This window comes from Thalia democratica, chromosome 5 (assembly GCF_965202585.1).
Source record: "Thalia democratica chromosome 5, ktThaDemo2.hap1.1, whole genome shotgun sequence".
Classification (NCBI taxonomy): Eukaryota; Metazoa; Chordata; class Thaliacea; order Salpida; family Salpidae; genus Thalia; species Thalia democratica.
Window position 1 is genome coordinate 58,058,442 of NC_139169.1, and position 72,089 is coordinate 58,130,530.

At 26.2% G+C, this 72,089-nt stretch overlaps 4 protein-coding genes across 4 annotated transcripts in view; all 4 read right to left on the reverse strand.

Annotated features, from left to right (window-relative positions):
* Positions 1 to 10,979: 10,979 nt before the first annotated feature.
* Positions 10,980 to 18,140, reverse strand: LOC145836078 (visinin-like protein 1). The gene is made up of 3 exons (XM_082943877.1): positions 17,913 to 18,140; positions 13,238 to 13,409; positions 10,980 to 11,365 (listed from the first exon to the last, which is right to left on the reverse strand). The coding sequence occupies exons 1-3, from the start codon at positions 18,119 to 18,121 to the stop codon at positions 11,144 to 11,146; spliced, it is 603 nt and encodes a 200-aa protein (XP_082800003.1). The 5' UTR covers positions 18,122 to 18,140; the 3' UTR covers positions 10,980 to 11,143.
* A 10,404-nt stretch (positions 18,141 to 28,544) lies between these two features.
* On the reverse strand, positions 28,545 to 36,008 carry LOC145835547 (endonuclease G, mitochondrial-like). The gene is made up of 8 exons (XM_082943194.1): positions 35,070 to 36,008; positions 34,534 to 34,663; positions 34,199 to 34,295; positions 33,832 to 33,996; positions 33,115 to 33,196; positions 30,199 to 30,328; positions 29,654 to 29,720; positions 28,545 to 29,151 (listed from the first exon to the last, which is right to left on the reverse strand). The coding sequence occupies exons 1-7, from the start codon at positions 35,295 to 35,297 to the stop codon at positions 29,656 to 29,658; spliced, it is 897 nt and encodes a 298-aa protein (XP_082799320.1). The 5' UTR covers positions 35,298 to 36,008; the 3' UTR covers positions 28,545 to 29,151; positions 29,654 to 29,655.
* A 652-nt stretch (positions 36,009 to 36,660) lies between these two features.
* Positions 36,661 to 50,776, reverse strand: LOC145835343 (endoplasmic reticulum mannosyl-oligosaccharide 1,2-alpha-mannosidase-like). The gene is made up of 13 exons (XM_082942896.1): positions 50,667 to 50,776; positions 49,868 to 50,034; positions 49,572 to 49,704; positions 44,902 to 44,967; positions 44,375 to 44,444; positions 41,739 to 41,945; positions 41,255 to 41,403; positions 40,723 to 40,914; positions 40,173 to 40,343; positions 39,711 to 39,854; positions 39,228 to 39,467; positions 37,981 to 38,112; positions 36,661 to 37,159 (listed from the first exon to the last, which is right to left on the reverse strand). Exons 1-13 carry the CDS (start codon positions 50,757 to 50,759, stop codon positions 36,956 to 36,958), a joined length of 1,968 nt encoding a protein of 655 aa, XP_082799022.1. The 5' UTR covers positions 50,760 to 50,776; the 3' UTR covers positions 36,661 to 36,955.
* Positions 50,777 to 65,206: 14,430 nt separating this feature from the next.
* Positions 65,207 to 72,089, reverse strand: part of LOC145836145 (uncharacterized) — a 7,563-nt gene continuing 680 nt past the window's right edge. Inside the window, exons 2-7 of the mRNA XM_082943957.1 lie at positions 70,889 to 70,998; positions 70,702 to 70,823; positions 69,632 to 70,068; positions 67,870 to 67,943; positions 65,887 to 65,988; positions 65,207 to 65,821 (exon numbers count right to left, since the gene is read on the reverse strand). Of these exons, the coding sequence (XP_082800083.1) occupies positions 65,604 to 65,821; positions 65,887 to 65,988; positions 67,870 to 67,943; positions 69,632 to 70,068; positions 70,702 to 70,823; positions 70,889 to 70,964 (1,029 nt within the window). The 5' untranslated portion in view covers positions 70,965 to 70,998 and the 3' untranslated portion in view covers positions 65,207 to 65,603. The remainder of the gene's footprint in view (positions 65,822 to 65,886; positions 65,989 to 67,869; positions 67,944 to 69,631; positions 70,069 to 70,701; positions 70,824 to 70,888; positions 70,999 to 72,089) is intronic.

Consider the following 72,089-nt stretch of genomic DNA (forward strand, 5'->3'; position numbering starts at 1 on the left):
ACACACAAAAAATGTTGTAGGAAACATATTTATAAGTAAAACTTGTACAAAACTCTCAATATTAGTGTATAACTTTTCTTTTAAAAATATTAAAATTGAAAATTTTTAATTATTAGAATATCTAAAAGTTATATTACAAAGTTATATTCGTTTTAAGTTACTAACTAAATAAATAAAATAAATAACGAACTATTAAAAGAAAAAATAAAACTTTCATCTTCGAGTTTTTATAGTTTTCAAGGTTGAAAAAAAATCATACGCTTATATACTCAGAATAACTTTCCTTACCTTTTGTTAAATTTAAGTGTGTTTACAATAAATAACATAAAATAAGTATAATGAAAAACGTTACTTATAACAGTATAAAAATGATAGACAATAAGCTATAAACTTGGAACAAAAGACCTACTTAATGATTGACGTCGCAGTATGAACTGCTACAAATTAAATTAATAAAAGTAAGTAGTATAAAGCTTAAAGCTTAACAATGTACGAATAATCTTAAAAGCTGCTTAAATTAAAGAATATGTCTGAAGATAATTTGTTTAATACAAAACAACTTTCATAAAATTGGTTTTAATCGTATTTAGTATATTTTGTATCTATTCATCCTTATTGTTGTAAGTAATAAATAGCATATAAACACAGAAGTTGTTTTAGTGCTAACCTTTACTTTCTCGTTAATTACTTTTAAATTTTCAAAAGCTAAACAGAAAAAGCTTAAAAAACCACAAATGTTTTCTTCTCACAATTTATTTAAGCCTAAGAAGTTTCTTAAATACACCTGATAACCTAAAGTTTATGTAAGCAGTTTGTCAAAATACAAATTAAATGCGTGTTTTTAGTGTTCCCAACCTCTCTTTTTTTTTCACTTGGACAACTTAAAAATGCCACAAATATTCGTAGAATAGTGAATTTTTTGAAAAAAAAACAACGAAGAAAGCTCAGAAAGTTTTCACATCAGAAAAATCATTTTGTATAATATAATTTGACCAAAAATTTAAAAAGGGCTTTTCGATAAAAAAATACAAGACAATAAGCCTAAGCTAAAAGTTTCGACACAAAATATCACATAAAGTTTCGTTTTTGATTTTTGTAAGCAGACTAAAACTTGAAACACTTAAAAAACTGAAGGTCAATAACTTATGTAATTTTATTACGTTGTTTAAAATTCTCGCAAAAAAATAAAAACAATAATATGCCTACATTTGAAATTAGCATATAAAGTCATAAAGTAAAAAATTGTTTATTCTTTCATGTGATAAAAACTCGTTTCGTTTAAGAAACGAAATATTTTTTTACTTGAAAGTCACTCAAAGCGAGTAAAAAGCACAATATCTTTATGTTTTTAAGGTCTTGTACTTTTTAAATATTTTTTCATACTTGAACTTGTTAACAAGAGTTATAAAAAGTTCTTAACTAAAGAACATAATATTTTTTCGTAAAATATTCTACTGCAATCTTGAGCTAAAAGGTCTTGAGATTACTGAAATTATTGAAAATCTATGGTCTTTAATTAAATATTAAGCATTTTTACATACTTGAACTTATAAAACAATAATAAAAAGTTCTTGGCACAGAAAACATCCTGTTTTCTCAGAAAATTTGTTTTTAATCAATTTAAATACTATTTTAAGGTAGTTAAAGAGTGTACACTAGAGCGAAACAGCCGTTTTACTAAAAATATAAAGTATTTAACTTCATTTTAGTATTAGAAATAACTTAAAAAGCGTTATTATTCATAGTTGTAAAACTTGACTTAAAATAAACTAAAAACTTTTTTTGAAAGCTTTACAAAAAGATTTTAAGTTGCAGACTGCAACGCTTATTTTAAATAAGAAAACATTTTGCGAAAAAAAATCAGTTTCAGATTAAAGCTGTTAGTTTCTCACCGTAATTAATCTTTTATCCTAGTAAGCTTATCTAAATTGACAAAAAAAAATTAAGATCTGTATCTAACTAATCAATTGCTCCTATAAAACGCTAGTAGTATTTTTATAAAAATAAGAAAAAATAAAAAGGCTTAATGATGAACTATTATATTATAGACAAAACGCAAAAAAGAAAAAGATAATTAGTTGTTATTAAATTCTAGCAAAAATTCTTTCAATGAGCTGTTAACAGAAATTTTATAATTAAACTAATTATGAGTTTTTTAAACAAAAAATAGATATATGATTCTAAATTTTAGTTTATCTGTTTTTTTTAATTACAACATAGGTTATAATGTTTAATCTACCTCAATAGCGTTTTTAAACTATGATAAGCTTCTAGCTGCTGAATTGAACGTTTTGATTTAAATTCTTTCGTTTATCGAAATTTTCTTGTGTAACACTTGGTAGTTTGAAAAAAAAAATCTTTCTTCATAGAAAAACATGAAACTTAATTTCTTTAAATTTAGAATAAAGTTTTCTTTCTGTCAGTTTGTTTAAACTGAGCTACATTAGTGCCACAACTTGTTCCGTCTTATTGTTTGAATGGTATTGAAAACCCTTGTTTTCAGTCTGTACTTCCACAAGCTTGTCGTTATAACATTTAGAGAAAAAGTTTAGTTGAAACTAAGACTTTAAGAAAAAAATATTCAAAAAGCACCAATTAAGCTAAAAGGTAGATTTTCTGTGTTTGATGTTTCCATTGTAGTCAGTAGGTCCAAAACTTAAACAGTTTTACATGCATTTATAGTTTGTTTGTTTAGCTTGTTAAGTCTTATTTGTGAGTTTTTCCTAGTTTTAAATTGAAGCTTTGAACTTTTAAAAAACTATTTTTTCTTAGCTCAACATAGTTCGTTTAAGCATCTGGTGCATAATTCAATGACCGAAAGGTTATTTTGTACCTCAGGTTGTTATAAATTTTTTGAGCTTTAATAGTTTAAATATCGAAAAACTTAACTTTTTCACCTTTATTTAATTAGTCGAAAGTGTCTATCCTAGATGGCCAAAATTTAAAAAAAAAAAAGCAAATACAAAGTCACATTATAAATCAAAAGTTTTTTTTTTTGTGATTTATTATAATATTATAAATTTACTTACAAGTTTGTTTATTATCTTAGTAAATGAATGTTTGTGTTCCTTTTCTTAAAATAGTTTTAAAATAATTATATTTGAAAAACAATAAAATATATCGTGTTTGGTAATGTTTTTTTATTATATAAAAACATTATGTTTGCAACAACTACAAAAAAAAGATAAAGCAAAATTATCTGTGAAAATTAAAATCTTGAATGTTTATCTGATCTATCATTATTTAATAAAGTACTCTTTTATTTTAAAGTTTGTTCTGCAACAGTTTTTTTTCCAAAAGAGCTAGATTTAAACATTTTTTATGCTGCATACTTTGGTCTTAATTGTAACAAGTACAATTCTCGTCTTGGTACGAGGAAATACATACAAATAATTTATTCCAAAGAGCTTATGTTATATTATTATTATGATATAGGCAGTTAGTAGAAAAATAGATAAAATTTAGAAATAAAATATCTCAGGTAAACTACTTAAAAACAAACGTTTTTATTGTTGATTTTACTATTTTTACTATTTTATTATACTTAAAAAGGTCGTTTTTTTGCCACCGAAATCTGGTAGTAAATATAATATTTAATTTGCACATTTTTGTTTTTATTCAAATAAGCTCATTACATTTCAGTAAATCGAGCAATCTTTTTTAGTTATACAAATTACTATATTGTTGATTTTAAAAGCAATCGTATATTTAGTACAATACTTAGTGTAACTTAACTGTCTTAACTTGTAAAATTTCATATGTAGCATTTTTGTGTAAATTTTAACTTTTTGAAAAATTTTAGTAATTAATTTTTAATTTAATGTTCGTTTAATATCTTTTACAGAAAAGTAAATAACATTTAAAAAGTATTTATCAAAATAAGAAACATTTACTTCATTGTAGACTAACATTTAGCTAACAATGTGTAAAAAATTTATGGTTGTTTGATAATTTTATAACAATTTTCATACAATATTTCACTTTGTAAAAGATTTTATTCTAGTTTTAATGAAATATTGTTACAGTTATAAATTGTTTTAGATCGACAATGATTAGTACTTTTAAAACTTAAGATATAAACCAAAGTAAAATATGTTTTTATGCTTTAACAAAGTAAATTAGCTAGCTATAAATACTTTATTAACAAACTTTGTGTAGTTTTTTATTTAAACTATACCCTTATACTTAAGTTCTAATTAAATATTTTATTAAGTGTATGTTTGAGCTATGAGGTGTAAATTTATAACAAATATTTTTTTCTTTTGCTAGACAGAAGCTATTTTTCCGACTAGTACTATTTTTACTTATTATTTTGGTAGCTATAGTTTATAATAATTTAAAATTACGTTTAAGCATTCTATAAAACTATTCTATTTAAGAACAAAACGACATACTTGTCTGTATTCATTTATCTGCGCTTGGAATACAATAATGTAGAAACAAGCAATATTTTTGTAACAAATAACTGAATCGAAAATCTTTAAAAAGTAGTGACTTTTTTAACTTTTTATTTATCTTTAGAATAAAGGACTTTTATTAAATGAAAAATGCTTTTTAAAAAACATTTATTTAAAAAACTAAAGTTTCTTTTAAGGCTAAAACAAATCTTAAAATTTTAATTTAAAACTCTATGTCCATTACAAATAGCTTTGACTGTGATTTAATACACTATAGACTTTAATTTTTTTTATTACACTTCTAACTTTATTTTATAAAAAGTTTTCTACACTAGATTTTCTAATTTTTTGGTTTGTAAACACCATAAGATTAATAAAAAAATAATTATGAACTGATATAAATAAACTAAACTATCAAAAGAAACACTTTAAGTAATAGTTATTTTATTTACTCGAAGCAAAACCGGTTTACAATAAAAATTATACAGTTTTATGATTTTTTGGTATTAATAAAATAGTATTAGTTTAGTAATTACTTCTTTATTCGAGTTGACAACTAAAAGCATGTAACTTAAAAAAATATAAATAATCTTCTTCTTAAGAGTATACGTAATAAAAATCTGATAGCATGAAAATAAAGCTTTTTCTTTTTATTTTTGTTACTCTTTTTGAATGCAACAAGTGTGATAGCGCAGATGAAAGTAATTACTTGTTCCACAAAGGACTGCCATTGTGCTATCCAGACAAAGTAGCAGGATTTTACGCGCTTGATGAGCCCCATAGGTGCGCGAGAGTGGAGTGGGAAAAGATTCAGCAGTTTCAGGTACATTTTATCTACTATTTTAAAAGTTATAAAACTGCTTGAAAAGTTTTTATTTGAGTTGAAAAAAACAAAGTTACAACTGTACTAACCTGCCGGGTAATTTGGTCAGTTAAATACGTTTCAATGCTGCGAATTCAACCATCAGTAGCAAGCTCATTACAAATCTTTTAATATATGTTTTACAATAACTGAAAAGATTTATCAGATATTTTTAAAATAAATACATTTATTTAGAGATTATTCGTTAACAGACCAATATAAAGTCGCTTAACTAACACAGTTAATCATTGTACTTGAGCATGTTAAACATAAACTTTATAAGGTATGTAAAATTTCTTTAGACTGAATAAACACAAACGTAAAACGTTGAACTAAACATTAAAATTACAAAAAATATAGGTTGACATTTTTGCTCCAGCTGCTACTGAGATATTTGTAGATGCCATAGCATGTGAGACTAAATTCCAAGAAGGACAAACTTATATGTACGCATTTGGCAAACATTGGCACCAAGAGCAAGCCCCTAAAACTCTCGACACGTCAGTTCAAGATTGTAGATCTTGGCAAAAAAATAACTTTGCCGAATTGGATAGCCGAGATTACCACTTCATCGAAAACGCTGAAAAATTTCCTCAAGAGGGAGAGCATAACACTGCGAGATCATTGCTTAAGGACGTGTATCGATATCGATGGCTCTACACTCAATGGTTTAAAGTCTACAACGCTAGGTACTTTCCTATTAAACTCACATACAACAAAGTCAGCGGTGAAATGAGTGGTGGGATTGAACGAAATAAGCTAAGTTGCGACGTTGACCAAGGCTACTGTCAAACACAGGAGGGGTACACCTACACGTTTGAAAAGATGAACAAAACGTGCCCGGGTTTGAAGAAAAAGCTGGCGACGGACGTGACGGCTTACATGCACGTTGACAGCGATACGGACGGCGGCGAGAGGTACATAACGGTGCCGGAGGTCGGACTTTCGTTTGACGCGTTCAGAACTTGCAACAACAAGACCGAGTACTGCTATGGAGAACCGTACCAGGAGCTTATGTGCACTTCTACTCATTTTATAATTGCTGCTACAGACAGTAAGGGTTAGAGATTTGCATATTTTCTATTAGCTTAAGGTGTGAAATTTCAAGTAATAACTTTGTTAACTGGCTACAACCCTACCATAAAACTACTTCTAGCATGATTTTGATAATCCAATAGACACAAATACTTTAAAAGTTTAAACGTACTTCTGCAAACAGTTTTCCAAATGTTTTAAGCAAAAATATAACCCTAAAAGTGAATAAAGCTGAAAAATCACTATTTACAAACTAAAGGAAAACGAATACTGGACGGCGTCGTTCCTACCGGAGCAGAAGAGTCAAGAACGTCTGAAGAAAACGCACAAGACGCCGCCGTGACCCAAATGTTCGCTTCTCTGAAGACTTCAATGAACTCTTACGGCAAGAAGATCCGCCACATCCTCCTCAGCATGCAGTGCCACGACACCAGACACCACCTGGTCAACCTGAAAGCCACCAAGCAGATAAGCCCTTCGCAAGTCCTCAACACCCTTCTCAACGAAGACCAGTTCGGCAGTGTGAGCGTGGGTGGCCACCTGCAGAGGATGCCGTGCGTCAAAGTGGACGCCGAAATGAAGGCGACGCTGAAGGTGGGCGAGGACCGTTTCGCGTCGAAGCCCGTTTTCGAGGTGACCATCGGCGGGAAGAAGCGCGAGGCGCAATGGACCAACGAAAAATACCTGAGGATCGGGGTTAGAGACTTTCAGCCGCCGGGGGTGAACGCGAGCTACGTATTTAAGATCAGGGACAGGACTTACATGTTTAAAAATGGTGAGTTGTACCACAGCAAGCCCAAGATTGAAACTCTTTCCCTCACTTCTCACAAGCTCGACCTTAAAAACCAGGTGAAGTAGTTTTTTAAATGAGTAATAAAGTCACCAAAGCAAGCAATAAACTTTTTTTTCTAGAACTTGGTAGCCTTGGTTATATATTAAAGTTGAAGAAGTTTATTTTTCATTCTGTGTTTCTACGCATTGTTACATAAGTAAGGTTTTGTATACACAATTTTTTTAACAGGTGCTGACGGCCGACGTCACTTTGAAGATGCTGGCGGACGCTCAGCTGCCAGAGGGCTACGACTTGCTCCACCAATCGCAGCAGGCTTTGGTGGCCGTGCAGCGGGAAATACTGATGGCTGGCAAAATGCGAAACGAGGAAATTTTGAAGTTCATCGAGAGAGCGGTGAGCGAGGAGGAGCACAACTCATTCCTCGACAAACTCGAGTTGTTCTTCGTCGTCGGTTTGTGGCAGGCGCTGCTGTACTGGCTGTTCGCTTTTTGGGCTTTTGTCGTCATAATTGCCGGTGTAGTGACTCTGATAACGTGGGTTCACAAGAAAAGAAAGGGAGAAAAATTTGTTTTGCCAGAGTTCGTTTCATTGTTTAAAAAACAGACTTGAAATGTAAATTGAAAGATGTTTACTTAAAAAAGTACAGTTTCTTACCAAATATATTTTTATTGATTAAAAGTAACAATGTAAAAGTTCTACTAAAAAAATTATTTTGTTTTTATTTTAACTGTTTTAAATCAATAAATTATTGTTTAAGTAAAACTTCGGTTTATTAAAACATGTTGAACACTGTCAAAGTATTTAAAAAATTAATTACTGTTTTTATAAGACTAGTTTAGTATAGTCTAACTTCTAAAAAGTTAATTCAGTTTTATTATATTCTTGTAATAACTTAATAACTTTAGTTCTAACTTAAACAACTACAGTTTTAAACTTGTTTAAAGTCTGTTTTTTTTAATTATAATAGTATCTTTTAGCCTCAAAATTAAAAATTTCAGGTTAAAATTATAATTGTTGAGCCCAGTAGGGCTAAACGATACTTTTCAGTTAGAATTTTTTAAGATAAAACTAGTTAGAACATTCTTCATTAAACAGCTCTGTAAGATTTTTCAATAAGTCCGACCCACAGAAGACTTTTTAGAATTGTAGTGCACCGACTCAAAATTTCCCCTACCCGTAGTTTAAACTATAAATAAATAAAAAAATTTGACACAGTTCATTTAAAACTTTAAAATACAACATGTAAAGTGTATCTATTTTTTTGAATAGAGTTTTTTTAACCGAAAGGTTTTTTGTACGCCAGGTCCTTGGACCAAATATTTTGAACGCTTTTGTTTGTCGTTCAATATGAACAATAATATTTCTACAAGAAATTATTGATTGTACTACAATACACTTTTACAAGAATTGATTATTTCTAAAACTCAGGTATAAATTTAAGTATAGTTTTTAGCTAAGTAAATGTTAAGTTTAATGGTATACATATATATTGGACAAAACGTTATTGCGTGCGACTCGATAGCTGAAAGGCTTTTTGTGCAAAAGGTCCTTAGACCAAACTTTTTGAGCGCTTTTCATTTTTCGATTAAAAACTAATAATAACTGTATATTTATATTCAAAATTAACTTTTATTGTTATATTATATACTAAACGTTTTTCAAATTTTACAAAACTATTAAACATTAAGCTTATAGCTCATAAATTTTTGTTAAAACGCACAGACAAGAAATACGTTATAAAAAGAGGACCTAAAAAAATTAGTTTATATAAAACATAATAACATTAAAGCATTAAGATTATTCGATTTGTTGTTATTGTTAATACTGTGTTTAATAGAGATGATTTTCTTTTTTGTAATCTTTGATTGCAATTTTTATTTCATTGATTAACTGTATTTCATTAATTAAACAGCTTGTATTTTGTTGTTTACCTATATTAAAGTTTAATAACTTTAAAAAAGAGGTGTTCAATTTAAATTGAATTTTAAGATTTGTAAAATCATAAATTTGCAAAAATAAAGAAACTATAAAGAATATAATTTTTAACATCTTCAATTGCAGGAAGTACAGTTTTAGCACAATAGTTATTAGAAAACTTTGTATTTTCAATGCTGTCACACATAAACCTTAGAAAATACATAGACTTATGTTTTTTTTTCAACTTTAAATTTTTCTAGGTTTTTATCCATGTAATTTATCTAGTAAAAGTGTACTGTTTTCATTTTGTTGCTCTGTACTAGCAAAGCTGTTATATAAGGTAGTAAACATTAATCAACAAAATTAAAATTGAGCTCTTAACTTGTTTAAAACAGTTTAAATAGAATGTATACTTCAATTTCCCTAAAACGTTTTTAAGCCATTGCTATATCAGTTCAAACTGTAAACAATTTTGAATTTGAGCAATTTTAAGTTAAAAAAATAAAGTAGTTAATTTTTTATTATTTAGTCTTTTTAAATTCTATTTTGACTTAATCTTACAAGTATTGCTTTAAGAATATATTTAAAAGTTACTACTAAAGTATTAAATTTGCAATACTCGTTTTGTTTCTGTACTAACTTTTCAAGCGTTATATTTGTTTTGTTACATCTAAATTAGCTTTTATAGTTGATAAATTAATACCGACTTTTATTTTAAGTACAAAAAACGTAAAAAAAAATATTTAATAGTTTGCTGTCCGTTAGCTTTAAAACTTTCTTTTGCATTTAAAAATTCACTTTTGTTAAATGCTAACTTTTTTATTAGTATCATATCGTTTTGTTTTAAACTAAATACCTTAGTGAAGTTGCTTGAATTCTATAAAAAAGCTTTACTATAAGTTTTTCATTTGCAAATTACTCACTAAAAAGTGGTTAACGTTTTTACTAATTAATTACATACCTAAAGCTTTAAATTAAATACGATTGTTAATAAACTTTTATATAAAATACTATTTTTTTATACATACGTGAAAAAGTATAAACAGCATACTTTGTTTCCACAAATTGGATCAAGCCTGTTTAAGAAAACTTAAGCTTGTATAGTGTGCTTTAAATAGTGAGGATTAAAACTAAGTCTAAAACTGTAGAGCGTGTGGACATCTGCTATGATGAAGTTTTGTTTTACAAATAGTGTTAAACTTCAACATCATTATGTTTATCAACCAACGCTCAAAGACAATGTTTTAGTTACAGAAACAGTAAAACTTTTGAATTGCTAAGCGTCAATAAAATTAAAATAAAATTGAGTTTTTTATGTTTACACCAAAAATATCTTTTCCTGTAGAATAAGCTTATATATTATTATTAGCAGAACTCATACTTAAACAAACAGTTTTATATTAATTATTAAAGCTCGTTAACATATATTTTAAACTTCTAAGATGTTGTTTACTAACTAAAACTAACTTATGTTTTTAACCATAAGTTAAAATTAGTACTCAATACATGAACGATATATGTTATATAAAAACTAAAACTATTCTTTTAACGACTAAGTTTATTTATCATAATTTTCGTGAACTTTGTTTTTATTGATGTGCATTTTAACGCACATAAACAGTAAAAAAATCAAACAGATAATTTTTACATCGTCTAATAGTTCGACCTAGACTTTTAGTAATTTTATTTTATAAATTTGAGAATAAAAAAGATTTATATAACAGTAGAACACCAAAATTAAACGTCAATAAAAAGTATATCTCTGAAATGGTAAAAATTTTAAAACAATATAACTTATTAGAATTATTCAAATATTGCGTTTATTTATCGTCAAAACATAAGTGTTGTTATAACAATAAGATTAATATAAATTTTTTTTTTTTTTTATAAAATAAAGCTAACTTTAATTTACAAAAACTTAGTAAATTAAAATTGTAGTTTTTAAGATCAAAATTATTACATAAACTTTTTAATACTTTTTTCGTTCGTAAAGATATGAAAGCAATAAAAATTTAAAACTTATTTAAATAACAAATAAAATAACTTTTGAAGATCATTACTAATAAAATTTACAAACCCATTTTCAAACACAAAAAGTTTTGAAACGCACAATTCTTTTTACAATCATCTTTTCTTCAGCTACGTGGGTATGCTTTCCTCGTCAAAATTGTACTTTCCCATGGGCATCAACTTCAGCAGCTCAGGGTCTTTCTTGATGCCCTCGAAAAACTCCTGGGTCGAAATTTTCTCGTTACCGTCCTTGTCCATCTGGCCAAAAATGATGGACACCCTCTCCTCTGCCGTCAAGCAATCGCCCATCAGGTCGAACATGTTGCCCTCCCCCACCATCTGGTACACCGACTGTTTGAAAAATAAGCATTTTAGGTTATTTTATGTGATGTGCTACCCATTAAAACTTTGATTATTTTTTTCCTCGGAGACTTTGTCCTTAAAGTACAGAATAATAATGGTTGTTTGAACCAAGGGTTGTAATGATACTAATTTTATGTGTGTCTGAGTTTGTTACCAAGTTAGCGATTATTATCAATAAAGAAAGTAAAGTTTTATCATAATAACAGAACATAGGAACTTTCAGTACTTAAAAAAAAAAGTAACAGTTATAAGTTTTCCTTTTTATTTAATATTAGGTTTAAGTTTAAGTTTAACCTATAAAGTTAAAAGCTTCAAAAAAATGTATAAGTTTTGATTGCTATCAATAATTATTTTATTTTTTTTTTGTATTAAAAATTCAATGCGAATAAGCATTGCTTTTAAGATCAAAATAAATTTAAAAAAAATTAGGTTTTAACAAAATTTCATAGTTCATATTTTAAAGCTTTGAAAAGTATACATATAAATAAACTTATTTTTGTTAAGTAAGTTAAATAATAGATAGTATTTATTGTTACATAAATCGGATTGTGCTAAACTGAGCCGTTTTTTCCAGTTATCTTGTACTACAGCTTTTGGTCGTTTAAAACTTTTTGTAAGTATTAGTTAGTAAGCGTAATATTTAAAATAGTTTCAAGTGAACCTTGCTTATAACGTTGCTTTTCAAATTATTCAAACGTTTAATAAAAAACTGTCAAAAAGTATTAACATCACTTTGATTTTACAGAACAAATGCCAGTTATACTTTACTGTGCCGTGAACTTTAGAAAAGTTCAAACGTGCCAAAAACTTTTGTTTGGTGGGAAATTTTAGTGGTTCTAAACAAAAGCTTGTAAAAAACTAGCAAAACTGTATTGATTATGGTATCAGATTTAAAAAGAGCACTTTAATTTGTATGAACATCTTTTTCAAGTTTTAAAAACAAATAGAAAATTAAATTTTTAGTTTGTCATTATTTACAGAAAAAAAAAGAGAAATTTAAACAAACACTTTTTTTATATTATTAATAAAAAAGTATCCTATAATTCGATTTTAAAGGGTTAACTTTAATACCTTATAGTATTAAAACAGAGACATTTTATTGAAAAACTACAAGTGTCTTTCGCTTCTTGAGATAGCTTAGAATAAAATTTTGTAGTGATTTATTAAACTATTTGTTCTTCATTTATTTATGAAATCTATATGCACAAACATAATTTCTATTTTCTAGCTTTAGATAAATAAATCAAAATAGAAAAAATAGATAATTTATTTACGCAGGCTAATTTTATTTTCTACTAATACATATTTTTTTATTAAAAACTATTTGATACTAAGCTTTAAAAGATATTAATTAATAAATAAGCTAACAATAAAGTTGATTAGAAAATGTGCAAGTTTTTAACTTTAATGTATTAAAAAAAGAATTATTTAATGCGAATTAAAGTTTTTTTTTTTACTTTAATACTCCATATTTTACACAAAAAGTTTCAACTCTTATATAACGAAACTTTTTACGATCTAAACCAATTTTATACCACGATAAAAACAATAATTACAGTAGATGTTAGCAAAGTGTCTCTATTTTTATTCAAAAAGTAAATTAGTACCAAACATAAAATACTTTAACCATTAGTTATTTTAAGTCTATAAAACAAATTCAAAATTTTAGGTTTGTATTTTTCTTGTTGTTAACTAAACATTTTGTAAAAAAAAGATTAAACCAAACCTGATATATGTAAAATTGTTTTTAAAAACAAATGCTAAATAATTAATATTTAAGTAAAAAAAAACCAGCACTGCAATTAAACTTTGCTCCATTACAAAAGTTCACAAAAGTGTAAAAACAATTTTTCAACTAACGTCCATGATTTCTTTCATTTCTTTCCTGGTAATAAACCCGTCACCATCTTGGTCGTACATGCTGTAAGCCCACCTGAGTTTTTGCTCGAAACTTCCGCGTGATGTCGTTATTGAGAGGGCAAGCATAAACTCACCAAAGTCAAGAGTTCCGTTCCCGTCTTTGTCGAAAGTTCTAGAACAATAAATTTAACATAACAGTAAGTTATATGTTTATCAGTTTTATTTATTTCTGTCCAAAACTATTAGAAATATGTTTACCTACTTATATTTATAGGACTTTATGTTGTATATTAATTACGACTACTGTTCCTGTATACAATAATAATTAAAACTTTTATAATTTTTTAAAATACAGTTAACAAAACTATTTTAAATCTAGACATTTTACCGTTATCATTTATCGTTTAGTTAACTGTTTAATGTTATGAAAAACGTATATTATGTTTAACTGCATATTAAGTTTTGAACCAAAAATAATTTTACAGTACTTATTATTATTATTTTAAGTAAGTAGTATAATATTTTTAAACAACTTTTTTTCAAAAAGACTTAACTTTTCTTAAATCAATTAAAACTGAAACAGCTGTTAAACAAACTTTTTAGTAGAAATATTAGAACAATTTGAAACTTTTATTTTGCAAAAACTATGCTAAATGACAAACTTTAATACTGATTTTCTTTTTGTTTCAGTCTATACACTTATTTTAAAAAAATCAGAAAGCGTATACTATGTAGTTACTACTATATACTAATTTATAGTAATTTCTTTATTTTGAAAATTCTACTATACAAACACTGCAACCTACTGAATATAATCAATCATTTATGTCATCCGCTTTAAGTACGGTCGTTTTAGTAAGTTTAACTTTAAAAATAAGAGATCTATTTATATCTAGAAGTTTTTTTGTTTTGTTTTTAAGACTGATGCTAGCTTTAAAAACTTTATTAAGCGTTTTTAGATAGTTTTACTTTTTTTTTAATGTTTTATGTTTATTTAAGTTATTATAACTTTAAAATAACATGTTTGTTTTTATCACTTATTGTTTATTAGTATAAGAATAAAAGTTTTAGACAAAAAGAAAATACATATTAAAAGTTAACAAAATGCTTCATTTTTGAAATGAAATTTTTTAATACAAAATAAAATTTTAAATACTTAGTTGCAAAAGTTATTCAAAAATAAAGCTAAATTGTTTAAAACTTTTAACTTTTCAACAAATTTACTTACCTTTTTAATAAAATCTTTTAAATATAAATTTTTATAGCATTATGTTAAAAATCGATTGCGAAGCTTTACAAAAACTTAATGCAAGACGAAAGCAGTGATAATTTGTTTTGATAAAGGTCTGCCAGAGACTTAGTGAAAGCTCGATCGTTTTTTATTATAGTTTTCTTTTTATAAAACTTTCTATTTAAATCCAAAATTAACTTCAGTAGTTGTCTTACACTTCTCAGTTAAATTTAGACAAAATATAATCTTTTGAACCTTGATTATCAACTATTATTGGTTTGTTGTTTTTTTTTATGTTATGCTTTTACTCATATTTTCTTTCAACATAAATTTACTCTGTATACATAATTAAAATACTACTGAACTCAAAATTATTCTATATAACTTTGCTTTTTTTTTTAAGAAAAACGTATCCGTCTAACAAAGTATAACAAATAGTATACAAAAGTTGTTTTTACATTTTGTGATACAATGTTCTGAACATATCACAAAGTTAGGTATTTTTTTGTTTGTCAGTCGCATGTCAGTTGTCAACTTTTTTGACGCGTAAAGGCTAACGGGTTTGTTCAGTATGTCATAAAATATTAATACAACCTTTTTTGTAATAGAGTTCGTTATATACTTTTTTTATATGTTTAGTATCTTATACCAAAATAAACTATATATGAAAAAAAACTAATGTTAAAAAATAATTAGATTTCTTAAAACTTCTTCTGCTTAACAAAGTTTGAGATTTTAATAAACAAAAAGTCTTTAAAAAATTTAATGAAAACATTTAATCTTTTGTTGAGGTTTAGTGTTTAAATTGTTTTTACTTAGTATTTGTATAATAATTTAGCAAGAATTTAGAATAAACTCTAAATAATTAATTAATAATACATACAAATGTAAAAAAAAGGAATTAAACTCGTATTTCTTCTTTATAGCCATACTTTTTTGAACATTTAGTCAGATTTTTTTTGAGGTAAAGTTAAAAAACTTAAAGTAGTAAAAAAAGTATCGTTCTACAATAAAAATACTCTTTAATAGAACAATACAAACAATAAGGATTTATTTTAGTATATAATAATTTAAAAAGTATTTCTAGCAAAACAAAATGTTTTATAAGTTGTACATTTTAGTCGTTTTAAATCCATATAAATACTAGTTTTTTTTTCATAGATATACTACTTTAAGTATCATTATTCAAACTACTTTAGTTTCCGACGCCTTTGTTTAAATAGTTCATAAAAACAAAAACTGTGAATAATTTCTACAAAAAATATATATAGAATCTATTTTTATAAACATCCTTTGTTATAAAAATTAGCTCTGTATTTTTCACTATTTTTCACGAAAATGATATGGGTACTTGGCACATGTGTGTGCAATAGAAAACTGTAAAACAGTATGGATGCACGACTACTCAAATTCGGGCAATTCTAATTCCAACAATTCAAAGTAAAAATAATGCTTATAAAGCCACAGCTTAAAAAGCAAAACTTTTTTGAAAAACAGAAGCGTTTGTAGGTCTAATCGAAACCTACAAGTTTTTCTTTTATTTTCGCAAAACTATAAACATTTATTTTAAGTATAGTTAAAATGATTTTTAAAAAGTAGTAGTTTTTAGTATTCTCCTTAAATAAATACTTTTTTTGTTTACTTTCATAGTCAAAATAAGACCTACAACTGCATTTTTTATTTTTTTTCAAACATGTAAAACTTTTTGAGTTGTGGACTTTTTAACACTTTTTTAAGAATTTAAATTGTTGCAATTTGAATTGTCCGAATTTGAATTGTCATATAACCAAACAGTATATATTAAATAAAAAACTACATAAATTATTCATAGTAAGGCTATAATTCTAGAAAAACAAAGCTAAAGTTCTAAAGTTAAAATAGTTTTCATTAAACTCTTAAAATAAATATTTAATACTAGTGAATTATTAATAGTAAATATAAAATTCTCACCATACTTTTTAATTTTTTATGAACAACTTCAGTAAAGGTTGATACTGTCACGACGTAAAAAGAAATTAGAGTGCTTTTTAATATTAGAAAGCAATTTTATTTTTTCATAGTTGTATATTGTTAATACTTGTATTTAAAAAAGTATCAACGATTTTTCTCACGTTATAAAATTAATAAGTAGTCACGCTTGAAACAAGGCTGTAAAAAATTTATTAAAAAATTACTACTACTTTGGTTTTTTGTATTCAAAACAGTTTTTTTAATCAATATTCTAAGATATTGTAAAACATTTATTTCAATATGATAAAACAAAGCGGATCTATAAAAGCAACTCAAGCAAGTGTATTAAAAATCATGACAAAAAGCTTTTAAACCTATTTTCTAAACTTATGTTGTGCTTTTAGTAGTTTCTCAGCAAAATCTCACGTTCAGCTGCCAAGATTTATTTTAGTAAAAGTTTATAGCTTCTATCTGAGTGTAAAATATAACTATAAGTTTTGTACAATTTTTAATTCTATAAAACTTTATTTTAAGGTTCAATAACTAAATAAGGCGAAATTTTTTAACTAATCTACAATCTAAGCTTTTTTAGTTATTTCTACAGCTTTTATTACTAACATTTTAATTAACACGTGTACTTATATAACTTAAAGTATGTATTTGATACTATTGTAATTTAATCGATAAAACTGGTTACGTTTATGATTAAAATAAAGTGGATGCGTTTGTAACAGAATTGAAGTAAACAACTAAATTATCATTAGACTACAATATCCTTAAATTAACTCATAAAACCGTGACAAAAATTTTAGTGATTTTATCTATTAATTTTATGAACAACTTAATCTACAAAAACATTGAAGTTAAGATAAAATTAACTTTTGTAAGTATGTTGTCTTTAAAAATAAAATTTAATTTCTGTTATGATAATGTTTTATTACTAGTAACATCAAAGTTAGCCACCTTTATTATAAGTTTCATTGATTCTTGAAAATCTAAAACTTACTTTTTACTAACATACTTTGTAAGTTTTACTTAAGTTACTAATTAACGCTTAATAAATTGAAGATTTGTTTTTTATTTCTAGAATTAGTTTTTAATTTTTACTCAATAATATCCTAACTGAAATTTATATTTTGTCGTTAATTTTTTTTCATAAGTTTCAGCTTTGTGTAGTTTTAGAATGAAATCATTTAAATCATTTTTTATTAAAAATCTATTGTTATGCAAAATGTAGATTATTGAAATTCAGAAAGGTTTTTTTTTTTATGATTTTTTTTTTCAATAACTTTAATGTATTGGATTAACTCTATTTACTAAAATTTTATTTTTTTGATCTTTATTTAACAATACTTTTCTCAAACATTGAAACTACGACATAAACTAAGTATTTTCTGTAAAGATGTTTGAGATTACTTCGACTTAAACCTTAGTCAACCGAAGCTTTTTTTTTAAATTTTGTTAGTTTACATTTATATTTAAAAAACTTCTAACTTAAAAGAAAGCTCAGCGAATGAAGAAGCGTCACCGTCGGGGAAGAAGCGTCTGTACAGTTCCTTGAACTGATCTTTAGTCAGTCTGCCGTCCGGCTGGTTCTTGCGAAAGTTGCTGTAGAATTTCTTCACTTCCGCCCTGCTGCAATTGCTTTGAGCTGCCAAATCGTCTATATACTGCGAAGAGAGCTTCGATTTTTTTATTCCCATGTTTGTATCATAAAGTACGACCAAGCTGTAAAACTTTGCGATAAGTTGTTATCCACAGGTCAAAATAGTTTTTGGCACTAAAGTTTAATTTTAGTTTTTGTTAACATTTTATTATTTATTAACAAAATTCAAATGGTTTAAATTGCTATCTCCTTATAAAAACAAGTTTTTTTTTGAGAAAAGTTTAAAAGAATAGAAGTTAGCATTTAATCGCACAGCTTAGAAATTTTTTCAGACAAAATGTTGTTAAAGTTTTTAAAGTTTATTTAAAAGCAGTTGAAACAGCTTAAATATGGATATTCTTTTTTTCTAATTATAACAAAAACTTCACTTATCCAAATCATCTATTCCTAATTTAATTGTTTATGTCAAAAAAGAAACTGTATTTTACATAAAATATGCTTTAAGTTATTGATTTACTTTTTACTTTTTCATACTCATTAAAAAGAAGTATTTTAATTATTACAGCTGTTTTAATTTCACTACAAAAAGCTACTCGTATTATGTTTTTAAAAAGATATAAAACTATATACACCTATTTAATAATAAAAACAATGTATAAAAATATACTAAACAAACTTTTTAGTTTATGAAAAACACTTTTATATTAATAAAGTTATTATCAAAGTACTTAAAAAATAATAACCAATTCTTGTATATATGTATCATCAAAATAAATTCTAATGTGCATAGTAACAAGATAAACAGCAATGCATTTTTTTAAATGTTTAAAACTTAATTTTTCTGTAGTACTTAATTTCTTCAAAATAACCACTTTTGTTTGATGATTAGCTTTTGTCTTTTCGAAGTAAAATAAATCGTTATATTCACATAAGATCTTTTTACATTTCGTTACTCTCGTATAACTTTTTCTGATGAAAAACTCTCTTACTACTACTGCACGATTTTCGTCATCTTACGGAAGTTTTTAAATATGTCATACAACGGAAGTGTATGACTGATAATAAAATTATTTAAACTTAAACTTTATATAACAAATCAATTAGTTTTATATAATGATTCAAATTTTTTAACTATAGCTTAGAATAAATATTAGCACTTAACATATTAAGAACTTGAATGTAAAACGTCGAGAGTGACATAACTTTAATTTTAGCTAGTTTGTATTTTTTTACATTTCTCAAAAAAAAATCTTTAAACAGTGTTTCGCTCAATTAGCTTGTTGTACAAAGAAATCTAGCAAAATATACATATTGAAGTCAACTATTATAAACATTACAAGACACTAAATTTTTGACTAAAACTTGAAATTAAATAAAGCAAGTTTTAGATTTAAAACAAGTTAAAATATCTAATAAACTAACTTGTTATACTTGCATTTTATGGTCCAAAAATTTAATAATATTGGCATGCTTTAAAAACACAAGACAAGTACATTTATTAATCAAGAAGCATACGGTAGTTTTGAGCTACAGTCTAAACTACTCAATAAACTTTCCTAAATAAATCATCTTTTGTCAAACTCATAATGCCTCTTATCATAGCTTAAGTTCAAAGTTAACTCATTAGCTATGAGTTACTACTGTACGCTCAAGCAACTAAAACAAACAAATGAAAATGAAACAACATAAAGATTTTTTTATTTTACTTTTTTTTTTATATAGGCTTTAACTCGTAATCTACCGGACCTAAGATTTTGCTTAGATCCGCTTTTTGTTTAGATCAGGATCCAGCAGGATCAAGCTAGTTTGGAAAGACTTTGTTTTCTGTAATCAGCTTCTTTCAGTTTTATATAATTAGATAAATATTTATAGTATATTTAATATATATAAAATTTGTCAAGGGAAATAGACTAATTAAATTTTAGTTAATTCAATCATTTGTTGTAAACATACAGGTACATACATCCATTAGAGTAAAAATAGTGAATTTATAATTTTAAGTTTCTTGCAGATAAGATTCTTCTTCTGACTCTTTAATTTAGTTTTGTTTATAAAATTAAAATATTTTTATTTTTAATTATAAAACATATATTTAAATTTAGATGCATTTCAACTTGTTAAAAGTATTTACTATTTGAATTTAAATATTTTATTTTCGCTTAAATATATCAAATAATGTAAAAACTCTACAAATACAGTTCATTTAATATTTGGTTACTATAACTTTAAGAAGCAGCAGTTGTTCAACAATTTTTTTGTTTTTTAATTTTTCATTTTACAAAATAGATTTCTTTTTAGCTCTGGTATAGATGAAATGTAGTATATAATAGTATAAAGTATTTCTGTTAAAAGTTTTTAATTTTGTTGAACAACTGCTGCCTCTTAAAGTTATATCAATCTAAAAATTTAAATACTTTATTCTATATATATACATATGAAATATTTTCTTAAAGGTAACTTTCGTATAACAAACAAGAATAGCAACTTGTACAAGATGTTAAAACATGGTGAAAATCAATCTACTTTATGCTGAAAAGACTAGAATAATTAAAAACAAGTGTTCAGAACTACGTGGCTATTAACAAATTTGAACCCGAAAATGTTCTTACAGCTAATGAATGGAAACTTATTAGCCTTCTTGATGAACTGCTCGAACCTTTTTACATAGTAACGCAGCAGTGTGGTAAAAACAATGCATTGCTGTCAAGTATAATCGCGTATGCAGTTTTATTTATAATGTTAATAGTCCACCACTTACAGTAGTTCTACAACCTTAGCAACATTGGCAAAAAATATAGAAGAGGCCGTAGAGAAAATAAAGAAATATAAAAATTCGAAATAAAGTTTTATACTATTAATAATAGCATACGAATAAACCTTCATGGTAGCGAATGTTTTTACTCACAACAGCTGTTGATCCACGGTATCTACTTGACTTTTTTCCCACCTAAGCTCAAACAGAAGGTTGTAAGGTTACTTAGTTTTGAAGTAAAAAGTCATAGTTGTGGTGAGACTAGTCAAAGTGGTCAAGTTCCTCTAGTACCGCCTAATAAACCTAAAAATTATCTTCCAAAATTCTACACTATAATCGGAAACAGTGAAGTAACTTACTTATTTTTCTGATTTTTAATTATCATAAGGTCTATAAATTGAAGTTATTCAAACTAGTTTTGTAGTAAGGTCGGGCAACGTACAGCAAGCAACGTATTTTTCTAAACTAAAAACATTCAGTGCAAATCAAATAAGTTGAGCTTTTAAATAACAAATATTTTAAAATATGCTTTTAGCTTGATTACTGTATTAAAATAGTGGTTATTGAATTAACATTTAAATGAATCAAATGTTAAACTTTTAATAGAAAACTTTTTTCACAACAAAATTGAAAAGTCTACTGGACAAAGTTATTCGAAAGAGATAACCCGAGCGGTACAGGTGACTGGGAAACTCTCAGTGATCTGAGAAAACAGTATCCTGGACAAATATGTGATAATCTAATCGCAGTAGAAGGTCAACTCCTTAACGGATAGTAACATTAAATTAATTTTTGACGACGACCCGTTGATCATTTTATACTAACTAAGTTTCAATTTAAGGATAAAACGTTATATCCACTTAAACTCAAATTAGAAAAATTGTAGCCCTCTCTCAGTATCAGGAAACTATGTAGAAATAAATCCTACAAAAGGTTTAATTGGCCAAAACAGTGAGCAGAAAAAGCAACTATCAAAATACTGCAAATACTTTAAAGTTCGTTTTTGTGTAATTTATCAGTTATAAAAAACAATTGATAGCTCAGTGAAAATTTAAAAACAGGGCTAACATGGTTACTTTTGATATTTTTCCTAACTGTTTAATTGTGGTTGTAACTATTTGATTTGTTGTAAAAATTTTTTTAGCTAAATAAAAAAAAATATCATACAGTTACAAACACACAATCAACAAAATTTTGTAACCAAAAGTAAATAATGAACTTCATCACACGATCAACAACAACAGCATCCGAGACAATTTACGACTTGTTTCGTCCTTATTAAGACTCATCAGGCAGGCATAGTCGAAAACCAGGACGAAACCGGTCGTAGGTTGTCTCCGGTGCTGTTGTTGTTGGTCGTGTGGTGAAATTATTAATTAAAAGGAAACAATTCAAATAAGATATGAATTAATAGAAACAGATTGAGAATGTAAATTCGGTGTTGTTATTGATAATTTGTTTTTAGTTTTTTGTAGCATTAATTGGTTATTAAAAACTATTTTTTTAAATCGTAGTTAATATACTGATTCTAATAATATCAATAATATTTCTAATAACATACAATAATTAGCAAAAACTAGTAAAGTCTACACAGATTTTTTTATCTAGCCTTTTTAGATACTTAATCTATTTTTAATTTAAAAATTTATGTGCGAGAGTATTTATTTGAATAAAGTGTATTGTCTAATAAGTTTTTTATTCAAGTAGTCATAATTAAATTGAAAATTTATTTTGCTTTATTATAATTATTTTTTTGCACAATTATTTAAAAAGTATTATTTTATAATAACTATATAAAATATCTTGTTAAAATAAAAAAACAAAATCAACGGTTGACATGTGAAGATAACCTTTAACGAAAATAAAATATGTAACACTTTATTTAAAAAGTTATTTTTTATAAGTTAGCTTGTTTAAGTCTAGTAATGAGTTTAAAACTGTAAACAAATAAGAATAGTTTTTCTTAACCATTTGAGAGCACAATTGTGGCGAAAATAATTTCAACCCAAACTCACACTGATCAGACCGAACTGATGGTCTGAAAACTGAACAAACATTCTTCTAAGCGTTTTAGATTTGAGCGACTTTGGTAGGAAAGCCATTACAACTAATAATTCGAGCTCTTTTTTAGTACAAATTGATATTTAAAAGTTATTTCAGTCATTATAAGATAAGTAAAAAGTTTCAACGGCAGAAACACAATACGGGTAAAAAAACACAATCGCTTTGAAAATAAACTAAAAGTCAACATTTTCTGTTGTTTTTACGTTTTCTAAAGTCTAACAACATTTACTTTTAACGTGGCCCTGCTAAGAACTTTTATCAGCGAACATTGTCCGTTGCTCATAAAAGTCTGGCTGGCCCTCATTTACAAGCCATAAACTTTGCAGCCAAACTGATTGAATGCATTAAAAATATACGCAAACATTTAGTGAGGAAAATTAGTGGCTTTTTCAGATTTGTCCAGGGCTGCTGCTGCTTTGTTTTCCGAATTTGTGTTTATGCAGAGAATTTAACTAGCCTGCATTTCTTACAATTATCAATCTCTAAACTGGAGTATTAGTAACCAACTAGATATAAATATAACTTTTACAATTTGTACAATTAGTATATAAGAGAAGTAATGTGTATAATGCTTTATGTTACTTTTTTAAAAGTTTTAGGTAGGTAAGAATAGCTTTTTAATTTAGTTTAATATAATAAAAGGACTTCTTTTCTGCTTAATAAGTATATGTCGGCAGTGATTTTAGTATTAAAGAATACTCAAAGTATAAGTTTGTGTAGTATAATATAATTTGTTTTAACTTTGGTTTTATTGTTAGCTTTTTACATACTTTTTTAAATGCATTGTTTTCTACTTTTAATCGAACTATTTTTGTGTCTTATTTTTTTAGAGCCGTTTTACTCATTTAAAATATAAATGAATAATGAAAGCTTTGAATACAAGTTTAAGTTTTTATTTCAACAGACAGCTTCTTTTTTAACTCTAGAGCATCTTTTAATTAATTCATAAACTGTACAACTTTTTGAAAAAATGAATAACTGAAATTTGTTATGAAGAAAAATACGGCTTAAATTGACTTTTACATCAAAGTATATGATTTTTTTTTATACAAAAAAAACTTGTTTTGAATAGGTCGTTTTTAGTTTATTAAGTTTTTTGTGGCTATTTAATTACAATTGAATTATTACATTAACTAAATATAAATGAATGTTTATAGTTTAAAACGTATAAAATCATTTGTCAATAATAAAAACTTAATCATAACAAAAGTAATTTTCAAGGGGTTTATCGGTAAACGTAAGAGCTTTTCTTTTCATACTTTGATGTAGCGAATGTTATTCGAGCATGATGTTTTGGTACAAAAACAGATTTTTACGTCCTATTTACAGAGTTTGATTTTTTTTCAAGATAAACTTTAATATGATATGATAAATTTTTACATTTAGTTTTTTCTACAAAACTTGTTTGCACTAAACCGATGAAAATTAAGCTTTAGTTTATAGAAAGTATTTAATTATTCTGCAGTAACTAAAAGTTAAATTAATAGTAAGTACATACTATAAACTCGACTCTTGACCTATTGGCTTAACGTCATCATAAAAATTAAACTAAAAAAGTTTTAATGATGACGTTAAGCCAAAAGGTGAAAAATCACCCATCCATGAACACCTTCTGAATAATCCTAGTTGTGCTAAGAACCACCTGGATAGTAGATTTGAAATTCTGTAATTTTAGTTCATTGTACAGCTGTCTGCAAAAAGCATTCAAACTTTTGTTTTTGTTCATTTTGAGAAGCCTGTCCAGCAATATACCCGCTGACTTTGCAACTTTGATACCTTTATGGTAAAAAAAAATTGTTTTTGGAAAAAAAGTATATATGTGAACTTTCCAAGCTCATTATCTTTTTGAGGCTTTGTTTTTTTCTTTAACGCTTCTGAAACTAAAAAAAAATATTTTTCAGGTCAGCCTGATGACTTTCTTGAGGTTTTTTTTCTAGTTCAACAATTCTGACATTAAGATAACTGTTTTTTTTACATGAACTAACGCTTTCGTACCAGCTTCCATTTTCTAAGTAATTGTTACAAGCTACTTTCTGCGTTTACATTCAATGAATTTCTTTAACAAACGTCTTTCTAGATCATCACTGTCTTCATCTGTGTCAACGCAGCTACTTTATACGTCATTATATTCACACAACTGGCTACATCATTTTCTACTTTGTATTTATTCATCTCACCAGCATTAGAATTCTTATCGCCACTATCCGGTTCTCTATCTTAAATAACATGCTTCTCCCGCGATTAGTTTTCCACACACATTGATGTACACTTTCGAATGAACGATCGTTATGACTTTCTCAGTCACAGTTTTCTTGATCCTTCTTCATCGTCTGAACTTTCTTCAGAATATTCTGAACTTGATTGGAGCATCGGATAATTGTAGCTTAGTCCTAAGTCTATGTTCTTTGTATAATAAATTACTATTTAATATACGTTTACCATCACAATTTATTTTAATTTGTAACTAAACTACTAAAAGATTGTTAAAACAGTCAACTGTTAAAATCTCTAGGATAATTTTATTATTTTTTGTTTCAAATAAACTTTCTTCAAAAGTTATTAACTTAAATTTTAACTAAAAGTATTATATACCTTCAGTTATAAAATGCGGTTTTTGCTTTGGAGTAGATGAAGTCTCTTTTTTCGGTTTTGCTTCTTTAATTCTTTGATTAGCAAAATAGATCATCACAGCATGTATGTTCACTTTATTCATTCTCACTAGAACTCACAATGTCTTTATCTGGTTTTCTTTCATTTATAACATATTTCTTCCGCGGTCTTGATAAGTTTGCCAAACACATGGAGGTACACTTTCAACGGAACAATCTTTTTATCCAACGCTTCCGCACGAGTTTTTCCTCTACTTCATTTTGAATTGCTGAGTTTGACAAAAGGCAAGAACTCTTATCATAACTTTTTTCGTCGTCTGAACTTTCTTGATCTTTGCTGCAACTTTATTCAAAAGCTTTTGTGCTTTATTGGAGCATTGGATAACTCTAGCTGAGGCACAGTGTTTTTTATCCAACAAAACTTTAATAAGTATGTATACGTACAAAAACGACTTTGTTTTGAATTGCAAATAGAATACTCAAAGATTGGAGATGTTTACTTAAAAATTTCTTATTTCTCTTATAAATTTTTAAAATCATCTGCACACATTTAACATTATACTTCAAATTTTATTTATATTTAAATGTTAAATGAGTCATTGACTTTAGAACAGCTGGATCCTCTTCTTTTGGCTTGGCTTTTGTAACTTTTTAACTTGTTGTTAGTGTAATAACTAAATCTACCTTTTGTCATACAGTTATGTTATAACACGACAATTACTTTTATCATTGTTAATAGTTTATCTCATAATCATGAAGTTTAAGGTAATGTTTACTTATTTTTATCTTTTTTTTACGTTCTCAACATCGCTCTTTTGGCAAAATTATTATTTTCAATCTTTCGACTTGAAGCTGTCGTCTTTTGCTCTGGAGGTTCTCTTTTTTGATTTTTCAGACGACGATAGTTTTGTCTAGCTTCCATTTACAGAGCTTCTAAGCAAAAAAAAAGTTATTTTGAAAAATTATCAAAAGGTAACCGTTGACAAGACGAGTAACTTTAAAATGTAAAATTACAAAAAACAACTGAACTATTAAGTAGTATACTTAATTAAATTCTAAACATCATTTACAATTATAAAACAATATGCTTTCAACTTTAATTTTAACAATATTTGTTATTTCTCTCTGTTAAGTGTGCATAGACTTCAATCACCGTGAGGACCACTGTTATGAACAATAAAACGTAACGCTCTACAACGCAGACTAGTGGCTTAACTTTACATCTAAAATACGTCATGGGTAAAAATTTTACTGAACAGAAGGCAATACAAAGCCTATTCCTATTTAAAACTTAAAAAAATCTTTAAATTACAACTTTGCTAAGTATCAAAAACAATTTTTTGAAAAAAAACTTAATATGTTAATAATCTGATTAACATTTTGTATGTGTTTAAAGTTGTACATACTACTAAATTTATAGTTTATCTTTCATTAAACAAATCAACTACATAACGATTGCTGGTGCTAAAATTCTTACAAATCTAGATTTGTTTTTTGTAAAAATTTATTTAATAAAACGATAACAAAAGTAAAATCACAAGATTCAATTTGACTAAGATTTATTTTAACAACTGATATCTTTATACAAGAGTAAAACATTGTTTTGTTTATCATAAACTGTGAAAATAAAATATAACTAATTTACTGTTATTAGTTATGGCTAAAAAGTAGAGTTTGAATGAAAAGGTTCAAATTTGATTGGTAATAGTTTATTCAGTATTAAAACTTTTTTTATCGAAATAATATAAAAACCAAAGCAAAATAAAAACTTGTTTAACTTTATGGTACAAAAGTACGTTTTTGTGTTTGTTTAAAAGCATTCTTTTTGTGCAAGTATTTTTATTTCTTTTATTTAAACAGTAATCGTTTTAATGCTAAACGTTAAAAAAAACTTGGTTACGTAGCTTATTCAATTAAGATAGTTCAGCTGTATCACTTGTATAAGTCTAACTCCTACCAAATACTGTGATTTAAAAATATCTAGTTATAATTTTTTTTTATTGTGAAAAGTTTATATTACGACTAATACTTACTTTTTGATTGTCTAACGCTAATGTTTGATGCTTCATTAAAATTCATCAGATGGTACTAGTTCAGAAACACTGCATAATTTTATTTTTTAAATGCAACTTGTATTGACACCTTTTTGCATTTGATTGGGTGGAGGTCGGATTAAATTTTATAAGTTTATACTGATGTAATCGTTCATCAAAGTAAAAATGTTAACTTTTAACAAATGGAAATGTTTCAAACTATATTTTTATCAACCAGAAATCAAATGATATTTTTACGCTTTGGTGTCGTTTGAAGATGCAAAAATTTATAGGATCGCTTTGATTTGTATTTTTTGGAAAACACATGAATATACATACCGCAATTATTAAGAAAAAATTTCAACACTTTAAAGTTAAAAGCTGTTTAAAACTAGTTGAAATAATTAAATAAACTAAGTAGTCTAACCGAAAATTTAACTTATTAAGCCTCAAAATATGTTGTTAATACAGGATCAACAACTTTATTTTTTTACTAAATTACACATAGTTTATAAATCGGCTTTTGTTCTGACCCCGGATACGGCTTACTTGATTTCCTAACGTAATTATAATTTTTTTATCATTTTATGTCGTATATTATAAAAGTGATTATCTCTGGAGTGTTGCAAATTCAAGCTTAAAAGCTTCACCGTACTAAAGCGTAAACCAAGGATTGGCCCTAACATAACATATTTTCCAGTTTAAAAGTAAGATGTCAGTTTTATAATGATGCTGACTAAAAATTTAGAGTTTGTACAACTAGTTGCTAAAACGTGCAAGATGAAAGCTGTATTTTAGAATATAAATACTTTTTTATAACTTTTTTATAACTTTTTATAAGTAGGTATAGTTTTTAAGTTTAAACGAAAATAAAGAACTCTCAGACTTTTTTTTAATAGTGTGCTTTGCACTAGTTTTCATTTATTGGTTAAAGAAAGAGATAAAATATCCAACTAAAATTTTTAATATTTGAAACTAAATGTTAGTTATGCATTTATGAAAATTTCAACTGGTTTTTAAATAATATGTTATTTGATTAGTAAAATAAAAATAATTTCACAAGCAGTTTAGCAAAACTAAAAGCTGTTTAAAAAAGTACTTCATCTTTAAAAACAAAAACATAAATTTAGAACTGTAAACTATTAAGTTTTAAATACTTCAATAATCTATGTTTAAGTTGTAAATTTATTGTCAGATAGTTTTGTTTTATTACAAGAATAAAATTTGTAACAAATGTTGCAATTTATTAAAACATTAAGAACAAAATATCTATAGCAAGAACTAAATGAAAAAAATAATGTTTCTCCAAAATCATACAGAGTAAAGTTAAAACCTTTGTAGTGATTAATTCTAAATAAAAACAGTATATATGTACATGATGACCATAGGTATTTATTTCTTGGTGAAATATTCAGATGTTGTTCTTGAAGTGTACTAAATTTAACTAAACCATTAAAACAGGCTAAATAAAGTTTTGCATAAAAAATAAGAAAAAGTATGATAAACTAATCAAAAAACAACTATCTGCTAGTTATATTTTATTTGTGCCAAAATTTAACTATGATTAAACAACAAAATTAATGAAACTAAAAACATAACAACTTAAAAACAAAAAACACACGAGATATTGTTACCCGCTTGATGTTTAATTTCCTAGACAGAGACGATTCTATAAAAAATACTTTTAATAATTATTAGTAATAACAAATAATTATTTTTTTAATTATGCATTTATTAACTTAATTATTCAAGGTTTTTTTTTAAATTGATAATTAATACAAACCTAAACTATCTTGTAATGTTGCTTTTTATTCAAAAGGTTTGTTAAGAAATTAATGTCAAAATGTGTTAAGTTACTTCTCTGCTCATTGAAGAATACATTTTACTATAATATAATATTCCAATTACTTCCTTAACCTGTCAAATCTTAATAGACAGAGAAACGTAACACTTATTTTTTTTTTATACCTAATCACTTTAGTATATAAATACAAGTAAATAGTTGCAAGTGTTCTTGCCAAAAGAACTTTTAATTTTGTAGATAAAATATTACAGAAGTTTTAATATTTATGAATATATTACAGATAAAAGATTATGAGTCTTTTAACTATACGTCTAAATTGTATTTATTATATACAGTTTTACATATTAGATTTATCAATAAAACAAACCTCTAGCATTTATTTTTGTTCATTCTTCTAATTTTATCTTTCGGTAGAGCTGCTAGTATAGTTAAGCCTAAAAATAACTAGGTTATAATTAATAGTCTTATAATATTTTATTGAATGTGTCTAGTAAAATTAGTTCATACTTTTTTAAGTTTAAAATAAGAATAAGTATGTTTGTACATTGAAAAAAAATATCAGACTTATTTCGACACTTAAAACTAATACTTGTGTGCTTAGATGTAGACTTGTATCTATTAGTACACTTTTCTATCGTAATTCATCAAACCATTTTTACTACTTGTATTTGACTTATTTTTTACCAACAAATATTCAGAACATTGGTCGAGAAAAAAGTGGTTTATTTTACTAAAAATTGTTCCAAGCATATACACAGTAATAAGATAAATTAGTAAATGTATCAAAATAATATTTTAACTGTAAAGTCAATTTCTTATAAGTTAAGAAACTAAAAATTGAAAAATACTTTGTTAGTTAATTGTGTAAATATAAAATACATTCATAAAAGAGCTTAAATATATATTTTGTACCTGAAGCCTTCTCAACGGAATCCAGTGGAGTTAGGAAATTATCGATTGGTTGCTCGGGATTGGTTATGTTTGTATTCGGCATGACGTAACACATGACGTCGAAACTGCCGCGTTTCTGGCACGCAATCACCTAAAATGATTAGTACGTTGTAAATTGCGCAGTTTTAACTTTTAAGATAACAACAAAAGTGCTCATTTCATAAATATTGTAATGAAAATTGCGAATTGTCCCTGATTTATAAACAAGAGTTTACACTTGTTTATAAATAAATTATCTAGAAACACTGCTAAGTTTGAATTTGAAAAAGTTGTTATGACAATTGCATAGCGACCGATTTTTGATACAAATACAGTTTTCAGCGTTAGTAACGGCAGTTTAGAGATGAACTCTTGTTGATGACATTGCAATAATGTCATTCTACTTTCAATTGGATTGTATCCTTCAGATGGAACTTCAGTTAAGTATATAGACTGTACTGAGTACTTTGTTGCTTTAAGTTTTAAAAGAAAGTACCAAGTTCTTAAGTTGTTTTTTAGCTTCATTAACTTTTTTTACAATTTTACTTATTTTAATACGTCTTTTTAACTAACATTTTTATTGAATACTGTTGATCAAACTTAGTTGTTGTAAGTTATAACCAGTGATTTTTAACTATAACTATCATTTAAAATTATCAATTAAGTTTTTATCTAAACATGCTGTCCACTATACTTAGAAAAATGATTAAGTCGCCGAAAAAGAGCTTAAGATTAAAAAATAAGCGTCTTCTAAGCGAACTAGAATTAACGGATTTTGCAGACAATGAGCCATCAGTGTCTGCTGAATTCAATTTGAATAAGTTGTTACCGTATAAAAAAAGTTACATTTAAAATTTTTAAGTTTAAAAAAGTAGTCAGAATTCAATTTATAGTTTAAAGAAATTTATATCTTAATAAAATTTTGGAGGCAATTATCTGCAATGCTGTTATTATACTTTTCATTGTTGAAGAAACAATTAGAGATCCCCACTTTAAAATGGAGAAATAATTCACTACTTATTAAAAAAAAAAACTGCATACAATTTTCGCTTAAAAAGCTAGTCAGTGCTTATAAAACTAAAAGTTCTTCTTCACAATCTGCTTGATTAAGATTTTTTTGCTTTTTAAGCACTGACGAGCCTTTTGACCGACACATTGTTAGCGATGCTGTTGTTGTATTTGTACAATGTAAACTTGTTGAAAGTTTTATATAAAATTTTGTTCTTAGAAAAAAGTTAGGTTTAAATGTATTGAATTTTAAAAAATTATAAAAAAAAATAGTTTAAAACAATCTATATCAAAATAAAACCTCTATATAAGTGTCTAATACTAGCGAATTTTTCTTCAGGAACGAGCTTAATTGATTTAAAGCTAATATTTTAAAACCTATAATGGATGTAATAAATTTAAAAAAATCTACTTTATTCATTTTAATAAATATTTTTTTAATACTAGTACTTTAGTTCATTTTAGACAAAAACTATTTGTTTCCAGTAAGTTAAAAAAATATGCGGTAATAGATAACATCTTAATTCAATTCATTTATTTATCGATATTTGAGTATAACTTAAGCAGTATATCACAAGAGAAAAACAATCTTTCAGTGTTTAAACAGTTTTAAAATTTATATAAAAATGCTATTTGCACGATAAAAACGGATGTGATTAATTTTGTTTTAATACTAAAAATCACTTTTGAGATTATCCTACAAATAATATCAAAACAACTAAAAATATTCTAATCAAAAGTCATAAAGCAATCTTAAAATCATTAACATTTGAAATATATTAAAAAAAAAGTTGGATATATATTTCTAAAACAGGAAACTTATTAAAGGAGAAAATTTATACATCAATATTTCCATCAGTATATTATTTGATAATTTAAGTATATTACTTAGAGAAAATAATTTTTTTTTAACTGTACTGGGAATTCGAAAAAAATTACAAACATCTTTTTAATAAGATATGAACTTGAAAATATTTATGCTTGAATAATGTGTTAAAAGTTTTAACTTGCAAAACTTTTATCACATAATTAATACTGCTTGTTGTTGTTCTTTTCCAATTACAATAATTGAGATATCAACTTACACTATTTCAATTTATAAAAATTTTAGCTTTGCTATGAATTGAGTGGTACTTTTGGTGACCTATTTTTTAAGTTACTTAATTATATCTTAGCTATTATTATAAAAAAAAAAAAGCTTGATTGTGGTTTAAATTTGATTATAAAATAATATTTTGTGTGGTGTTAAGTCACATTTAAATACTTTAACCTCAACAACTAAATGCTTTTAGAAGTAACAAAACAAAAACAAAATTAGTATATGTAAGTTCTCACAACTATACTAAAGTACATTTAAAGTTGTACATTTATCTTTTGAAATTTCAAAAACTGTTTGAAAACTAATCAACGTTTCATTAAAAAAAAATTAAATAATTACAAAAGCAATAAAGTTTTGCAAAACACCATATTTCCTGAAATCTTTGAACAATTTAAAATAAACGCATACAAAAAACAAGAAGACTTTCTTCTATTCAATATAAAATAATTACTTGTACATTTATTTATGATACTAAATTTAAATACAAATTGTAAAAAATTCAATTTTTTACCGACTAGATTTCTATAGATTCAACGTAGACTTTTCTACAATAGTAGCACTTATCTTATCGAGTTGTTTATATTATGAAACTTATTCATGCATTAAATTATACTGTAACTAAAACTATTTAATTAGTAAGCTACTGTTACTACATAATTTTACTGCTCCTAATTAAAATTTTACTACATTTGTTCATGCATTTTTACTAAACTGAATTATTTTTAATTGTGCATACAAACTATTTAGTATCAGAAACTAAAAAATAATCACCAACTTGTGATAGAACTTACTTTAAAGAAATGAGTGGGTACAGCAACGTGGTTTGGTTCAAGCACCTGGTATTTCACATACAACTTGTTGTCACTTTCTCTACTGTAAAATAAATATTATTGTGATCATTTAACTGGTGTTTTTTTATAAACAATACATTGTTTTAGATCAAAAAAAATTATCTACTATTGAAAGTCTGATTTGTAACATTTGAAGTATCATGTTACGGTTATGGAACAATATTATGAAAAGCAAACACATAACATTTCTGTAGTTCAATAAAATTATAAACGAAATTATTTCATTATTCGAAAAAATATTTATGAACTAAATTTTTCATAAAAAACAAAAAGACTTTAAGTTTTCACACTTTTAAATACTAAATTTATACAATTTTATATTTTGATACTATTTGTTTTGATTTGTAAAAGATATTAAAACAACTTGAACAAACTATCAGTAAAACAATTAATTTTGAAGATTACAACTGAACAGTATCTTTTGAAGGTTTAAGAAAAACTACCATTATTTATGAACTATCAAAAATTAAAGTTTATAAAGTAATTTTTATTTAAAATGTTTCATGATACTGCATAAAATATACTTTACAGCAAAACTTAGTTGCAAATTTTACTGTCTTTTTAGATGATGAACACTATGTATTCTTTTTTTCAAATCAGAAACTTTGTAAAAATTCCAACTTCAATTAAACTATCTCAATTCACAAAACAACCAACCGTGGCAAGTAGAGGGGGCCGCTGCAAACATACACGTCTTCAAAGTGGTGGCACAGTGACCTCGTGTACCTCTCCAGGTTGTTCCAGGCGATCTGATTTAGTGCGGGTGTCTGCGGGCTGATGTTCGACAACAAAAACGTTTCCTCCATCCATTTTGCTTGCGCTCTGAATATATATTTATTTTTTAATTACTTACTTCACAAACTTACATCTGTCATAAAAGTTTCTACAAACAAGTTCATATATTATGTCCTGTTTTAGCCTTGCAGCACTTCTGCACATAAAAAATAATGTGAATTAAAATTATATTAAATACCGTTCATAAGAACACAGTTAAACTAAATTAAAAGTTTTTTTTTCAGCTCACCGATGATTGGCTGCAGCGGCCAAATGTCCTCTGTCGAAACCGCTTCTTTTGAAGTCTTTGTTCGTCGCTCTGAACTTGTCCACTATGGATTGGTCCTCTGCGAGTACATATCAGTTTGAGTTAACAATACTCAAGAGAACGAATTGTTTTATGGTTAAAATATTTTCAAACTTTTCGTTCAGTAACTCGGAATTAATTTAAATTTGACAAGTTGATCTTTTTAAAAATTATATTATTTAGTTGAAATTTTTAATTAATAATTTCAAAACAAAGTTAAAGCATATACCTACACAATTTTCTAAACAAATTACTAAATTAAATACAAACTTATTTACCACAGAAGTCGAAGTTATCTCTATCGCAGCTATTTTCAGTCTTGCAAGTGTTTTCTTTGGTCAAATGCTCAAAAACCCAAATTGGATTTTTGTTTCTCGTGTCGTAAGACAACACGTAGTTTTGCCGTATCTAATAAATACTTAAGCTTAATGAAGTATAACTTTTAGATAAAGATTTTATTAAAATTCGAGCAATAACTCTAAGTATTTAGTAGTACTTATCACCGCTCTTTCAAAACTGATTGTTTTTGATCAATATTAACATTTTTAAAAGTCTTATTCTCAATTAAAGTGTGAAAAAAAGATATTCATAAGCAATATCAACTTTTTTGCAGATTTATTTTTTTGTCAAATTTTTTTATTTATCACTCAAAAAGTTTTCGGTTAAAAAATAAATTTTGCTAAATTATTCACTGCAGGTTATACTCAGTTACATATGTTTAAAAAGAATTTTAAAATTACATGGTCAATCCTAACACACTTAAAATTAAAACAACTCAATCCAAACGTCTACCTACAACCGCCTAGCAACGAACCTTGAGGTTAGTGTTGCCAGGGAAACCCAGTTGCATGATGTCCGTGGGACGGTTGGCTGGAATGGGGACCGCGGCGTGGTACGGCTTCTTCAAGACCGTCCAGTCGAAAGTGGCTTTTTGTGGGGACCATTTTTCAACCAATTGGTCCTTGGACTGGTATATGAGGGTCGCGCCCGCACCCGTGGCAACTCCGCCCAGAAATTTGAGACGGCCCAAATTTTTAAACATTTTGTTAGCGATTATATGTAGCTACAAAAAAAAAACTCAAATGTAATTTAGCAGAAGATAAATTGAACGCAAAGGTTTGATTATGTGAATAACAAAAATTCAAAACCCAAAACGAGTTTCAAGCAATCAGTTTTCAATTGTTAATTGATGCTGCATTTTTAGTATAAAAAAACTTTTAAATTTAAAAAACTATTCTTTAAATTACTTTTTTAGCTTTATTTAGTACAAAACGACCAAATAACAGCTTAATTAGTCGTAATAAACGCAATAGTTTAAACTGTTAAATTAAGGAATGTTCTTATAAAACAGTTATAAACTCGTATTGAGATTGTTGTATACATAAAAAAAACTTTAAGTTAAATTGCGGTTGTATTCTTAGCAAATTTTTTTCACACTTAGAACTTTGGTCATACTTTTAGCAGAATTTATAAAACTTATGATTTAAATGATAAGTTGAGCTACTAAACATAAAATACAATTCATGCAGTTTTAATTATATCATTGTTTTAAAATGTTTTTAAAATAAACCATTTGTAATCAAATGTTATAAGATAGCATAAAACTTGATTAAACCAATAAGTGTATTATTAAAGCAAATAAATAAAATATGCTACAAACTCGTAAGAGGCAAAATGTAGTTTTTTTAATTGGTATTGAAATTTTTACTACTTGACTGCATAGATTAAAAGCTTCTTTAAGATCGAAACTACAAAAACTTTAAACTATATAACAAGCTTGTATCAAAATCAAAAAACTCAATCATATCAACAAAAGGACGATGTTCGAAAACATGAAAGTGTTTACAGGAAGTTTTTAAATTTTATAACTTAAATAAAGTATTTAAGTATTATCAAATAAAACACTTCAGAGTGTAGAAATTCAAACTAAATTACTCTATAAAATGAAGTTCATTGCAATTTGAAAAAAGATACATTTGTAAAATTATACTTCACATTTATACAATTTCAATTAAAGTATTAATAACGAATATTACATTACAGGATATACGTTTAAATTTAAACTTTAAGGCTTCAGTAAGAGAAAATAATAATGTAAAAGAAAAGGGATTAAATTTAAATATTAATCGTAAAAACAAGTACTAATGTTTACTTCGATAAGTCTTTTTTTTAATAAATTATAAAAAACTATAGAAAAAATATCATAAGCTATTGACACTTGAAACAATATTATCAATAAATAAATAAAATAAGCAGTATAACGAAATACAAGCAATATAAATATTTCCTAGAAACGGAATAAAAATTGGCTTAAATAAACTATTCTATCTTTGTTAAAAATATATTTATTGAAGCAAATCTTCTTTAAAGGAATATTAAACACAAAATCAAAGCGATTTCTTTGTTTTAGAAATGAAACCTTATATAAAACTTATAAATAAAGAAAATTAACAATAGAAACTAACTTTATATTACTATTAACAAAATGCAAAAACTCAGTATTTTAATCCTTGTAACTGAAGAATTTACTTATACACAGTGAAATTTAAAAACATAAACTTTTTAAGTTAGCCAACTCTGTACGGTTCCAATAATTTAACATATATAAATAAGTTATCACATGTGAATTTTCAAACTCAAATTTTTATTAAACGCTAGTAACCACCCTAGTCCAAACGATCAAAACCTTCATACAAAGTTCTACAGTTCAGTTCTGATAGGCAAAGGGTGGGCTTCTGTGTTAAACACCCATTTGTTAAGGTCCATGAGATTTTCATCGTCGCTGAAGAGGAGGTACAAGTACTTCAGAGTCTCTCCGAGGAAGAAGGTCTCCATCTTGTCTTTCGGCTGCGTGTTGAAGGCGTTGGCCACGTTGTTGATTGAAGTGTACCCACCTTCTTTGACCTGTGAAAAAAATAATAATCAATTTTTTACTCGCGTATTTAAATAAAGGTTAATAAGGTTGTTTTTTAGTTTACCAGCATTTCTGATTTGCGTCCGCGTTTATAAAAGTACAAGTTTTTTTGTCAATTTTTAGCATAAAATTAAACTTAAGGTAAAAAACTGTTTTATGTAGTATAAAGTATTGATAATATAATACAATGTTACTTTAAGTGTGTTTCATAACAATTAAATTATAAATGAAATAAAAATATTATTGTATATAATATATTTCTGTATCTAGTAAATATTTTATTATTTAGCTGTATAAACTGTTTAAAATTCCAGGTTTTTCCAGTTTTTTTTTTTTTTTAATTTTTCAATTTCCAAGGTTTAACAAAAATGTTATCCTTAATATTCAAATTCCAGTTTTTTCCTGGTGTTTTAGCAACCAGGTTTTTTTTCACTGTTAAAAAAACTTTAAAAATTTTCTATAAAACAAATTTGCTAAAAATTTTCTTGCTTTTATAAACAGTTAATGCTTTAAAATAATGAAAAATACTTTTCTACAACAGAATTTTCTAAGGCTCATCGCTTTTATAAAAAGTCAATGTAAAAAATTCTCAAATACTTTTTTAAATAGAAATAAGCAAAGACCTATTTTCAAATTTTAGGTAACTATTAATGTAAAAATTAAAACTAAATAAATTAGTTTGTGATGACTTTATTAATCAGTAAATATTAAAAGGCTGTAAATTAGTATTGTTATCAACAAAATTTCTGAGGTTTTTTTTTCATTAACTCCTCAATATTAAAAAAAATTTTTTCAACAACATTTTTCCAACCTTAGTGTATTTTTCAAAGGCAAGAAGAATTTTCCATCCCCAATCCCTGTATTTCTGGTCTTTCGTGATTCTCCACATGTAAAATAAGGATTCTACTGTCTCCGGTCTCAACAGGTTGTGTCGATCAAGCGTCTAAATGTTAATTAAAGTATTAATAAACAATTGTTTTTAACTTGGACTGAATATTTGCACTAACGTAAAAATATTTATTTAGAGGTTTTCTATTTTAATTTATAAATATTTTAAACTAATATCATTCGAAATCTCTCTAAAAATGAAATTACATGATTTTAAAGTAACTTTATTAATTTTTTCAAATTAATTTAATTTAAAATTTTGTAAGTATGCCATTAGTAACTAAATATTGCTACATTTACTTTCCAAAAAAATCCTTGGTGAGAAATAAGTTTATAAATGCATTATAAATATTATTTTTTTAAATATTATACGAAAAAAAAGATTTATTTCTTGAAAATAGAGAATAGTTGGTAGATTAAAGCTTCAAATTTATTTTTAGGTAACATATTAGTTAATTCATAGGTATAAAGCTGGAAAAACTTTTGCAAAAATAACTTAAAAGCTACTACCAAAAATAGTAAAAAAATTATATCTCAAAGGCGTACATTATCAAAAAAGCTAAAAGCTTTTGTAGAAGAAAAATTTTAATTTTTTATATTAAAAAGATGTCTTGCATTCAAAAATCTGTAATTTTAGTACCAATAATTTCTTGACGATAAAATAAAAAAGATAAGGTTCGAGTAAACTATTTCATAGTCATACAATAAAAAAACTCTTAAATATGCTATATAATGTGAATATTGAATCCAGGTACCTAAACCTAGCTAAAATAAATAATTTACTAAGATGTAGAAAGACCAATAGTGGACAATTAAACAAATTAATAGTACAAACTTAACTAGTAAGAGTTTTCATAATTTAACAAAAACAAATTATAGCTTTGTCGACTTTTTTTTTTGTTTAATAATGAAACCTTAAAGATTCAATTATTAGAAATGTAGATAAACATGAACTTTTAACAGAGAAAAAAATTGCTTAAAATTCTTAACTATCAGGCCCTAAAATTGAAAAAACTTATAATCTTCCATGGATTAAAACTTTTTATAAATTTTGTAACTTCAAATAATTATCTAAATTTTTTCATAACGCGTTAAATTGTAGAAGTAAGACGCTAAAATATAATTAAATTAATATTTGAAATACAACACTCTAAAACTTTCAAACATTACCTTAATGTACAAATCTTGACCCTCCGGTATTGAGTTCGATTTCTGACTTGACTCTTTGCCGTCGTTGAAGTGCGTGATTTCGGCGCTCAGCCCGGTCGGATTGTGCCTGTACATTTCGTAGCACGTCTTGATCAGTTCCTTCGCAAGATTCATGTGCTCTTCTTTTTCCACTTGATGAGTTTCGTTGAGCAGAGTAGATCCAAGCGCGAGTGTTCCCGGCAAAAAGCACACAAGGTGGTCCTAAAATGTTGTCAATTGTTATGTTTTTTTTTTGATTTAAGATTTAAAAAAGTTTATATCAGTTTCAGTTTTGACTTTTTCTTTGAAAACGTGATCGTTTATAACAAACTAATTTAAATTTATTCAGAAGCAAAATAAAAATTAGTATTCTCACGATCTAACTTTGTAGAATGTTTAAACAATGAAATTCTAGACTTCGAATGAAATTGATCAAGCTAATTGAAATTTTTGTTCGAAACAAACCATTTTCGGCGAGGGTTTTTTTCCGCTTAGTAATTCACCAATATAAGTGAAACCGTTTGGAACTGATTTTTCGACCAGATGTTTTTGCACTGCGGCTATTGCTTCTAAATACTGATTCAAGAATTTATCTTCCTTTTTACCTGTCTAAATTTAAAATTTATAAATACATGTTAAATACAATAAATTTAGAATAAATTGAAGACTTTTTTAATTTTAACCATCTTGCATACTTCAAATAATAATAGAAGTAAAAAAAACTTGAGCTTCTTTTATTCAAAAAATTTAAATGAAATCCTGTTTTGGTATTACACATTTACATATACAGAAATGCATTTATAATTTAAAAATGTTCCTTAAAAGCTAACTGCCATGTTTAAATTAAATCTTAAAAAACACTTTAAAACACTTTACTGCGAGTCAACTTTCTTGCTTAGAATTAAAACTTCACAACTTGCAACTAACTTGTATCCACTTTTTGAGCAGGTACTCGTAGTAGCTGTCGGCCCTGGCACCCAGCGTCAGCGTGCTTCCCGGTCGGAACCTGCCCGTGTTCGCGTTGATCCACATCGGCACCAGCCCGTCCTTCTTGCCTGTAAGCTGCGCCACGTGATCCGACACCCTGTCTGCTGCTTGCTGGAATGAATATACCAAGTTTTATTGTCTAAATACGTGGAGAAAACTGAATTAACACAAGATATCGATTCAAGTTGAACATTCTTATATTTAAAAAATTTATTACAAATTCAGGCAGTTACTATTTAATTTCAATAAATACTTTTAATTTTTATATTTAGCTGTTCACTAAGGAACGAAAAATTAACTAACAGTTTATAAGTCTATGTAGTTTTAAGCATGTTTGTTAAATCTATGCTACAACCCAAAACGTTTTGAAATTATACGAAATCAAAAGAGTACAAGTCATAGAGTTTTTAGGTCTGATTGTACTTGAAACAACTCTATTAAAGTCAGTCAGAAAAAAAACTTTGAAAATAATCTTGAAATTCAAGCAAACCTGGTACTTGTTGTCGCTGGTGGTGAATGAAAGGTCCCTGAACTCCAATTGGATGCTGGTCACCTCGCTTATTGTGCTGTCCGGTCCCCACTTAGGGTCGTGCGCCTTACCCGTATGCAGGTTCACGTCAGAGTAAGGAATGGGCGACTTGGACTTTTGCAATGCGGGAATTAGCCTCTCTCCTATCTCGATCTGAGAAAATATTTATGAGCATTACTCCTGTACTTTTTTATTCGATAAGTTGAGAACCTTATGTTGTTCATTTTTATGTAAGCTTTAATTTCTAACTTAAATGTTTGTTACAAATTAAAAATAAATTTCAAAATTTAATGGCGCTACTAATTCTTGACTCTTGAAGGTGCAAGAGCTTCGATGAACTGACACTGTTATTCAAAAATATAATTGTTTAAGAAAACAATTAGTTGTTCCCTAGCTAAATGTCATTGCTAAAACACAATTTATATTCCGCAGCTTAACACTTTTCATTGCAAATTTTTACCCGGCTATGAACAATGAGACTTTTCAAACTCACCGCTTTGTCTTTGTACAGCTGATCGCCGGAAATGTGGAAAGCGCTGAGCAAGCTGCCGAGGACCCTTATGGTGCACTCGAACAAGTTCACGTCCTGGTTCTTGTCCATGTTCATTTTGCGGGCCACCCAATCGCGAGCTTCCAAGTAAGCTGTTAGTACGATTAAAATGTTTTCAATTGACATTTTGCCTAAAACAACTTGAAACCAGCTTTGCAAATGCATAAAAACATTAAGTTTCTAAAAATACAGTGCTTTAGACTCATGAAATATAAACGTAAAAATAATTAATATTTAGGATTAATTACTCAAATAATTGTGCAAAATTCGACAGCTTTGAAAATTTTATTCAGTAGCAAAAATTAGAAATAAAAATTTTAATTTTTTATCAAACTAGAAGCGAGAGAAAATTTAGTAAAAGTGTCAACACTGAAGAACATACAAAATAGCTAACTACTTTTTTAATCATTATTTTCATTTTACTCACGTGTTTCCAAACCCATGATGTACATGGTGTCCAGGGAATCGATGAGGGTCAGCCCGATGCCGAACCAGTTGTCATAGGAATGGGATATGGGGTGCAGGTGGTCGTGACCCCACGCGTGCTTGGAGTAAGACTTCCACGCGTGATTGAACATGGACACCACTTTCTCCTGCTGCTCGTTCCGCTTGACTGAGCTCAGTTGAACGAAAGCTGTTTTGAATGAAAGAATAATAATACTTGGCACTAATGGTTCCATACTAAGTATGTAAAATGTTTTAAAAAAATTCTTAATTTAAGACCGTTTTATTGCTAACACTGTAGTGAAAATTTAAGAAAACTTCGAGCTAAAGTTAATTGAAGATATAAAACATCTTTAACTTTTTAAGCACTTTACGTAGAAGTAAGTTATAACATGCTTACTAATTAAATTTCTAATACACTGTACTTAAGAAGTTTTGTTTTACTTTTATGTAAAATAATGTATTTATTAAAAGAGCAAACACAAAAAAAATTTAAACACTTTAAAAATTATGATATTCAAAGTTAAGGGCATAGGGAGGTACACCATTTTTATTTACAAAGGTCAACATTGGCTCTTATTTCAAAGTTATAATTATAGAACAAAAAAATCAAATAACTTTTGAGATATATAAGTTTTGTAAAAAATTTCCGAAACAACCATATAGAATCAAAAATTATCAACACCAATTTTCTCAGAATTTTGAAAAATTTATTAAAAATCTATCTTCTCCTTCATTTTCAAAGCAATTTAATTCAAATTTCAGAAAATTTATTTTTCAATTTTGTAAACAACTTGTACGGAGCGGATTTTTGAAAAAAAAGTCATAAAAAAAAGTATGACTATTATATAAAAAAATCATTTTTTCTGTTAATTTTTTCATTGAAAATTTTTCAATTTCCCACAAGAAAAATTTATAAAGATTAATCTAAAAATTTTTAAAAAAATTGCTCAAAACTGAAGGAGGAGATAGATTTTTGGTAAAATAGTCTTTTTTTTGCTTTTTTAGTTTGCGCCTCCCATAAAAAACATATTGTATGCTCTAACTTTAATCGCTTATATCTCAAAAATTACTTTGAATTTTAACAAGCGGTAAAAAGTAACAAGTAGCTCTTCTAATTATGTAAAAAATAAGATTAATTTGTGTAAAGTGTTTTCCCCATATGCCCTTAACATAAGAAAAAAATTCTAATAAATTTCCAGTAACTTATAATATCTATATACTTTTAAATTCTTAGTGTTTGCACAAAAATTGATAGATTTTTATGTTTTCTCGTTTGGCAAAACAACTTGATATGAACTTAACCTTCAATAAAATCTTAAAATTTATAAAAATAAAATAAAGAAGGTTACACACAAGTACTATTTAATAGTTTGACTTTTTTAATGAGTAAGTTTTGATTAAATTATTAATTCTTTTTTTAAAATGTCAAACTGTTCTTTTTTAGTGGCGATCATTTTATTAGAAATTTACTAGTTATATAATTTACTTTGCTCATTTTAAAGCTTAAATAATTAAACAATGTATCTATTTATCAATAACACGTACAATTTAGTACGTACGATTACAGCCTACTTAATTTTTTTACCTTATAAGCAGGAAAAAATACCGCAGTTTAACATAAGATTATTAATTAATAAGATTATTTTATCATAAAGAAACTATTAATAGCATTAATTTTGAAACAAACGTTATAAATTTGCTTGCAAACTGAATACATATTTAAAACTTGTTGTTTCTAACAAAGTTTATTTAGTTTTAAAGCTCTAGTATCACAGTTTTTCGAGCTGTAATAAAAGTATTAACTAAAAAAAAATGTGTAAAGACTTTTCAATTGAAAAACTTTCATAATCTTAAATAAAAAAAAACATTTAATATATAGAAGGTATAACAAAATATACTAAATTAATAGATGCTTTTCTATTTTTATTTAAAACCTAAATTTTTGTAAAATATCTGTAAAAACTTGTTTTTACTTAGTTCGAACTTTAGATTCTTGAACTAAAGTCCACAAATTTTACAACTTGTAAAACTACATCTACCAATTTTGAGAAAATCATGGTAGAGTAAAGCAAACAAACAAAATAAACGGTGGAACAAAATACGCAAGCATCAAAGTCCATGCAAGCGTATAGTGTAAATATAAGTTTAAATAATTTCGTAAACAAACTTAAGTGTTAGTCTGATAAGTCAAGAAAAATAATAAAATTTATGTGATAACTGAACAAAATTTTTAGGCCTTTTTAAAAAAGAATCAAAAATTAATCAATAATAAATCTGAATAACAATAAATAAACCGTTTTAAATACTTTCCGAATTCAAGCACAAGTGCTACACATTTTTATTTAATAACACTACAATTATTTATTTAAATAAAAATGTTAGTGAAGTAAAATCACAAGACTATTATTATAAATTAAATAAACAAAATTTCAACAATATTTATAACACAACAACAAACTAAATAATACACTTATACCAAATTAAAATCTTTCCAAATTCAAGCACAAGTACTAAATGATTACATTTAATAACAACTAGTGATATTATAATATTTATTAAAAGTAAAAATTAAGTACAAATTTAAAGCTTTTATTAAGTATGAAAATAAAAACAAACGTGGTGGAGGTTCTGGGGCTTTAGTGGTTGTTGTTGTCGTGGCTTCAGTTGTCGTCTTTTTATACTTGTTCTGTAATTTGTTACGTAATACATGGGGTAGTAAACAGTTTTATTTTTTCATTTTATCAAACAATTATACTTTTATAAAACTATGTATGAAAAAGATTTATTAAATTAGTTACAATCAATATTTCATCTTAGTTAGTACACAAAAGAAAAAAACTTCATTATATTAGGAAAACTTTATAATACTTTTTTTGTAAATATGTTTTATAGATAACTGCTATATTATAAAAATGATAAACTCTAAAAATATATATATATATCATTAAAATAAAAGCAATTACAACTTTACTTGGTATAATTTCGAAGGAATTAAACAACAAAAAAAAATTTATCAAAACACTTCAATTCATGATATACTAATTCAAACATCAACAATATTTTTAATGTAAAAACTAGTTATTAAAAACTGTATCTGTTGGCTTTTACTTTTTTTAATCAAAATGCTGAACAAGTAATAAAACCTGGTCAATATCAACGTCGGCTCCTCTCTTTATTAACTTTGGAGGTGGCCTTTTTAATGGGTGTTGCTGCAATTATGTTCAATTACTCAAACTTACAAATATACACTAATTAAACAAGCTAGTACAATGATTTAATGTTATAATACATAAAAAAAAGTTAAAACATAAAAAATAATTTTGATAAATTATATAGCTTTGTCTGTATCATAAATTGTTTTTTAAGCTTAAAAAATGAAACATAAAACTTTTTATAAAAAGCAAAGTATTTTTTTAGTTCTTAAACATTATTTCCCAAAGAAGCCACTCTTGTATCATTTTGGGCTATTTCAGCTGGTCCGTGGGAAAAAGAAGTATTTGAGCAAAAGAAAGGAATATTATTAAGGGTATTGTGTTTGGATTTTTGTTATCTAAATCAAATCTTACTGTTTGAATTTTATTTTTGAATAAAACTTAAAACATAAAAGTTAAAATTAGCTGTTAGAAAAATACATATAGTGGTATATTACAACAAATATTATATAATAATTTTACTATAATTCAAAATTTATAAATTTCTTGATACATAAAAAAGGATTTTATAATAAGCTTATTATAAGTAAAAATTGTTTGGAAAGTATTTTATTTTAATAACTAGTGAATTTTTCTACTCGAATTAAACTCAAAGATATGATAAGAATTTTTGTAATCTGGTATTAATTATAATTGTATATTTTTCAGCAATCAAACAATTTTAAAAGTGATCTAACCCTAGAAAGGTTTTTAGTTATACTAAAATTGCCACTCACTTTGGCTGTACAAGATAATCTGACAACATTATATTAAATCAGCATTTTTCTTGTGCACAAAAATTAATTGATAGAAAAATAAAATAAAAACTATGTTCAGGGTTCGTGCGCGAATTTTTTTTCATTTAGCCTGACTGAGAACAATTTAGCCTGACATTTTTTCAAAGTAAGGAAAATCCCCTTTAGAAGTCAATTTAGGTATTGGTAACTACTTGATTACTACTATTGTAGTCTCTGACTTCAACAAGCTTTATCTCAAAAATATTTTGAGCATTAAAAATCTGCAAAAAGCAACTCATAGCTTAATTACAACTCAATAAAATAAGACTAAATTGTAAAAAAGGTGATTTGACCCCCTTATACCCCGTGCATTGTCGTGTTTTATTAAAATTTAAAATGAAACGCTTACACGAGTATTAAGTATTGAAATAAGCAAAAATGTTTATTATAGTATTTTGACTAATACTTAAAGTGATACATAATTATAGATCCTAAAATCTAAATAAATACAGTGATTGTTGACGTCGTATCGGATTTAAAAAGCTTACACTTAAATAAAAAATAACCCCTTAATGTTTTGTTCTTGTAAAGAAAAATTAATTATACCTAAAATTTGTAATCCCACAAAACTTAGTACTTATATCTTAAAGCTAAGTTTTAGTGTTGTGAATATCTCTTATAACTTTAAACAAACAGTAAAACAAATGAATAAACTGCTAAGAGTTTTAATCTAAAAAGTATTTGGTATAGTGCCTTTAAATTAGAAATTAAAACAGAGCAACTAACTAAGCTCTGAAAAACATAGCTGACGTAAACAAATTCAAACAAACAGCTAAGTCGTTGAACTAAATTGTAATGTTAAACTGTATTTTTTTTATGAAGTTTCATAATTATGACGTAAATAATCTACTCAAAACAAAATAATGAAGATTCTTAAAAACTTTTTAGATATTCAACAAAAGGTCTTAAGCATTTACATTTACAAATATTGACTGATTTTGTCTTTAATAACTAAATCTTTGTTTAGAAATATATTCACATTTCAATTTGATCTTAAAAAGATTTCTCAATTTTTTCTAATCAAAAATTTTCAAGCATTAGAACTGAGAAAAACTGAGATTATCAAACTTTAAAATAAAAAAAAACTTATTTAGCCTGACGTTTTTCAACTTTTTTCAAAAAAACTGATTTAGCCTGACTTAGCCTGATTTAGCCTGACGCGCACGAACCCTGTATGTTGTATTTTATAAAATTAATAACAGTTTTTTACTTGAATTTTCTAAATATATTGTATATTTTTTTGAACAAATAAAACTAATTCAGTTTTCCCCTACTATGTATTAGAAGTATGCATATTGATACAATTTATTTGCTAAAACATAATAACAAGATAACTGTGCAATTACAATTGAAATGTTTAGCTTGCATTTTGGTAATGGATAAACTTTCAAACTAAGAGTAGGCAAATATTCAGTATGTTAAGGATACTCTGTTCTAAAGACTTGCACATACTTAAATGACAACACAAACTTTTACCTTAAAAGCTTTTAGTAACAAATGTGTCATTAGCTATATAATTATTTGAAATATGTAATAAAATATTATAAACAATACTGAAATTTGTTTCTACAAAATTTAGTAACTTCTTGCATAAAATAAAATAAAAATTGTCTTCCTATTTCACATCCAGCTTTTTGAAAATATTCACATAAGAAAAAGTTCCCACCTAAATTACTTACTTAGCTTAGTTTATTTAAAACTTTAATTTTATGTATAATATGTCTTAAGATTGAAAAATAATCTAAATTTTAAACTTTTAATATATAAAAAATAAAACAATAAGATGTAACGTTAAAAGGCGTTAAATCCTGGAGATCCTAATAAGCTAAGCTTATCGGAATATATATCACAGATGTTCTTGTGCTAAAACTTTATTTCAACTAACGGCGTTTCACTGCTCTCAATAAATTTAAGAACAGATCTACGGAGTCTATAAAATATTAACACACATTAGAAAAAAAGCAGAAAAAGCATGTATAATTATGTATAGTGTTTATGTAGGTAGTAACTATAAATGAACTTTATGGTTTAAAAACAAAGTTTGGGATAAAAACATAAAATTATAAAATTGTCTACAAAAAATACAAGTTTAATAAAAGTAGGCATTAACCTCAAAAAGCTCTAAGATAAGGCAAGTTTTTAAAATGAAAATTAAAATGAGTTGTGCAGAAATGTTACGTCATAATAAATTTAACAAATTGGTCAATAATTTATACAGCTTAAAAACATGAAGTATTAAACTTGCAAGTGTATGTGATTGTAATGTGAGTGTTGTGAAATAAATTAGTACGTAAGTAGACAGAGTTATTTAAAGTAGAATCATCGGTTGTGGGGACAAATATTCGATAAATCTTGCCCCTTATTCAGAAGTAGGTCTTTATCTTCTGCTGCAATTACTGCTCTTTCTGTATTGCAAGTTTGGCAAATTCTACTTACTCCGTTGGATGCATGTTTGATCTTTGAAACAATACTCCACTCCATGTTTGGCCTTTTACTGTACCTGTGAAAAAAGCTCCAGACATAATCCGATAAACGCGTGCTTTGTTTTTTATTTATATTTTTAAAAGTATGTTTATGGTTAGCATATCTATCCTTGAAACTACCTGCTGTACTACCGATATAAATTTTATCTGGGCCCTTACTTTCAACTTTAACTTTATAAATTACATTTTTAATTAAACAATTACCTTTTAATGGGCACTTAAAACTTAGAACAAGTAAGTGATAATAGCGCTAAAAGTATAAGCAAAATGCATAACAATAAACCTATAAATAAATATTCAAAACCAACTAACTCTAATAGTAATAAGTTATGTAATATGCCTAAAAGATGTAATTGCCGTAAATTAAACAAAGATAACTGCCGATTAAAAGGTAATTGTTTAATTAAAAATGTAACTTATAAAGTTAAAGTTGAAAGTAAGGGCCCAGATAAAGTTTATATCGGAAGTACAGCAGGTAGTTTCAAGGATAGATATGCTAACCATAAACATACTTTTAAAAAATATAAATAAAAAACAAAGCACGCGTTTATCGGATTATGTCTGGAGCTTTTTTCACAGGTACAGTAAAAGGCCAAACATGGAGTGGAGTATTGTTTCAAAGATCAAACATGCATCCAACGGAGTAAGTAGAATTTGCCAAACTTGCAATACAGAAAGAGCAGTAATTGCAGCAGAAGATAAAGACCTACTTCTGAATAAGGGGCAAGATTTATCGAATATTTGTCCCCACAACCGATGATTCTACTTTAAATAACTCTGTCTACTTACGTACTAATTTATTTCACAACACTCACATTACAATCACATACACTTGCAAGTTTAATACTTCATGTTTTTAAGCTGTATAAATTATTGACCAACTTGTTAAATTTATTATGACATAACATTTCTGCACAACTCATTTTAATTTTCATTTTAAAAACTTGCCTATTCTTAGAGCTTTTTGAGGTTAGTGCCTACTTTTATTAAACTTGTATTTTTTGTAGACAATTTTATAATTTTATGTTTTTATCCCAAACTTTGTTTTTAAACCATAAAGTTCATTTATAGTTACTACCTACATAAACACTATACATAATTATACATGCTTTTTCTGCTTTTTTTTCTAATGTGTGTTAATATTTTATAGACTTTGTAGATCTGTTCTTAAATTTATTGAGAGCAGTGAAAGGCCGTTAGTTGAAATAAAGTTTTAGCACAAGAACATCTGTGATAAAAAATAAAACTTAAGTAATAATTTTAAGAACAAAGTAACAGTAGTATTATGCATTATTAAGCTATGGCAAATTTTATTTTATTAAGAAATAACAAAACAACAAACCAAAGCATTGATGTCAGGCTCAACTAAATTAACTAAGTCGTCTAAATGTCTCTGCTTATCAGGAGTGAGACTTTCTAAATTATGTGGTATATCAATGCCAAAATCTAAATCCTCTTCTTTGCTAGATACTACTCTGTTGTAGATGTACAATTCTTTATTATTGTATACTTACTATTTTAGAACAATAACTAAAATAATTATAAATCTTTATGGCATTTTGTAAAATAAAACTGCTTTCAATTTGTTTATCAAAAATAAGACTATTTTATGTACAAATAAATTAGGCACTATCTAACCTTTTAGGTTTATTTTCTAATAACTTTTTTTGGATATCTTCTAAAGCATTAGAATCAGAGCTATTTGATGAAGTTGAAAATAATGAAGAAAAGATTAAATAAAAGAAAACTATAGAAATAAATAAAATAATAAGCTTCTTTTTTACTCGAGGAATTCTTCTCCATTTCTGAAATGAAAAGTTACTCATATCATGATTAAACAAAAAAACTATTCATTAATAAATTTAAACATACCAAAATTAATGAAAAAAACATATATAAGACTTTATTTTAGCTTCATAGTGATTTTTATATAAAAAAAACTAACTCTAATTGTACAAATATAATTCAAAATTGTACTAAGTATTCTAGAGGTTTTGCATAATAAGTAAAAAAATGCTTTGTAACAATGAAACTAGATAAGTTATCTTTAGGTAAATGACTAAAATTATATATAACAGTTAAAACTTTTTTTTAAATATAATATAAAAAAAATTGCAAGTTTTTTTCAAATAAATCTTGGTTTGGTATGTCATTTTGTGAAGTATGTGCATAAAAAAAATTGAAACTTTTAAGGAGCAATAATGTTTTATGATGATAAAAGTGTCTAAAATTGAGCTTAAAAAAAATAAAACTTACGAAGTAAGCAATTAAATTAACTTTTTTTTTTAATAAAAACTTCTTTTAAAAATCACTGAATAAATAAAAACAATAGAATAACAGATAATAAATAACTATTAAATTTCTTATTTTGGATGTAAATTATTTACTCAATTACTTTTTTACAATTAAAAAGCTTATAATGAAATTTGAAACTAACCCTTAATAAGAATTTCAAATTTATTTTAGATGACTTCTTGTTTTCAGGAAAACTTTCACCTACTGATATTGCCACGTGGTCTTTATCATACATTGCAATTTTTTAAATCTGTTCAATTATTTATTAAATGTATATCAAGTACACTATTTTACATAAAACAGGTTATTCTGAATTATCTTATGATTATTTATAACATTTTACTGTAAATAAAACTGTGATTTAATTATAAAAACATTTTTTTTGTTATTTGTTTTTTTTTTCATAATACAATTTTAAGGACATTTTGAAATTTTCACACTACTTAGTTATAAACTGATCATTTTTTACATCTCTGCAACAGATTATTCTCTATACCTTATCTCTAAATAATAGGGTTGCCACTAAAACTTACCTTATTGAATAAAATTATTATAGTTTATCGAACTACAAAAAACTCTTTTAATACTTGGTTAAATACTTGTTCCAAGGACATGGTGCACAAAGAACCTTTTGGTTATCAAGTCACCACCACAGATACCTTTTAATCTCTTGTCCAGAACAAAGAAATGAAAACTATCTTGAGTCATACTGATTTATTTGAAACCCTTTAAAGACATATTTAATAAGTTTTAGAAATGTTTATTAATTTTTCAAAATCAACAAAAATCTAGTTTTTGAACAAAATTGGTTTTAAAATATCAACATATTGAACCTGAAACAACTAAATTTCATTTAAGATCTAGAAAAAATTCTTGAATGGAACTTTCAAAAATCTTAAATCTATTCTGAGTTTTTTATTAAAAAAACCAAACTACCCTGAGACATCCTGAGTATTTTTTTTAATTGAAAACTAGCCTGAGTCATCCTAAGACTTTCAAAAATTTCCAACTGTCTTGAGTCTTGTTTATGCAGCAACACTTTTATTGTACAGGGTTACTGTATTGTGGTTTTTTTTTACCTAGAACTTTTCAGTTTTTTTTTTAATGACCACACTCCATTTTATTATTAACAGTAAATCTTTGATGATATTGTACTTTATATTTTCATATCTTAAATTATTAAGTTATTAGCTTAAATTATAAAGCTAATAACACAGAAAATTAACAATTAAAAAAATGTGTTTAAAAATTCAAAACTCTAAGAGAAAGTAAATTGGTAAAAGTTTATAGAATATTGGAATATTTAAAAATTTCCAAGAAGACAATTTACACTTAATAAACATACTTAAATTCTTATTTGATTTTTCCATGAAAATAAATTTGAGGTATGGTCAAATTTAAGTGAACTTTACCTAAAATCTAGTAACTAGATATATTAGCATTTAGCATCTGTGTTTATAATATCACTGTAACATGAAGATAAGCTGTCTACATGTATCTTTTAGAGTGAATTCCCTAACAAAAAACTTAGTTATAAACGTTAAAGAAAACTGCTGTAAAAGTAAAGATGATGCATGCTTTACTTAGTTTGTTTATTAGCATTTACACTTACTCTAAAAAAATATATGGGTCCTGGAAAACACATAAGAAGACTGTATCCGTGGTGTTAACCGAAGCTTTTTTCGTATACCATATCCTAGGACCTATATTTTTGAGCACTTTATTTTGTCGTTAAAAAAACATAAAAATAATCTAATAATATAGTTCGTTTTACTTTAATTTAACGATTAATGTGACGAACAAAAATTATATTTGATAAGAAGGTATATAAAATATAAGTTTAAAATATCAGTATAGCAAATTTCGGTATTCGTTAGATATATTTATAGAAATTATCTAAGAAGCAAACAATTTTTTAAAGTACAGTAGAAAGATATTTTTGACATCGGCATAAAAGTTTTAGTTAATTTTAATTTGAAAATAGTTTTAGTTATAAGTTTTGAATGACTTAAAATAAAAGAAATTAGCTTAGTATAAATAACGAATAGATTTGAGTAATTTTTAAATCAAAACAAAAATTTAACTGTTCCAAATATAACTTAATTACAGTTTTGTTTTTAATAAAATTCGTAAATAAAATTATAAACTTTTGTATTACCGTTTATTTTTAAAGAATTTTATTTATTTCAAAAATAATATTTTTTGAATATTAAACTAAGTGTGCTTTGAGGTTTATTAACTCTTAAATTAGCTAATGACTTACAATAAAACTAATTTAAAAGAACAAACTTATTCAACAAACTTATATAATATAATGTAAACTTAACATTTCTAATCTGTGTTAAATTTTATCTAGTTTAAAATTTAAAAAACGCTTTAATTACAACAAAGAAGTATTAAAATAAGTTGACATTCATTTGATAAACTTTTGTGTTTTCAATTCGTTAAACAACAAATGTTTTAGCTTAAATTAAAACTAGAAAACTTGTTATTTTATTTCATATACTTTGATGTTTTTACGATTTTTGTGCTTAAGTATTAATTTAATATCCATAAAAACAACAAGACTGAAAGTATATAAAAAGATAAAATGATAAAAAGAACAACGAAGTCGAATACTCATGAACATATAAATGGCTCTTGGAAAGTTCAAATGAATAAGTTAAAAATATAGCTGGGCCTTTTTTTTAACTGACACTAAATTAATTTTTTATAAAGTTAACTAAGAAGTTTATCATAATGAAAAAAAAATACATTTAACCAAAATTTGGTAAATATTTTTTTTGCTTGAATAATATTTAAAAAATTTAAAATATACTTAAAGTTAAGATAATCTTCTTAACTGTGCTATAGATTAGTAATAAGCCTTGTACTAGTAATAGCTACTAAAGTTAGCTTATTTCAATTACATATATTAGTTTAGTATAATCATATGAAGTAATGAGAAAACAACTAAATTATCCTAACTGAGCAAATTTTATGAATCATTGTTAAAATTAATGCAAATAAAAGGTAGACAATTATAAACATAAATTAGAAAATTAACTTTAGTAAACAATTCGTCTAAACTTAATGTAAAAAGTAGTTATGTACAGTTTATAAAAAGTTTATTTTAATAGCTATGCAAAACAATAAAAGCATAACTTTTTAAGTGATTAATATTTTCAATTTAAGAAAATGATGTCTTTCGTATAATAAACTTTGTAACTAATAAACAAAGTATATCTAATGAATTAAGCAGTACATTATTACAATTAAATTTACTTACAACTATTACACGTTTAAAATTCAAAATTTTGTTAGTTTTAATCAAGTTTACTAGTTCTTATAATACAGGTGCAATAATATGTAAACAATTTTAGAGCTATATAATGAAATTGCTTTTAACATTTCTTATGCGAAAACTCGTAATATGTTAATTTAATAGTGGATTACTTAAAATACAATATCTAGTGATTTTATGTTTTTTATATAGTTTCCTTTTTAATAAAAAAAAAAGTTTGTTTTGGATATATTTCTAATTGATCGACAAAAAACACGCCTAAAATATTTTGTCCCAGGACTTAGCGCACGAAAAAAAACTATCATTTTACACTTAAAAAAGCATTGTGTGATTTTATAAACTACTTTTTATTTTAAAATTACATAATTAACAATGAGCTTCGCCGGACGACCAACAACAACGTCATCTGAGGGGACACGCTCAATTCCAACTCGCGCACAATTCCCCTCTAAATCAATTCCTTACTGGTCAGTTTAAAATAAAAAATAAATAATATTGAAACAAATAAATAAAATGTAAAAGTAATAATAACAATAAACTACCTACTAAGGGTAAGGGTTAGGGACAGCGAAAATATAAAAATAAAATAAAAATAGAAAAATTCCTAGTTAAAAAAGTTTCGAGTGGGAATTGATTCTCGAGTGATTGTGAGTATACCGCATCTGAGAAAACCTATGACCGCATATCCTTATTAAAATTTATCGGGCAGGCATAGTTTCAAGGTCTAACCAAGCGGGCTAAAAGCAAATGCATTGAAGCGACCATTTGTGGTTAAATTAAAAATTCTGTGCCTTTGTACTAAAGCCAACAGCGATTTCTCGCGACTATGCCTACCTGATAAGTTCAATTAATGACAAATTCGGTCGTATGTCGTCTCAGATGTAAAGTGAAGCATTTCAACTTTGTTGATGATAAAATAAATACTGCTAAATTTATTTAAGAAATATAATTTTTAAATAAATTAATTGAGTTTACTGCTAATGCAATGTTTATTAAACGACAAAAAAAAAAGAAGCTAAAATTATTCGGTTCTAGGACCTGGTGCACGAAAAAATCTTTCGGTTATCAAGTTGCACACTACTTGTATTGTCCAGGACTTTTTTTTCGAGGACTTGATAAAAATAGCTTATTTTCGTTATGACGTAGTTAATATCTTTTTCTTACAGCTTAAATTCAAAGATTAATGTATATTTTTTAGTTCTGTATTTAAAAGTTCTAGTATTACTTTTTGTTTTGTTTTATTTATACTACTAACAATATAAGATTTCATTATCCACATTAAGCTATTAAAGAGCATTAAAAATAGCAAAATTTACTTAATAAAACTAAAGTAAGTTGTCATTTTTATTTATACTACCCATATATACTGTTTGTTATAACATTAATTAGGCACATCTTTATATATATAATTTTCAACTTTAACTAATCTAAAACATTTTATACTAAAAGTTTAATATTTAAAATGCGCATAAAGCAACAAATCATTAACAGATACAATTGGTAGAAACTTTCTTCCAAAATTAATCCAGACACTATGATTCAATAGATTTCAAATAAACATGTATTGCTTATTTTTCTTCAAATTAAAAATACCTTTAATCTAGTAGCGTTAAAATCATTATAAAGTAATTTATTTGACACGTTCAAACATTAACTAAATACTTGTTAAACCTGCACTTAAATAGCATAAATAAAAAAAGTCCGGCCCTCTAAACAAAATTGGTAACACTTTACTGAAAATAAAAGGCGGCATTATATAAAATAAATAAATATTTAAAATTGATAAAATTTGTATTTGTTGGTTACTGGGTCCGATTTTAAAGCAAAGGTGTTTCCCCTAATATTTGCTGAACCATCAATTAATTTATTTTTTTAAATATTTATACCCTAGTCCAGCCTGCCGACCCCTGAGTTAATTATTTGAGCTGGTAGCAAAAAACATGCTTTTTTGATATTCAAAGTAAAATACTTAATTGTAACCAGGCAACTAGGCAGTTTAGTATATAAAACTATTTTTTAAATTTGTTTATGACGTCAGATAAAAGACTGAATCAAAAATTTCAATTTGAAATGCATAACATAATCAAACAGCAAACATCTGGTATACACATACTTTTTGTTTGACAAAGAAAAAGGAATGTTTGATTATTTTAATTCCACAAGGAAAGCAAACCATATTCTGGCTAGAATCGCAAAAACAGCGTTTAACTCTGCAGAAACAAAACCAATTGTGGAATGCCATGGAACTTCTGCTAGCTTAGCTTCTAGGAAGATCACTTTGAGGTTAAGCAAGTTAGATAGTACTGTGTGGAAAGTATGTGCACCGTTAGTGAAGAATACTGAAAGTTCTGGTAAAAAGATCATCACTCTAGATCTAGATGATACTTTCAATCCTCTAGCTGGAAGGAACAAAGAAAAGTTGGCTCAGAAAAGAAAAATTGATGGTAACAACTTGCAAGTTGGTAAAACAGAAAATGATGGAACTCCTTGCAAAAAGCGTCGCGTTTTCATAAGAAAGATCAAGTCTAGCAAGAAATGGGATGTTAACGTCATGTGTGAGTCAAAAAGTACAGTTAGAAGGTCAAAAAGGTTGGTGGCAAGATCAGGAAACAAACAAAAGATCGAAGTTAGTGCTGTAACTGATTTCAACTGTTCAGCTGTTGTCAGCCAGCCTTCGAAGAGGACAAACTCGAGAAAAGATCAGAGTTGTTCAGATACAAAACGTCAAAACTTAAGATCGAGTTCAAATGTGTTAAGTTAGTTTAATTTATTTTATTGTTTCTATCAACATAACGTATTTTAGTTTACTTGAAAAAAAGCTATAATAGTTTTACTCCAAAAGTAAATTCACTTTAGTAGTAGAGTTTTAAGTTTAGTGTGAAAATATAACAACTAGTATATTTTATATTTAATTAATAATAACTATGTAAGGGAAAAAAGTTAGAATTGTTTTACATATACTTTATTTATGACAATAAATAGCTTTTTTTTTAAGTTATTAAAGTCATTAGTACTTGTAAATTAGCTTATGTTTAATATTTTAATTTAAAAAGTTATTAGAAGTTTCTTTTTTTCGAACATAAATAACTTGATAGTCTAGCTTTTTTTGTACATAAGTTTAAAACTAATTACTAAAGCTTAACTTGCAATTCTAGTGTAATAATCAGAACATTTTATTTATTTTTTTATGATAAATGATCAATTTTAATATTATTTAGAAATAGTTTTTACACATGTTAAATGGTATTCTTTAATTATTTCTTAGAACTATATAAACTTGTTTTAAACTTTATTTTTCAAATTTTATTATTAAACAGTTAATGGTTCAAATATTTAACTATTTATTTAAGTTGAACTTTTTTTTATCTAGTTATTTAACTTCTAATTAGTGAGAAAATATACCTAAATATTTAACTCACATAGACGATAAGTCTTAAATAGTAGTAGTTTTGCTATAATACTAAAATTTAAATATTTGAATAAGTTAACAATTTAAATAAGAACAATCTTAAGTTAAAATTATACTATTATTATTATACTAAAATAAATTATTTTATTCGTTTTTTACTTAGAGTTTAGAAAATAACTATAGAAAAATAAATTTAATTTGAATGCAGAATTTAGTAGCTTTATTTTTATATTTTTAATAATTAAAAATTATTTAATCATATAAAAATTTTAACCTAAACTTAGTGCGGGACAAACTTAGAGTTAAAGTTAAATATTGGTAGTTCTTCTCTAGAAAAAAGTAAAAGTAATTTTTTTTTAAAATAAACAATTCAAATTTTTAGAAATATTAACTTGTAAATGCAGGTAAGGGATTTAAAAGGTAATACATTTTCAAGATATCTTTAACAACATTAGAATTTTTTTTTAATAGTTTACAAGCCATTAATATTTTTTTTTTACCATAATGAAGTCCTCTGAAAACACAAACGCAGGTCTATTGTTTTATAGTAATAAATATAAAAGTGGTTTAATTGATCAACATTTCTTGTTTCTTCTTATTTAGTTTTAAATGTTTTCTTAATATAATACAAAACTTGAATTTTTTTACTTTTAAAAAGTCTTAATAATTTATACACTTTACTTAATGATTAGTTTTGATTTGTCGTAGTATTTAAAAAAAAAACTAACTTAAATAATTTTAGTCAAAGTTTATACACTATTGTTTTTTGTTGACTATAATAAAATTAAATTAAAATTAATAACAGATTTTATAAGAATTGAATTAAAACTCAATGAAATAGTAAAGGATAGAAAAAATAGAAACCCAAGAAACAATTTCAAAACTTTCATTGTTTTACTGTTTTTATTTTACTGTAATTTTCATATAATAAATTTCTTGAATGCTAATAGTCTTGTTTTTATTTATACATACTATAGTAACTTTATTTAGAAAGGTTTTTTTTTGCTGTATGAGAAGAAATTAAGATTTTTTAAGATTTAAATAAATTGCAAATCAAGATAAATGCTAGTTGTATAGAAAGCTATTTTTAAGGTGTAATTTCATTAAGCAATTATATTTAAAACTAAAAAACAAAAATAAAAGAAAATTTCTCAAAGAACGACGTATAATTTTATAACTAATTTTACTGAAAGCAAAAAATAATATACTTTAACTCAGTTTTAATGTTTGATACTAAAGAATAAAAAATATCCTATATGTTAAGATTAAGGGCATAGGGGTGTTAAAACACTATTTTCACAATTTGATCTTATCTTATATAGTTTTTTCGCATAAAAGGTTGTATATCTGAAAAACGAAAATCGTGCAAAATTGGAATTTTTCTGAAAAGTTTATTCAGGCTTATGGTATAAAAAAAAATTGAAAAAAAAAATTTACGACATTATTAAACTCATTTTAATAAGTATGTTTAAGAAAAAAAATTTGAAAAAATTAATTTTTTTTTAATAAAAGGTTGTATAAATAAAAACTAGAAAAAAAACAAAATTTTTAAAGGGGTTTCATTCAAAAAGTCAAACCCCAATTCAATAGATTTTTTTTAATTAAAGAAAAAGTTTTTAATTAGCTATTAAGTTAAGGACATATTTGGGTCTTAAGTTTGGACATTTTTATGAAATTCCTATAAAGTGCTTACAAGCTAAGTTCACGCTAGTAAAATCAATATCTTGCGGTAAGTAAGCTAAGTTGAAAATTCCTCAAAACAGTACTGGCTTAAGTATCATTCCACAAGCTATTGTAAACAAAAAATGAAAACAAAACTAAGCAGAGTAAAGGCAATTCGAGCAGAGGCGATATGAGCAGAAGCAACTCGAGCAGGTACAACTTGAGCAGAGGCGATTGGGTCAGAGGCAAATCGAGTAGAGGCAACTCGAGCAGAGGTAACTCGAACAGAAGTAACTAGAGTAGAAGCAACTCAAGCAGAGGTAATTCGAGCAGGGAAAACTCGAGCAGAGGCAACTCGACCAAAGGTAACACGAGTAGAAGTAACTCGTGTAGAAGCAACACAAGCAGAGGCAACTCGAGCAGGGACAACTCAAGTAGAGGCAAATCGAGCACCGGCAACTCGGTTTTTTTTCTGCACCACCTAAGAAAAATAACGCTTTATGAAAAATAACGCCGTACAAAAGTGACGATTAACTTGGGTCTGAATTAATTTGGGTGGGAATTCAACGGGTGGAAATTAATTCTGGTTGCAATGATTGGTTATGATTTTATTCGAGTTGCAATTGATCAGGTTGAAATTGTTTCGGATGGGAATTGATCGGGTGGGATTTTATTCGGATGGTATTTGATCGGATTGGAATAAGTTCGAAAGGGAAGTGGAAGTTTTGAGTACACCTTATAGATTGCAGTAGTTAAAAAAGTAGTTATTTAAAATATTTGAAGTATTTTTTTGTAAAACAGTTTATTTTTTGACATTTTGTTATCTATTTTTTTAAATATAAAAGTAGGCCTATCTTGCTTCTTAATAGTAAATAAGAACATTATAAACATTATTACTAAAGTACTAAAAAAGACATGTTTTTATAAAATATAATTATCTTACATTATTAAAATCTATAAAAATGTTGCTTACAACGAATAGTTTTAAGGTAGTCTGCCTTTTTTATACTATAAATTGTTTTTCTATTGATTTTTTATACCAATTTTATTACATGTATTGCTTACAAATACATAAATATCAAAAACTTTGTTTTGTTGTTATCATGCATGCAACTAACCTTATTTAGATTGTAATACAAAATATTTAGTTTTTAGTATCATTTACTGTTAACTTGTCCAGTTATCGTATATCAAATGTTGTAGAGGTTATTATTGATAATACCTTACTGGTTGAAGCATTGTAGTAAATGTCTTCAATTAAAATACTAAACAATTTTTAGAAAATGTTTTTATTTATAAATAGTTGTTTTTTGTTACAACAACTGTTTTGAAAACTAATAGTAAAAAAAATTTTTTTTTTTAATATTAAGTTTTAAGATTATGATTTAAACTTTAAAAACTACAATATGTTCAAATAGTTAAAAAATAAACTTTTAAAATAAATAAAAACTACTTTTAAAACAATTTAAAGCAAAAAAGTACTAAAAACAAAACTTGTTCAACTAATAAATGAGTTAAAACAATAAAACTTATTGAAAAGTTTACGAACTTATAATAAGTAAGTAGTAACAAGTTTAACAGAAAGTAAAAACTAAACTGTTAAAATTTATTGATGTCTTATCAAAATAAAACAAACAGCTTTTGCTTTAGTTTTATAAGACATATAATTTTCTAGAAATGATTCTAAAGTTACATATATTATTCATAGTTTATGTGTTCTTAGGTACTTTAAACTTAATGTTTAAATCCCTTGTTTAGAGTAAATTTCAAACTTTATTGTCGCGGGCCGGACTCAACCTAAATTTTGTAATTGAAATTCTCTTTATAAAAATTAATTCTAGTTTAAATTATTTTATAATATTGTTTCCTGATAAAAAAATTAATTTTTTATAGAGTAAGTTAGTTATGTCTGTAATATTTTTGTTTTAAATAACAGATTTGAATTTTGATATACAATTTGTAAGTTCATAACTTTTTTCTGGTTCTTATAGTTTTAATTTATCTAAATTTAATACAGTACAATAAATAAATATAATATTTTACGATTACTACTTATATATTTTTTATTATTTCTAAGCAGAAAAAAAGCGTTTTAAACACAGAGTTTTTCGGCTAAATATTGCGTACTTAACTGGCAGTACATACTTAAGAAATGCGTACTTAAGCGGCAAATTAAGAACAAAAAAAATTTTTGAGCCCCCTTTAAAAAAAGTCTAGACACGCCCCTGGTACGTACATAATTATAAGTCATTTAAAATAGTATTACTTATCTAAACTATAAATAAATAGCATGTACATTAAAATCAAAACCCATTATTTAACATCTAAAATAATATTTTTAGCATTTATTTTCTATTTAGTTTCGTTGCATAAAAAAATTATTATACTTTAGATCAGGGGTCGGCAAAGTGCAGCCCTCGAAGCATTAGTTTTTAGGCTAGAGTTTTCGGCCAGCGACGTAATTATAAGCCCTAGATTTTTTGTGATAAATGCTTACAAATAGGCTCTTAACCTAATAAGTACTATATGAACGCTTTACTACTGCTTATTTTTCATAATTTTTGTCTAAGATAGTATTTTTATGGTGATTACTACAAATATTTTTTAATAATTGCAGCTCGAGACTTTTTTTTATTCTCTGCGTCCCACGAGCAAGTTTTTTTACAAAAATCGACCCGCTACTTATAAAATTCTATCGAAAGTAAAAAACAGGTGGGGATACTGGAGTTTTTAAATACCAATTCAGTAAGAAACACATTCTACGTTTAAAATTTATTCGCATGACGACGTTTCGACTTTCAATAAGTCATTATCAACAAATTACTGTGCAAAAATAAATAAAATTAGTGATAAACAACTAAGTATACAAAAAAAAAAATTCTAAGTGATACATTATATAAAAATTTTATAAATTAAGATTATAAACTCTAATACAAAAAAAACATTTTACATAAGTACTAACAAATTGTTACACTAATATATATCAAACTAATCAAAAATTCTTAATGTATGGGTAATACCCGGTTTAATTAATTGTTTATTTAAAATTGGATTATAGCGTTTAATTAGTAAAGCTTCACTTATTAGGGTCTCAAATTTATTTCTACATTCTTTCAAAATTCCAAAATTATTAGCAGTTATTTTTTCATTTTTACAAACATTACAATTGCTAATATGGTCCGATACCGATGTTTTGCCCTTTAAATGTTCTTTAATTCTTTCTACTAATGGTCGTGAAGTGAATCCAATATATTGGATACTCTTATCATAAGAGCATTTGTACTCATAGACCACGTTTGATTTTAATTCATGGGGTGTCTTATCTTTATTACTAAAGTAATTGCTTACTTTTGTTGTGGTAAAAATTACTTTGAATTCTTCGATGTAGTTGTTTAGAAGCTTTTCTAGTTTCTTTTTATACTCGATACTAGGTTTTCCAATATAAGGTACCTTTACAACATTTTTGAAGTCTGAGTTACTTAGTTTTTGTTTAGTGCAGTCTTTATTAATATCAAGAGATCTTTCAATTATGTCATCAACAAATTTCTTTTGATATCCATTCTTAAAGAACTTTTCTTTTAAGCTTGTGATTTCTTGTTTGTAAATGTTATGCGTAGAAGCTATAACTCTCGCTCTATTTACAAACCACAGTATTAGAGCTCTTTTCCATTTAATTGGTGCCACTGCACTAAAATTTAAAATGACATCTGTATCAATTTCTTATTATCAAAAAGTTAAATAAACTACACAAGTCTATCAGCTTCACATATGAATTAGGTGGAAACGAACTCCCATTTTTGGACATTAATATCAAACTAAAGAGAGAGGAAATAACAACTAAGGTACATAAAAAAGAAATTGATACAGATGTCATTTTAAATTTTAGTGCAGTGGCACCAATTAAATGGAAAAGAGCTCTAATACTGTGGTTTGTAAATAGAGCGAGAGTTATAGCTTCTACGCATAACATTTACAAACAAGAAATCACAAGCTTAAAAGAAAAGTTCTTTAAGAATGGATATCCAAAGAAATTTGTTGATGACATAATTGAAAGATCTCTTGATATTAATAAAGACTGCACTAAACAAAAACTAAGTAACTCAGACTTCAAAAATGTTGTAAAGGTACCTTATATTGGAAAACCTAGTATCGAGTATAAAAAGAAAACTAGAAAAGCTTCTAAACAACTACATCGAAGAATTCAAAGTAATTTTTACCACAACAAAAGTAAGCAATTACTTTAGTAATAAAGATAAGACACCCCATGAATTAAAATCAAACGTGGTCTATGAGTACAAATGCTCTTATGATAAGAGTATCCAATATATTGGATTCACTTCACGACCATTAGTAGAAAGAATTAAAGAACATTTAAAGGGCAAAACATCGGTATCGGACCATATTAGCAATTGTAATGTTTGTAAAAATGAAAAAATAACTGCTAATAATTTTGGAATTTTGAAAGAATGTAGAAATAAATTTGAGACCCTAATAAGTGAAGCTTTACTAATTAAACGCTATAATCCAATTTTAAATAAACAATTAATTAAACCGGGTATTACCCATACATTAAGAATTTTTGATTAGTTTGATATATATTAGTGTTACAATTTGTTAGTACTTATGTAAAATGTTTTTTTTGTATTAGAGTTTATAATCCTAATTTATAAAATTTTTATATAATGTATCACTTAGAAATTTTTTTTTGTATACTTAGTTGTTTATCACTAATTTTATTTATTTTTGCACAGTAATTTGTTGATAATGACTTATTGAAAGTCGAAACGTCGTCATGCGAATAAATTTTAAACGTAGAATGTGTTTCTTACTGAATTGGTATTTATAAAATTCTGCCGACCCTTTTAATTTAGATCAATACATGCTTGATCGATACAAAAACTGTAAAATACTACGGTTTTACTAATACGTAAGCTTCTTTTTTTTACTCTAAATATGAATTTTATTAAATAATACGGAATAAACAAAAAATTTTAAATTCAACTCAAACTGTTTCATTTTTTGTACTTCATAAGCGTTACATTAAGTTGAAAGTCCTGTTCTTCTGTTGATAATAAGAAGCAACTTTAAAGCTAACTGTTACATCAAAAATGAAACGTTTTTATTAATGCTACTTCTATATTGTTAATTTTAAAATAAAATAAGGGTAATTATTCCTAAAACCTATCTATAGTACCTTAAAATACAGAATATTGATCAATTAATTTTTAATATACTATAAAAAACTCGCTTTAAAAAAAGTATACAGTGATTGAAGTACAAATAGTTGATTTTGAAATGCTAGTAGGGTTATATATTGTGTGAAACTAACCGTGTGAAAGTTAAGTGTAAATGTTATTGTAGAAAGATAAAACTTACAACACACTGCTTGTAAACAAAAGTTTAACACAAAAAACTAAATGTTATATGATATTTCAACTCTTTTAGGTAGAGCTGATCTAAACTCCACCCCTTGATCGGACCACATTTAGCCGGATCTCAACTATGGTAGACCACTAGTAAGAACCTTACAACAAACTGAATCGATAAAATGAACAATATATAAACAAATATTATTACAAAGAGATAGGAAAAAGTAAGGTCGGACTTATTTTTATTTGTTTTAACTAGCTTAACGGGTTTGTAACTATGTTAGAGTACTTAATTATATCTGTTTGTTTTATAAAAAAATAGCTGAAATAATTAAATAGTTAAATATTTCATATACGTAGTATTTTATGCTTTTAAATACTATTAAAAATTTGTTACCGCTTAAAAAATTCTTCAAAATTTTTCAAAACTTATTTTTTGAGTATATCTTAAGGTTACAAAATAGTATTAATCATAAAAAGTAATTTTATAGTTATAAAATATTTCAAGCGCAAGAATACAATAAAGAAACAGTTTATATGAAAAATTTGTTCATTAACTACGAAAAAAACCGATACATAATTAAGCATATAGAAACTATTATGGTAGCCACTTTTGAAGCGAAATAAAATACCTTAGTCAATATTTAGCTAGAATTTATAGATTAAGATAAAAGTTACTGTATAATATTTGTTTATACATTCTAAAAACTTAGCAATTCGGAATAGAAATAAAAAACAAGATTGTTTATTTTCAGTGCTAGATATTAAAGAAGCTTATAAAACAAAAAAATTTTAAAGCTAGTAATCGCCGAACGCTTTTTTGAGCAAAATCGTCACTATTTTTTTGAAAAATAATAAATGTTTTTTTAAATGTACTGATAACTTATTAAGAACTTTAAAGTATAACAAAATCTCAATAACTATATATATATTACTGGATTATTACTAGTTGTGCATAAAACATTCTAAAAACTTCTAGTCTAAATAAAATCTTAAAAAACCTTATTAAAGTGGCGAAGTGGATAACTAAACTGGTGATTGAGCTGCAGCATACATAAAATACAAAAGAGAAAAAAAACAATTTAAACTAAGTAAAAAACCTATAATAGTTTACTATAAAACTAAAAAGTTTTAAAAAACAGTCTTAAACACGCCTTAATCTTTTATTAAAAGCAGCTAATTTTCGTGAGTGAATGGCAACCTTGACTACGCAATTAGTTCAAAAATTTAAAAGATCAAAACTACATCTAATCAAATAAGTTTGAAAAAGTAAGCAACTGAGAAATCAACTAAAAAAAACTCTAAACATTTTTTTTAAATTAAATTACCCAAAAATAACGGAAAAAAAAATTCTAATTAATCCCCGTTTAAAACTTGGCGTTCAATGACACTTCGCAGTTGCTTGTAAAACATATCGCAAGTTTTACATTTGAATGCAAATTGGACATCAGCAGCCTGGCTATTCACGTGTCCATTTTCTTGAGTGCTTATCAGCTCTTTTCTTTGGTCATTGTCGTAGTTGCTTGCTTGCAACTTTCGCTTGCGGGGATTTTTACAGTCAGGCGCTGATGAGTCTGAAAAAGGTTTTATTAAGTTACGAGCAAAGCGGAAACAATACAGCGCTGGAGTTGAAACTAACTTAGTTCCGTGTTTCGTTGCGTGCCTGGCTGCTCGATATATACAGGCTCCTCTTTGATTGCTTCCAAAACAAAACGCTCTTCATTTTCATCGGTAGTTAAATCTGCATAACGAATAGTTAAACTATGTTGTAAAACTATTTAAATGCGATAAAAGTAATTATTATTACTATGACTAATAATACTAAAAAGTAAAAAACTGTGTACTCGTTTTCATTAAAAACCTTTCTTCAAGATAAACAAGCAAAAAATTAATAAGTATCTTGAAATATAAAGAAACAATTGTGTGCGTTAGCAACTAAACAAAATAAATAGGGTAAAAAAAAACACTAAACTCTTCTATAAAGTTGATTGGACACTTAAGCAATATACGGAGAAAACGACAGGGTTATTTTACGAAGTAAAATACATCAACAAGGAATTTTAGAGTATGTAATTTATATCAGGGTTATCAAAAAGCTAATGTTGCTAAGAAAATAGAAAACTAAATGCTTAATTTTTTTTTGTTTTTATTAAAGTTGTCATGTAAAATAAACTTTTTCATTAATTTTAAATTAAAGTGATTAGCCTGTTTTATAGTAACAAAAAAATAAAAGCTTGTAAACGACTTAAGGGAACTATAAGTACTTTTAAAAGATTTTAATTAAATTTTTTTTAAACAGTTTTTCACTGTAAACATGTTTTAAAGTGAAAAACTTAAATATTAACGCTAATATTAAACCCTTATGCTTTATTATTACTTTGATTGAAGAGTTTGATTGTTCAAATAATATTACAACTTGCTTTAGCAAAAAACTTTTAGCTAAAATGAAAATTTGAAACCATTATGTATAACTTTTTAAGTGTTTAATTTTGATTTTTAATTGGAAAATAATTTTTTACAGGGTGACACAAAAAACCTTCATCAATTAAAATTGAGTATATTTTAAATATTTAAACAACACCTTATATTTTTCACATTTGTACATACATTATATTTCAGACTTACTATCTGCAATCTTTAAAAAAAAATTTCGTAGAATTAAAGTGTGCTTTCAGCGTAAAAAAGTAAAAAAAAGCATACATTTTGAGCCAAATTTTCAACCTCTACTAAACCAACTATTTTTTATTTTAAGGACTTGAATTTATTCAATTCTTTATAACACAACATTTTTCTTATGGAAATGAAACTTTGCAATAACATAAATAAAATTCCAGAAGATATTTTAACTTAAGAGATTAACTTTTATTAGTGTCAGTTTGTTAGATAGATTTCTGCCGAAAATAAACCTCATATTTGAACAATTTTTGCTCAGTAGTCCATGGTATCTTCAAAATAAAACTTTGTATAACTTTCAAAACATAATGTTGAAATATAAATCTAAAAAATACAAAGAGCTTATATAATATTAGAAGTTTTTTCAATTGTAAGTGCTGAACGTTTTTTTTTTGTATCACCTATACATACGTATAGGTGTTAACTCAACAGTTATTTATTTTGGAGACTCTGTTTCAACAAAAATTGAATTTTTAAAATATTACTAATTATTTTTATCATTTCAAAAGTTGAAGTACTACATATAATTCCTAAAAGCTACTCTTAGACCAGGGTTTCCCAAAGTGGACTATTTTAGAAATCTAGGGGCCACAAGCTGCAAAGGGGCTCATAATTTGAAACTTACACTAGATATTCTGGAGTCCACGATTAGGAGCAAAAAAGAGTCTTGGGCGTATTTAAGTCCATTTTTTTAAGAAACTTTATTAGAGGGCGATTGATTTTTAACTTCATCAAATGGGGCGTTATGAAAAAATGTTTGGGAAACTATGAATTAGACTAAATAAAATTTTTAACTAAAAAAATTCAAGAAACTTGTTTATTTTACTTTTTTAATCACATTGAAGAATATAATTTTTTTTTTATAAATAGGTATCACACAAACTAATGTTATTAGATAAATTAAAACACAATATACAACCAAACTGAAGAAATAAATTACTTTGACTACCTGTGATTGCGTTTTTATTGTTTTTTTCATGTGAAATTTCTGTACATCCAGATTCTTCTGTATCCATTTCACCACTGAAAAAATTAGAAAGGCAAGTCAAAAAAAATTGTTATATCTATTTTAAACTTTAAATAAAATGTAATCGTTCTTATAAAAAATAAAAGACTAAATTAAAATCACAAAATTTGATTTTAAGTACTAAAAATAAGCTGCTCTTATTCATGGTTGCCACAGATCAAGCTGAGAAAAATATCCTGATTTTTCCTGACTTTAAACTAAAATTTTCCTGACTTTTCTAAATCTAAACTTTTAAGTTAAACTTATTCTAAAATACAAAATCAAACACTTAGAACTATATAAATCTTCCAATCTTATTTTTATACAGGTTAAAACAACAGTTTTTTGCTGAGTTCAATCGTCATACTTCCATTACATCACTTGAACCATCTGTGTATGATTGATGTATTTGCAATAAACAGTCAATCAGAAAAATACTTTTATTTTTTAACTTGATACAGTTTTAGTTTGTATGCATAGATATAATCTTTAACTCTTCTTCTGGATGTAACAGTTTCTCATTTCATACTGTTTTAAAGCAGAGCCTTGTTAATACTTAATCTAGTTCGACCTCAGCCTGGTCATTGTAGTTGCAACAATTTTTTTAGAGAAGATTTGGTAGGAAATTTTAAGGTTTCAAAATAGAACTGGTCCAAACAATCTTCCTTTTGCTTGAAGCTCTTCAACTTTAATGCATTGATTGGACAATTTACCAAAGTTCTAAATTGTTCAATGCTAGTATCACCTTCAGAGTTGGAGCACATTTTTTACTATGTTAAGGAGTGCACAATGTTGGCAAAACACTTAACAACAATTGTGACTCCCTAATTTTTTCAAGGCTATGCAGATTTAGGCATGACATATTTTTTACAAATGTACTTCCAATAGCCATTCTGCTTTGGTGATTTTTAACCGCTTTATAACAAACAATCTATATTTTTTGTTGAAATTTAAGACCTTTTGTTCTTTAACTAGGTCTTTATTCCTCAAATTTGCAAGCAAATTGGTTGCAGCACAACCAAGATCAAAGGCAGGTTTTAGGAAAGCTTGATCATTTAATTCAACCTTGAATAACTGGTTAAGCTGAGATTCTAACTATCAGTCTTTCATAATGATGTACAGCAATTTAATTACCAAGAATGAAATGTTCTCATGCATAAAGGCAACAACAGGCTGGGTACTTTGGTACAATGTCAAAAAAGGCTGCATAAGAGATATCACATAACTAAATAAATGCAGAAAATTATGTGTATATATCACAGTTTAACTATGGAAGTGTTCTTGCCATAGATCATCAATACTAAAGAGCATAAAAAAACTGCTTGTTCAAGTAGGGTAGTTGTTCAATATGTTAATAGAAACGTTTTGCAGTTTTACAAAGGATATTTTATTAATTTATACCAGATGAAGGCATTGGAAACTAAATAATTATGTAAATTTCTAGGAAAACTTTGCAATTTTAGTCTGACTTTAAAGGATTTTTAACTATTTCTTTACTATTTGAAGGCTATGGAAAATAAGGAACTTTGTAAATTAATCTGACTTTTTATAAATTTAGCTAAATTTCCTGACTTTTTTCGAAAAACCCCATTTTTTCTTGACTTTTGTCATTTTCCAAGTTTTTCCTGACTGTTCCTGACTGTGTGGCAACCAGGCTTTTTATATTTGTTAAAAATCAATTATCAGACATATGATAGCAACATACTTATTGTTTTTACTTTTATAATACTCTTCAAACTTTTTCACTTGGTTTGTGAGGCTCAAGTTTGTGGTAAACAACATCTTATTTTCTTCTTGTTGCTTTGCAAGTTCGCTCTGGAGCTTTTTAGTTTCAGCCTCTTGCTTTTCATTCTTTTCTTGAAGCCTTTCAACTTCAGCTTTGTGATCGAACTGTTGCGCTGCAAGCTTGTTTTGCAGCATTTCAATTTCAGCTCTATGACGAGTATGTTGGCTTGTAAGATTGTTTGTAAGTATTTCAATTTCAGCTTTGTGACTAATCTGATTGCTTGTGAGCTTGTTGGTAAGTATTTCTATTTTTTCTCTCATTTCATGTTTCTGCCTCATTTCTGGTTTTGGCTCAGGTGGAGATTGAATTGTGCGTTTCTTAGTTTTCAGCAGCACATTATCACGTGCACATGTTTTCTGTTATAAAAAAGTCATCATTAGTCTGTTGCTCTTTTAACGTTCTTGCAAATTGATTTTATTTTCAAGTTTGCACTAAACTAGGGGTAAGCAGGTTTAAGAAGCAAAAATTTTAGTATGTTTTGAAACAAAAACCAACCAATTTTTATTTTTACAAATTTATTTTTATAACCAGTTTTTATAAACAAATTAGAGGATAGATAACACTTAAAATTTTTATGTATTAATTATTATTTGTTTTCATCGTTCAGACTTTCAACTGCATATAAAAAATTAAAAAACTGTTTTAATAATTTAGAATGATCTTATAACTGTATATTAAAACTGAAGACAAAATTGTGCTTGCTGTATTCAAATTGCAAAGCTTAGCTTTTAACTTTTGCTATCAGCTATTTATTAAATAATCTTTGAATGTTTAAAACTTTATGTGTAAAAATACTAAACATTTTAAATTAACAATTTTGTAAATTTGTAACTGTTGTTATTCTGTCTGAATAGTGACAGCACAGTTTTCAGCAAAGGACTATGATGTAGGTAAAACAAAGAAACAAGTTTATACTTTAACTGCTCAAAAAATAGTACACACAGAACTTTTTTTACTGAAAACTTCTTATAAAAGACTAAATTACCAACAGCTTTTAAATGCACTGTACTGTTTGCGTGATATTTTAATGATGAGCATTTTGCTTTCATACTTTTGTTGCAATACTTGCACCTCACACGGTGTACATTTGATTTATCTGGCAAAATCCAATCTGAAACCAAACAAAATTTAAGATATATTAATACAAAAAAAAAAGTTCATAAAATTTTAGATTACCTTTAAACTCTGGCATGGATTCCCATTTTTTGGTGTATTTCTGCGCTTTAGAATCATTTATTTCAACTGTGATCATGACTGAGAATGACTTTTAAAACTAAAAATGAGATCTGTTTGACAAAATATCTTTTAATAAAAGAACTTTGTAAGAGTTGTTTTGAAATTAGTTATCATATATTAATTAAAAACTTTAAAATTTAAATCTTAATTGATCTTATTCTAATAGATATAGTTATTGATATGAAAGCAAAAACTTAGCTCAAATTTGTTTTAAACTTATTTTAAAAACATAGCAGTAATAAAATACATAAAATTTATTAATTATTCATACTATAATTTGTGTATTTAAAACTAGTATTTAGAATTTTTTAAATACTACTTGTACTTTTTTTTTCTTCATGGTCAAAAAAATTACTAAAATAAATAACAGTTTTTTTTGGCGTAATAATAAAATACCAATTTCAGAATAGATAATTAAAACATGTCTATAAAACGTAGAAAAATTATGGTTATGGCTTGTGCCACAAAGAATGTTTTAGAGGAAAAAAAAATATTGTGCAGTTTGTTTTTTATATTATACATTTTCTTAAGATTAATTAATTTCCTACATTCAATATTATGCAACTGCTTTGAGAGGCAAAATACAAATTTTAAAAGTTTTACAACAAAAATTGGGAAAAAATTTTGTTTGTTTACTTAAAAAAAAAAGTTAATTTATTCAGAAGGTTTTTGCAAGTTGCATGGAAAATTTACTAAAAATTTAAAGTTGGTTCTGCTATTGTAAAGAGGGCAACAAGAAAAAGGTGAAGAAAAAAAGACTAAATATAAGGCAGGAGATAGTGTGGTGTCTATGGTAACTTTGGTTTCAATGGTAAATATTGGCAGCAATGGGTTTAAAATAGAGTGCTTACTATTTTCAAGGTTTGTATGCAAAATTTTACAAATTAAGACTGATATTACACAATTTAGACTGACACTTTCCTCACTCTTGTTGATCCTCAACCAATTTTGCTTGAAACCAGTTGAAAATACATAGCCTATTAGTTAGGTTGTAATGGTGTAGTCTATTTATTTTTTGGTAGATTTTTTGTTTTTTCAATTTAAAATTTTTGTATAAGAATATGGCACTGGATAATATCATAAGAATTTAAGTTGTCTAAACTTGAATTATAATGTAACTGCTACAGACATAGTTAATATT

What these genes read in the sequence shown, in the direction of transcription:
- LOC145836078 (XM_082943877.1), bottom strand. Translation starts at nt 18,121, where the DNA reads ATGGGAATAAAAAAATCGAAGCTCTCTTCGCAGTATATAGACGATTTG. An exon ending in TTCGCTGAGCTTTCTTTTAA is followed by an intron (nt 13,410 to 17,912) that starts GTTAGAAGTTTT and finishes TTATTGTTCTAG; the next exon opens with AACTTTCGACAAAGACGGGA. An exon ending in AAATGAAAGAAATCATGGAC is followed by an intron (nt 11,366 to 13,237) that starts GTTAGTTGAAAA and finishes TTTTTCAAACAG; the next exon opens with TCGGTGTACCAGATGGTGGG.
- LOC145835547 (XM_082943194.1), bottom strand. Translation starts at nt 35,297, where the DNA reads ATGTTTAAAAATTTGGGCCGTCTCAAATTTCTGGGCGGAGTTGCCACG. An exon ending in GCCGCTGCAGCCAATCATCG is followed by an intron (nt 33,997 to 34,198) that starts GTGAGCTGAAAA and finishes ATATATATTCAG; the next exon opens with AGCGCAAGCAAAATGGATGG. An exon ending in TACCCACTCATTTCTTTAAA is followed by an intron (nt 30,329 to 33,114) that starts GTAAGTTCTATC and finishes TAATCATTTTAG; the next exon opens with GTGATTGCGTGCCAGAAACG.
- LOC145835343 (XM_082942896.1), bottom strand. Translation starts at nt 50,759, where the DNA reads ATGTATGATAAAGACCACGTGGCAATATCAGTAGGTGAAAGTTTTCCT. An exon ending in AGCTGTACAAAGACAAAGCG is followed by an intron (nt 40,915 to 41,254) that starts GTGAGTTTGAAA and finishes ATATTTTCTCAG; the next exon opens with ATCGAGATAGGAGAGAGGCT. An exon ending in CCTTTGAAAAATACACTAAG is followed by an intron (nt 37,160 to 37,980) that starts GTTGGAAAAATG and finishes TTTTTTTCACAG; the next exon opens with GTCAAAGAAGGTGGGTACAC.